The sequence below is a fragment of the Bos grunniens genome, chromosome 10 (genome assembly GCF_055505025.1).
Source record: "Bos grunniens cultivar Pamir isolate PY7600 chromosome 10, Bosgru_T2T1.0, whole genome shotgun sequence".
Classification (NCBI taxonomy): domain Eukaryota; kingdom Metazoa; phylum Chordata; class Mammalia; order Artiodactyla; family Bovidae; genus Bos; species Bos grunniens.
Window position 1 is genome coordinate 37417423 of NC_141174.1, and position 72089 is coordinate 37489511.

Sequence of the window (72089 nt, forward strand, 5' to 3'; positions counted from 1 at the left end):
TAAAACCAAAATAAATATATGATGTGGATGGGAGCAACAAAATAAATAAAAACATTTTTGATAAGTTAACCCCCCTAAAAGAAACTCTTCTATATTTAAGTAAATTATTCTAGAATCATAATACTTTAATTTCCTTGTCCAAAATTGTTAACAGAATTCTACTGAAACTGTTTGACTTATAACAGTTTCTCAATTCCATGAAAGTTTGCTGTACCAAGTAGAACATCTGTGGGTCCTAATGTTGCCTTTATTTCCATGCAATTTGTTTCCAGTGGCAAATAAAAGTGCATGAAGAGCCATGGGGCTATTTTCGACTCCAGCCCGACCAACACTCTCTCCAACACACAGGCAGGCAGGCACACACACACACACACCCCCGCACTCAAAGGATTGAGAGGCTGAAGGTTAAACACTCCTTTGTTACAGGAAAAACAGAATAAATGGAGAAGGTTTTACTTACAGGACAGACCCAGAGGAAAATAATCACCCTATAGACACACAGGTTCCAGCACTTCCAAAAGACTATGACATCATTAGACAATAATAAATACGCAGTTAAATACTCAAGTGACCCACAAAATAAATCATACATTTCTTCAGTCAAAACATAGTCTTCAAACTGTATTCTATCACTGGAAGAGAAATTGGACTAAAAAATATCTCCAAAGACCAGCTCTAAAATTCTATGAGTTCACAACATTTGTCCTGGAGGAGAGAGGGATTAAAAATAAAACTGAAAGGGCCTCTGTTGAGGAATAGGATAATTACATTATTTCATGATGAATTTAGCACACCTTAAAATCAACATGATGTATTTTTCTGCATTTATATTTTATTCAGTAAAAATGTCCAAAATCTGTTATAGCAAGCTGATTATTTATCTAGGATTTCTACTGTTGGGAACCCAGTGTCAAGAGGTAACAATAGAAAATGTGGTCCACAGACTAAACTGGGTGATCCAGAAAATAAAGAATTATCTCATCAAGGAAAGAAAATAAAATGAAGTTATTAAGGGAATGAGATTAAGGTGTTGACTCTTCACCCTTCATAGGGGTCCCATCTGCAATGTGACCCTGGGCTCAAACCAAGGAAAGCCAGCACACAGCTGAGGATCTGCCAGACCCTGGGAAATGGCTTGTGGATCCCAGAAAGGCACGAGGTGCTGAATTGCAAATCCCCTGAATCAGCAAGTCAGTATCCTGCATGTTTGGCAGAAAGAAACAGAAGAGGTGGACTCCAGAAAATATGAATAAAAGGAAGAAAACCCCGAATCTGGGAAGCTTGGGGAAGGAAGGGCTGGTCATGTTCATAGTTCAGCTAGCAATGCTTTTATTGATTGTTTTCTACTTTTAAAGCATCTTACTATACTGTTTCCAAGAGTTCTTGCGAAATATGGTTAGTGGAAAATAAGAAAATGGCCCCATTCAGTCTGTAATATTCTCATGTTCATCAGAGGCCAAAGTGAGAGAATATTCATAAAGCATCATTATCTCAATCCCCTCAAATAATACTGTTTTGGTGGGCAAGAGGTTGCCTATAGTTATTCCCTTTTCTTTTATACACTAAACCTTTCCTGCTTCTAGGAAATCCTACTAAACCCTCAATTCTAAGGCTTCCTAAACCACAGAAATTTCTCCCTTGTCTAGTGAGTCCCAGGCTCCATAGTTACAGTTCTCAGTACTCGAAATCTGTATACTTGAATTGCTTGTGCCAGGAGAGTCTGTGAGCCTTACCCACAGTTACAACTATCTAATTTGATTTTCTTCAATCAGTCTGAAAATTTCTTAAGGTCCAAATGGCAGATAAAGTAAAAAAAAAGGGTGTGCCTTCTTTGATCATTTCAGTTTGTATGAAATCTTAGATATTAAGCTACTTAGAAGATGAAATGAAATGAGGACAAGAATATTATACATTTTTTAAAGCACTATCCTCATAAAAGACAACATATTACCAAAGTTAAGACTGTGGATTCTAGAACTAGCCTGCCTGAGTTCAAGTCCCAGCTCCACCACTTACTACCAGTTTGACCTTGGGTCATGACTCAAAGTCTGTGTCTCGGTTTAAATGAGTTAACCAGTTTAAATAAGCTGACACCTGTAAAAAACAGTGCCTTGCTTATGGGAAATGCTAAATAGATACTCTTAAAGTCAGATGCTAGTTTCCTTTCCAATATAAATTATAAAGTTAATAACTATAATCAAATATACCACATCAGAGCCCCACCTATCACCCCAATGTTCTTCTGGTATTAGAGTAGGGATTCACTAGTCAAATCTAGTCCCTGGCTTGTTTTTTCACACCCCAAAGCTAAAGGTGAATTTTACATTTTTTTATAAACCTCTGTTATCTTTTAATCTTTATTTTTTGTTCATTTTTAAAGGGTTTTATGATGTGGACCATTTTTAAAGTCTTTATTGAATTTGTTACAATATTGCCTATGTCTTATGATTTTGGTTTTTTGGCCCTGAGGCATGTGGGATCTTAGCCCCCTGACCAAGGATTGAACTCATATCTCCTACACTGGAAGTCAAAGTCTTAACCACTGGACTGCCAGAGAAGTCCCAATATTTACTTTTTAAGGTGTTGCTTTAAAAGAGAAGATGAGGAGGAGAAAGAGCAGGAAGAGAATGTGCAACAGAGACCAAACACGTTGTGCAAACCTTCAACCTTTCAAGCTCTGCTAAGGCAGTAGGTAGGAGGGCAAAGTTTCTCACCTTTCTCTGTGTTGAACCTCATACTGCTTGAACCAGACAGCCAGAGAGAAAAGGAGAGGGCTCCTCTGACAGCCAACTGAGGAAGTGTCAGAATCAACCTAGCTCATCTCCCCCTCCCACCACACATACCCCCTGTTCAGCACAGGCTACGTATTTCTCAGCCTCTGTTCCAAGCTTTGGAAGTCTTCCCTCAAGGACATGAAAACCTCCTCGGACTTTCTTCTTGGTGCTAATGAGCATGGGTCTCATGATTCCTCACTCTCCATCTAATTTGCCTTTCATTTTAGGGTTTTTTCTTAGAAAAAGAATTCCAATTCATTCTTCTCCTGACCCCCATGTCTTTGTATCTTTCCATGTCTCCCCCACTCCCTGGGACCACCAGACTAGCCTTGTTCCTGGGTCCCTGTGTTAGGTGCCCAAGCCCTGACGTTTGCTATAACCAGAACTGGGATTTAGTAGGCTAGGGGCAGGCCCCAGGCATAGTTCTCCTTCTTCAACACCCGCTTCTCGACTGGCCTAGTTGAGAAACTGGATTTTGGTCTCATCCTCCTTCTGAATGCCGACCAGTTTCTGCCTGGTATGTTAGACACTCTTCCAAGGTCGGGAGTTCAGTCACAGCTTCCTAATGTGGGCCCTGATGCTCTGCCTGGTAACAGTCAGGTACAGGAGCATGTTATTCCCCTGCAAAACACACACATGCTGATATGGGAGCAGCCTGGTGTGTGCCAGTCACTTGCAAACACAAAGATGTTTGGGTACCTCCAGGCTCCTCCACCGCCACCTGCATGCCCTGCTGCTCTGCAGGTCCAGAGGGAGGCCAGGTGCGAGGTGTGAGTTAGCACACATGTGCAAGTGGGGGTCTGCTGCAGACAAAGAGACAAGGCAATTCCAGCTCTTTCCTGTGAGTTCCATATAAACAGACCAAAGCACAGAAGAAAAGAAAAAAGTGTTGACATATGGGAAAGAAGGGAAGGAGGGACTAAGGGAGGAAGGGAAGGGATTTATTTAGATCCTGACTCTGCCACTACCTTGGACAAGTTACTAAACTCACCTAAGCCTCCATTCATTTAGGGGAAATAGAACAATAATATATACCATAAAGGGTTAGTGCAAGAACCGCATAGATTAGCATATGCTATTCCTCGATTATAAAAACGCTCAGTAAATATTATTAACAGATCCATCTCCCTCCTTGCTTTCCCTATTCTTTCTGAAAGACAACAAAGATTATTATGACCTTCAAAAGTGGGCAGAGACTTTTCCTTCCATCCACCCTCACCCTACCCTCCTCTCCCAGCCTCTCCATTTTTCTGCCCCTACTAGTCTCATTGTTTCATGTCATTCCTTTGGCCTCTGTGAGGCCAGTCTACATTTTATAACAACTCAAATTCAATTAATGGGATTTTAAAGAGACCTGGAAAAGCACTGCTCTATTAAATTTTACACACAAAAATTGAAACACAACAAACTTCACGCCTCAGACAAAATTCTATGCTTCTCACGTGTGAGGAAGCCATTCATTCTTGATCACAGCCCAGCCCTCCCTCTAAGCATCTGTACTCGGCCTTACCTGACCATTGGGATTCCCTAGGGAACTATGGTCGGCTTCCACCCAAAGCACAGCTATGGGTGATCACGGGGTAAAGACCAAACATGACTGAGCAGCACTCTGACCCAGAGTGTTCTGCTTGAGGGGTTGAGAGAAAGTTGCAATTGCAAGGGTCTCAGCTCTTGCCTGGAAAATCCCAGGAGGAGCCTAGTGGGCTGCAGTCCATGGAGTCGCTAAAGAGTCAGACACGACTGAGCGACTTCACTTTCACTTTTCATTGTCATGCATTGGAGAAGGAAATGGCAACCCACTCCAGTGTTCTTGCCTGGAGAATCCCAGGGACGGGGGAGCCTGGTGGGCTGCCGTCTATTAGGTCACACAGACTCGGACACAACTGAAGTGACTTAGCAGCAGCAGCAGCAGCCATCCTGAAAGTGAAAGTCATGCGGCCGTGTTCGACTCTTTGAGACCCCATGGACTATATAGTCCATGGAATTCTCCAGGCCAGAATACTGGAGTGGGTAGCCTTTCCCTTCTCCAGGGGATCTTCCCAACCCAGGGATCGAACCCAGTTCTCCTGTATTGCAGACGAATTTTTTACCAACCGAACTATCAGGGGAGCCCTCAACCACCCTGCACCACCTTAATTAACACACCGCCTCTGGAGAGCCTGAGGAAACCATGTTATCATCACTCCCTCATTAATGTACATCTTGCCTAAAGGAATTTGCCAAGCTATTAAAGGGAGGTGATTTGAAACACCTTGTCACTATACAATTTCTTTGGGACTACGAATTGAGTGAATCACAGAATGATCTCACTTGGCATTACTAATATAGGTCAGGGTACAAAAATTCGACTCCTCACTGACTTCTGTCATGCAGAAAAGGAAAAATCAATGTTGAAATGCTTGTTTTCTAGCCCATAACACCATCGCCTTTCCTATAGTTCAATTCACTTTAGCTAGTTTCAGCAGCAACATGGCAGTGAGTGATGTCACTGGACATTTACACATAGAGTATTTCCCAATTGGTTTTATTTTATTTTTTTAATACTCAGATTCCTAGGGTCCTGTTTATCTTGGTAAGCCAGGCTCCCTTGTCCTCTAACTTTCAAGAGCTAGCTTCCAAAAAAAAGAGAGAAAACAACTAAATCTATTTTATCTACATTATGATAATAATCTTTAGAGCATTATAATGAGTGAGGACTTCTCATTTTTTTTTTCCACTGAGAGTGCTGACTAGCTTCCTTTTAAACCTCCCCCAGATTGATAAATATCGTGTCCTTTTTAGGTAGAAAAGGAAAGCGCTGAGAATTCAGTCTCCCTCAAATCACTCATCTTATACCAATGATTCCCTAGTTCTCTGAAGGGTAAATGACCTTTGCTTCCTTCTGAATGGCGTTTGTAAAATGAGGGAAACATCCCATTGCCTAATCGCTCTTTACAGCTTTTTCAGCTTCTATGAGCCTTTTTAATGGGTCTCCATCCATTTCCTCTTTGCCCTTGGCTGTAAGGACACTGTTCTGTAGATTTCTTCCTTCCTCTCTCACTGCTTCTTTCCCGAACCTCCTGCATGTGCCTTTCCCTGCTTTTCCTTCTTCCCCTAAGCAAGGCTCAGGTTGGGGCCATGGGCTTTCTTCCCGCCCAGCACGTTCCTCTTAGAAGTTCCCGGCAGATGGCTTTAATTACCACCTGAACGCAGATGACTCCCAAATCTCCAGCCCCAGCCTTGACCTCTCACCCTTTCTTCAGTGCCATATTTCTTTCTGTCTGCAGAATATCTCTACTTGGGTGTCCCACCACCTCCTAAAACTAAACATGTCAGAAACGGAACTCATTATCTCTCCACGCCCCGCTTGGTTCTCTCCCTGCTTCTCCAGGGCTGTCAATAGCACCCTTCCCTTAGGCTGCAACCCCTGGGGATCCCAGATGGGCACAGGGCAGCCCGTCACCCCCACGCTTCAGATCGCAGCCCCCCACATTCCAGAAGAGCTAAACACTGTGCTCACCAGCTTGGCTCAGACTCTCAGGAAGAGACTTTGAAAGAACATTGTGATCTCAACTGATTTTGCTTCAGTTTTTTTTTTTTTTTTAGTTCTACTTTTGTCTTCACCAAACTGTTGACAAATATTTAAGATTCCCACTGCATTCCATTCCTTAATACATCTTGAAATCCTGGGTCCCTCTGAATTGAGCAGCCTATCATGTACCTCCTTCTGATTCATGACTAAATTATAGAATATATGAGAGTGCGTATTTATAAACCTTTTTATTTCCTAATATAATCAATAGCTGTAGTTAACAATTAAATAGTAAATTAATTAGTAATTAGCCTGGGAGATTGATGAAACAGAAGTTTTAAGTGATTGTTCCTATTCTTAATTCCTATTTTCTGCACCAAAAATCCACCACCACCATGTCCTTGGGGCTTGCTTACATGTCATTATCTGTAGCACTCCCAGCTCTCCCCGACATTTAGACAATAATTGTACTGCCATGATAGATGCTGCCTTAGAAGTCACCAGGCATTCTGCTATTTATTTACATGCAGCCACTCTAAAAGTTAGCATATAAATTGGGAAATTGTTTTATAAGGGAAACAATTCAACAATTCCCATATAAATTGTTCTATATGGGAAACAGTTCAACAGAAATTGGCTTAACAAATAAGGAAGACTTATTGCTCATATAACTGCAAACTCCAGTGGTAGTGTGGGCTTCAGGCATGGCTTGATTAGTGCTCTGGATCCATTTCTCTGCAGTTTCCTCATATCTGTCATCTTCCACGTGTTGGATCTAGCGTCAGGTTCATTCCTAGTGATAATAAAAAGAAGAACGTTGTCAGCAATCATTGGGCCTACTTGCCTCCTCATTCACACTCAACAGAGTGGGAATTATCAGAGAATCAATGAACAAACACCACTCTTTCTACTGAGCTTCATATTGAGGCACAAGTTACCCACACTATATCCCTGATACCATCACTGGGAAAAGGAGTGGGAATACAATGCTCGGCTGCTTATAATCAGGGCCCACTCCCAAAGCAGGGAGAGGAAGGGTCAATTTCACTCAAAGCACACTTTACACAAAAGAAGAGAAATGGGATGACTATTGAGGGAGAACTATAATGTCATGGTCTCTATTTTTCACATGAGAAAACTGACTATCACAAAGTCAGGGAGTGAGCAATAAAGTTTAGGTTAAAATTTGGGTCACTCTGGAAGAAACACAAGCTGGAATCAAGATTGCCGGGAGAAATATCAATAACCTCAGATATGCAGATGACACCACCCTTATGGCAGAAAGTGAAGAGGAGCTCAAAAGCCTCTTGATGAAAGTAAAAGTGGAGAGTGAAAAAGTTGGCTTAAAGCTCAACATTCAGAAAACTAAGATCATGGCATCCGGTCCCACCACTTCATGGGAAATAGATGGGGAAACAGTGGAAACAGTGTCAGACTTTATTTTTCTGGGCTCCAAAATCACTACAGATGGTGACTGCAGCCATGAAATTAAAAGACGCTTACTCCGTGGAAGGAAAGTTATGACCAACCTAGATAGCATATTCAAAAGCAGAGACATTACTTTGCCAACAAAGGTTTATCTAGTCAAGGCTATGGTTTTTCCTGTGGTCATGTATGGATGTGAGAGTTGGACTGTGAAGAAGGCTGAGCGCTGAAGAATTGATGCTTTTGAACTGTGGTGTTGGAGAAGACTCTTGAGAGTCCTTTGGACTGCAAGGAGATCCATCCCGTCCATTCTGAAGGAGATCAACCCTGGGATTTCTTTGGAAGGAATGATGCTAAAGCTGAAACTCCAGTACTTTGGCCACCTCGTGCGAAGAGTTGATTCATTGGAAAAGACCCTGATGCTGGGAGGGATTGGGGGCAGGAGGAGAAGGGGATGACAGAGGACGAGATGGCTGGATGGCATCACTGACTCGATGGACGTGAGTCTGAGTGAACTCCGAGAGATGGTGATGGACAGGGAGGCCTGGCATGCTGCGATTCATGGGGTCCCAAAGAGTTGGACATGACTGAGCGACTGATCTGATCTGATCTGATCTGACTTCAGGATTTGTTTTTAACTCCTAGTCAGTAGTTCCTCCCTATAAAGAGCTGTGTTCTTCAAAATAGGGAGGTGAGAATTCAGAAGGTACATCTCTCAATTCTTTGCAGCTGACATGAGAAGGTCATCACTTGCTCCCGCTCATTCATTTTTAACACCTAACTCATTTTTAGCCTCACACTGAGTTTATCTTGTTCTCTTACAAGGACTTATCTTTCAAGGGGAAAATGTATCACTCATATTTCAACCAAAAATTTTATATTTGGAATAATTATGCATATCCACATGAGTGTATGAAGTCCTCAGGACTTGAGCAATAACTGATATGTGTTCCAGGCCACTACACCCTTGACAGGTCATTGGTACATAATGTCAGTGACAATGTCTTTCTCCCGTGGCACTAAACGGTATCTGCCTTATATAGGACAGGGCTTCCCTGGTGGCTCAATGTGGGAGACCTGGGTTCGATTCCTGGGTCGGGAAGATCCCCTGGAGAAGGGAACAGCTACCCACTCCAGTATTCTGGCCTGGAGAATTCCATGGACAGAGGAGCCTGGCAGGCTACAGTCCATGGGGTCGCAAAGAGTCAGACACGACTGAAGGACTTTCACTTTCACTTATGTAGGACAATCATTATTGCTCACTGACAAGTTTCTATCAAAGAGCCATTCAGAACATAAAAACCTCATGACTCAAGTGAAAGCAATGCTGAGAGATAGAAAGCTTGCCTTTCATACCTCCCGTCTCCATATACCCTTTTCTCCTTTAAATATTGTTATCCAGTTCCCAAAATGTTGTGAAAGAAAATACTTGGACTTTGGAGAATAGGGGCGAAAAACTGGCTCTTTCCTTTCCCCCAAGCAAGATATTTAACTTCTAGGAGCCCTGGTTTCCTGTTGGTAAATGGGGCTACTTCATAGAACATATTTTGTATTTTTGACAAATGTTTATAGAGAGAGCATGCCTTTTGCCAGTCACCACCATTCTTAGCACTTTACAAACATTAACTCCTCCTTCCAACACTCTGAGGTAGACAGTATCACTATCTTCGTTTCATGGCTGAGGAAACTGAGGCACAGAGGAATTAAGGAATTATCCAAGATCACAGAAGTGCTAAATGGTAGAGCCAAGATTCCAACCCAGCCAATACGGCTCCAAAGTCCATGTTCTTAACTCCTCCACTTCGCTGAGTTACTACAAGGGGTGAAGCAGACAGCCTACAGGGAAGCATATTGGTTTATTTCAGACGCCCAGTATGCATTACAGCATCTCCCTTTCTTGTTCTTGAAAGACCTTTCCCAGTTATCAAAACACAAAAGACCAGATTTGTTATTTGATTACAAAAAAAAAAAGAGTTTATGAGTTTACTGGATTTTTAAAAATCTTTTGGCCACACCTTGCAGCCTGTGGGATCTTATGCAGGAATCGAACCCATGTCATCTGCACTGGACACATGGAGTGTTGACCACTGGACCACCAGGGAGGTTTCTATTAGATTTTTTAAAGCCTTTCTTGCATGTGTGCATGCTAAGTTGCCAGAATGGTGTCCAACTCTTTGCAACCCTATGGACTGTAGCCCACCAGGCTCCTCTGTCCATGGGATTCTCCAGGCAAGAACACTGGAGTGGGTTGCCAGGCTCTCCTCCAGGAGATCTTTCCAACCCAGGGATCAAACCCACATCTCTTATGTCTCCTGCATTGGCAGTCGGGTTCTTTACCACTAATGCCACCCGAGAAGCCCAAGCCTTTCTTAATTACACACAATTTTATGGGCTATTGAATGGCTTTCAAGTGTCAATGAGTAGGTAAAACAGATAATTCAGGTATAATGAAGGCTTCTCACTCCAATAACCCTGGCCTATCACACTATTCCCACCTGTACAGATGCTTCTTAGAGTCACCAATAACTTACTGCATAGCACCTCAGTGTCATAGGCAGAGTGTTCAAGTTATCTTTCTGGTTTCTTTTTCACCTGGAAGAAAGACATGGTGTGTCATTGCTTTGGCCAATGGCATATGAATGAAGTGACATGTAATTTCTGGGCAGAGCCCTTAAGAGCCAGTGTGATTGGCTATTTACGATAGCCAGGACATGGAATCAACCTAAATGTCCATTAATAGAGGAATGGATAAAGAAGATGTGGTACATATATACAATGGAATATTAGGCTAAGGCTAAGTTGCTTCAGTCATGTCCGATTCTTTGCGACCCCATAGCCCTCCAGGCTCCTCTGTCCATGGGATTCTCCAGACAAGAATACTGGAGTGGGTTGCCATTTCCTTCTCCAGGGGATCTTCCGGACCCAGGGATCGAACCCAGGTCTCCTGCATTGCAGGCAGATTCTTTACCATCTGAGCCATGGAATATTATTCAGCCATAAAAAAGAGTGAAATAATGCCATTTGCAGCAATGTGGATGGACCTCAAGATTGTTATACTGAGTGAAGTAAATCAGACAAAGACAAATATCATGTGATATCACTCATATGTGGAATTTAAAAAACAAAGAAGGGTACAAATGAACTTTTCTACAAAACAGAAATAGAGATACAGACGTAGGAAACAAACTTATGGTTACCAGGGGGGAGGCGGGGAGAGGGATAAATTAGGAGATTGGGATTGACATAAACACACTACTATATATGAAATAGATAATTAATAAGGACATGCTATATAGTACAGGGAACTCTACTCATACTCTGCAATGGCCTGTATGGGAAAAGAATCTAAAAAAGAGTGGATATATGTATCGGTATAACTGATTCGCTTTTATGTACACCTGAAATTAACACAACACTGCAAATCAACTATACTCTTAAAAAAATAAGAGAGCCAGTGTGATTGGCTTTTCTCTTCCCTTTTGTCTAGAAATCACGGCTGCCCCTGAGAGTAGGGGCTCTTGTGTCAGCTCTGGTGTCAGCTTGCACATCAGGTGAAGATGACACACAGAAAAGTGCCCAGCCAACCCACAAGGGATACCCGGAGTAAGGGAGAAATAAATCTCCTCAGTGTCGCACCACTGAGATGTCTAGAGGCTGTTTTCTACAGCGACATCACTTACTCTGCCCTAAATGATTCACTAGGGGCCAGAATAAGGGGGCAGCATCCTCCACTCTCTCTCCTAAATCTGTCTTCTGTCTCCCTCAACAAAACAGGTAAGAGACTAAACCAGCTTCCGTTACCTGAGGCCCATTACCCAGAGCTACTGGATGAAGAATTTCCCTCTGACGAAACCATCCCACTCAAGCCTGTCCCCTTCCCCACCAAGATCCTTCCCCCTCTTTTCCCAAGCAGGACACAGGTTCTCCTCCTGACTTGACCTCCCACTTTCTAAGAGTTCCAGTTTATACAGAGATAAAGCACTCCCCACCCTTTACTGCTCAAAACCTAGAATCAGAAATGCTGGAGACTTCTCTGGTGGCTTGGTGACTAAGACTCTGTGCTCCCAATGCAGTAGGCCCAGGTTCGATCCCTGGACAGGGAACTAGATTCCACGTGTCACAACCAAAGATTCCGCATGCTGCAACTAAAGATCTCACGTGCTACAACTAAGACGTAGCACAGCCAAATAAATAAATTAAATATTTTTTTATAAAAAAAAATGGGATATGTTGGCAGAAAACTACAGTGGCCAACAAAGGGCAGGAAAAAGGCAGGCACCAGGTCAGGGAGGCTGTCCACTGGGGAAGGAAAGGTTCTTTGAGGGAGTTATAGTTTTAATTAGGGAGACTACAGAGTATGGGATATAGAACCATTAGGCAGAAACATGTATCCATCACTCTATGCAAACTGCACACACACTTCTCAACTTTAAGGCCAACACTGTTCACACTCCAGAGGCCATGACAATACCTGGAACATAATTTTTTTTTTAAATCAATAAATATTTGCTAAACAGACTTTAATTAATGATACATGGTATCAGTGAAAACTGCTGGCAGATCCAATTCCATAAAGATCTAAGAAAGCAAAAAGAACAACATTGATTTCACTTCCATCCTTATGAATTACTACATTTTACAAGAGCTTCTTACCACCTGTACTTAATTACAGTAGAGTACAATAATGATCATAAATATTATTAAATGTGTGTCAGATTACCTTTGCTGTGTGTTTTCTTTGATGACAAAGTTCACAGTTTGCTGCTCATGTAAAGTGTTTCTGGGGTCTGTTCATCTGCTTCCATCTTAAAAAATTTTTATGGTAACATTTTTCACTGATGTTCTACTGCATCGATTTACTTAATCAAAGTTGAAGTTTGTTTGCTTCTGTGAGCAATAACAGAATCTCAAATCATCACTAATATCTTCTTCTGGTTACAATATTGGACCTATAGTTCTTAACCTACTGTTGTTTAGTCCCTAAGTCATGTTTCACTCTTTGCAACCCCATGGACTATTGCCCACCAGGCTACATATCCAAGAAGTTTTCCAGGCAAGAATACTGGAGTGGGTTGCCATTTCCTTTTCCAGGGCATCTTCCCAACCCAGGAATCAAACCTGTCTCTCCTGCATTTGCAGGTGGATTTTTTTACTACTGAGCCACCAAAGAAGCCCTTTCAGTTCAGTCGCTCAGTCATGTCTGACTCTTTGTAATTCTATGGACTGCAGCACGCCAGGCTTCCCTGTTCATCACCAACTCCCGGAGCCTGCTCAAACACATGTCCATTGAGTCAATGATGCCATCCAACCACATCATCCTCTGTCATCCCCTTCTTCTCCTGTCTTCAATCTTTCCCAGCATCAGGGTCTTTTCCAATGAGTCAGTTCTTTGCATCAGATGGCCAAAGTATTGGAGTTTCAGTTTCAGCATCAGTCCTTCCAATGAATATTCAGGACTGATTTCCTTGAGAATTGGTTTGATATCCTTGCAGTCCAAAGGACACTCAAGAGTCTTCTCCAATACTGCAGTTCAAAAACATCAATTCTTCAGCACTCAGCTTTCTTTATATTCCAACTCTCACATCCATAAATGACTACTGGAAAAACAATAGCTTTGACTAGACGGACCTTTGTCAGCAAAGTAATGTCTCTGCCTGTTAATATGCTGTCTAGCTTCGTCATAACTTTTCTTCCAAGGAGCAAGCATCTTTTAATTTCATGGCTGCAGTCACCATCCGCAGGGATTTTGGAGCCCAAGAAAATAAAGTCCCTCACTGTTTCCATTGTTTTCCCATCTATTTGCCATGAAGTGATGGGACCAGATGCCATGATCTTCGTTTTTTGAATGTTAAGCTTTAAGCCAGCTTTTTCACTCTCCTCTTTCACTTTCATCAAGAGGTTCTTTAGTCCCCCTTCACTTTTTGCCATAAGGGTGGTATCATCTGTGTATCTGAAGTTATTGATATGTCTCCCAATCTTGATTTCAGCTTGTGCTTTATCCAGCCTGGCATTTCATATGATGCACCCTGCATATAAGCTAAATAAGCAGGGTGACAAAGAAGCCCTTTACAGGATATTTAAAAAGCCCTTTACAGGATATCAAAAGAAGCCCTTCACAGGATTTTAAAAAAGAATTCTTCTTTGTTATGGCACATCCCATGCTGGACTCCTGCTCCTCCATCCTGTCCTACATCCTCAGGGAATTCTGTCACAGTCTCACTCTAGTTCTCTCTTGAATTTCAGCTCCATTTTATCAGATGCCTTTAAAATATCTCCAATTTCATACCCCCATACCTGGACTCATTCCTTTCTCAACTTTCTCAGTTTCCCATGGCGTCACATTCTCGCCACTACCAGGACAGAAGCCTTGTATAGTCTATGCTCTCTGTCCTCACTCCCTCATCAATCCTGTTGCTTCCTTGCCACTTAAAATTTGCCGAATGTACCTCTTCCCCTCTAGTCTCTTTGTCCCCACATAATGCAGGCTAACAGTCCTGAATGATAAAGGAACCCATGAGCTCTCCTATTTATACTCCATCTGGGGAGCGCCTGTGTCAGTCAGGGTCTCGTAAAGAGACAGAAGTAAAATTAAATAAATAAATAACTTGATAGTAAAGAACAGGGCAACAGCTTTATGGTATCACAGAGGTAACAATTATAAGTAGCAGTGACCACTCCTAAGGCTGTGAGAACAAACAGAAGAGGCTGTAATTGTTAAAACTTAGCAAGAGGGTCTGCACAGAGCTGAAGAACTCAGACCTCTGAGGAGGGGTGCTGTTCAGCTGGGGCTGGCATCTCTGAGCTGCAGCAGGGCCCTGTGGGGTTGGGACACCAGATCTCTGATTGGAGGGTGCTCTGTAGCTGCAGCTGGTGTTGTAGGCAGTGGGGTGTGAGAAAGCAGGCTCTGAAAATGTTGGGAAAACTTCTCTATGGATTCAATGGCTGTTTCTGGAACCAACTACTACTACCAGGTTTTGTAAAGAAACAAGGCTGGAGTGATGCTCCCAGGGACACAAAGCAAACAGGAAGCTAAGAGGAAGGAGCAAGTCTCTCATTCTCCTTCAGCACCCGAAAATGGCAGAGCCTCACAGAGGCAGCTGGCAAAACCAAGTCATGCATGGAGTCCCTGTTCTGATATCACTGAAGGGAAATAGAAGGGTAGGCTTGAAGCTGAAAGACAAGAAATGGCACATGATGATGTAACGAATGAAGGTCATTTCATCACGACTCTCATCATCTTAATTTCTTCTGTCTCAGGTCCAAGTGTCAAACCCTAGAACTAACTATATCTTCTGTTCCATCTTCATATTTCCAACCTTATACTCAACAGATATTCTGCTTGGATCAATTTGTCTCTTGACTCGATCTGATCCACCAACCCTAAACTTATCACCAGTGCCATTTTCAGCTGCTTAAATTGTCTTGCCAACTAGTTTACAGTCAAGTCCCCAGCAGTCGAAACTCTGTAGCCATTTTCACATCCATTCATGAAGTTCAAGCCTGGGCTCACTGGGGGATTTCCTCTGCCACACGAGGGAAATCCATCTCTTCCCTTAGAAAGAAGGTCCTTCAAAGGACGGCTTTCCAGGTGGCATGGTGGTAAAGAATCCGTCTGCCAATGCAGGAGACACAGATTCAATTCCTGGGTCGGGAAGATCCCCTGGAGTTGGAAATGGCAGCCCACTCCAGTATTCTTGCCTGAAAAATTCTGTGGACACAGGAGCCTGGCAGGCTACAGTCCATGGGGCTGCAAAGCACACACTTCCCTTGCCTATAGAGGAAGAGCAGTACACACTGGAGCAAGGTATAGAAACACACTGAATGAGGGATCCATCAATATATAGAAGTGAATACACTCCTACTGAGAGCCCCATGGAAAGATGCCCATCAAGTCAGAAGGGTGGCCCGAGCTTTACTCTATCACACCCATGGATGGATTAGACCAAGAAAACAAACCAGGACTCCAATTTTGCTCAAATTCCAAAAACCCCCCTACTTGAAATTTCCATTTTTACCCCCTACTATCCAGGAAAGTAAGCCCTAAATTTCCTTAAAGGTTAGCGTTCAGACTTCTTCATTTTTACCAAGAAAGCAAGCCTCTTAATTTTTGGTAGTGTAAATAAGGAAGGATTAAAGTGTGGGATTAAATTTGAATAAAATGGTTTAAATGCACACTTGTCCTCACCTAGAGCAAATCCTATACCCAGAGATAGCAACAGTCTCTCCTTAGTCTGGCAACATTTTTATAAATTGGTAAAACTTTACACTATTTTAACGAAAAGATAGTGGCATAATAATGTTTGTGTTATGATAGCATTTATATTTACATTGGAGAAGGAAATGGCAATCCACTCCAGTATTCTTGCCTGGGAAATCCCAGGACAGAGAAGCCTGGCAGGCCACAGTCCCTGAGGTCATAAAGAGTTGGACACCACTTAGAGACTGAACATGCACGCATATTTACACACACACACAAAGTAATTCATTTTACAAAGGATCTGGAAGGATATACATCAAACTCTTAAAGGGGTTTTTCTAGGGAGAAGAGTTGGAAGGAAAGATAGTATAGGAGGACTTGCATTTTTCATTCTATATCTTTCTGTACTTGTGCATTTTTTATAATGCCAATGTACATATTTATAATTTTAAAACATTTTAACGACAGACCCCAAGTTACAAGTAATCCAATTGTGGAGGTCAGAATAGACATCGGAAACAGTCTAGTGGAAACACCGGAAACTTGATAAGCTCTTGAAGTATGCTGCATTTAACTGCTTGTTTACAAAAAAAAAAAGAAAAGAAAAATTAAATTCAGTAGATCAGTTTGTACAAGCAGCCAACTGCTCTTTATCTAGTGACATATATCAAAGTGTATTATTACTGAGTAGATTTCAAAGGAGACCTGACATCTCTAAAATGTTATTTTTGAGCTTTTCTGTGGCTAAAAATTGTGGGAGTCTATACAAGGCAATCTGCAGTGTACACTTTGGCACACGGCTGAACAGTTGAACAGAGCAAAGATCAATGCGAAGCCCGTTATCCGTGGGTTTGGCAAAGTGTTTAAACCTGTTTGGGTTTAAGTATTCAGAATGATGAAATGTTAGCCCGTCTGAGACTACTTCAGCCTTTTTTCAGGTGCGATCTCGACAGCTGTGTAAAGGATTTATGTAAGTTTGGATGAATTCAAACACAGGTGTAAAAGATAAAAGGCAAGTGGAACAAATGCTCTACCTATGATCATTTTTCCATGTTTGGCTGTCTTATTTGTGCCTGTTGATTCCAGTACCTTTTCATGCAACATCTATCTTATGAGTCATCAGAAAACACCACCTTATTTTAATTTATTGCTAATAAAGAATGAAATTTTGAACAAAATTATGCCCAGTTCTTCTCTCTAAACTCAACTCTCTTATTCCCTTGTGTTTGTTCCATCTTTGTTCCACAGCCTTCAAATAGATCACTTTGCCTCCCTCAATCTCTCTGACCTATAGATGGACTTAGCAGATCTTAAAGGGTGTCTCAAAATAATACTGCAAAATATTTCACTTAATCATTGAGCTATGTTATTGAAAGGCTTAATATTTTGTGTCCCCAGTAGAATTTAAGGTCTGGGGAGTAGCACAAAGTCTGAAATTCTTTGTTCCTTGTCATATCAAACTTAGTATTTATTGACTGATGTCAGGTCTGACATAATCCAATACTTAAAATTAGATTTTTAAAATTCTATATTCCATGAAAAAAAAAGAATTGTTTAAAAGAAATTTGTCTCAGTTTTGCAACACCATGATATGCTAAAATGAATTCAGGGGACTTCGCTGGTGGTCCTGCAGTTTGGAATCCACCTTCCAGGTCAGGGGACCCGGGTTGGATCCTTGGTTGGGGGACTAAGACCCCACATGCCACAGGGCAACTTAGCCCATGCGCCGCAACTACTGGGTCCCTGAGCCACCAGTAGAGAGAAGCCCTGAACCACCACCAAGAGCCTGAGCTCTGCATGGAAAGATTCCACATACTGTACGGAGATCCTGCGTGCCACGACCAAGACCTGACGCAGCCACATAAATCAATACATTTTTTTTTAATGAATTCAGAATGAGTTGTTCCATTCTTGCCCAGATTTTGTCTAAAATAAGGGGAATCTCCCCCAACACAACCAAGATCTCACCCTCGCATTAGAAAAGAGTGGCCCAATAAAGTGATAGCCATGCCTGATAGGGAAACACGACAGAAAGGAGCAGGTCAGAGCTGAAGAAAAACATGGATCGATCCACTGTTGCTGCCCTGATTTGTTTATAAGCTCATGTGCTAACAACAATTTTAAAGTCTTCTAGAAATTCTTGCAAGTACTCCAGGGTCCTGCATGAAGCAAACAAACACCAGCAAAACAGAGAAGAGAAACAGGTTATATATGTACCCATTTTTGGATGCTCAAAGCTTTAGACAGGATGCAGGATCCTGGATTCTGCTTCAATTACTAGCTATGTAATTCCAGAAAAATCTCAACCCCTGCACCTCTTTTTCCTCATGTGAAGTCAGAATAATAAATTCTATCCAATTTACTTCCGAAACAGTTATGAGGCTCAAATGGAACAAGAAACATAAAACTGTTTTTGCAAAACGTTGAGCACCATAGAAGGTCATACTTTTAGTATCATTTTATTAGTTCATAGACAAAAAATAAAGCATAATTTTATTTGCTCATAAAACTGTATTTAGCATTATTATTGAGGAAAATTCTTAATACGTTAATAATTAAGGAAGTGTTTGGGCTATTACAGCATAAATCATTCTTCTAAATTTATTTACTGCACTTAACAGTCTAATTTTTGTTGTAAGTGGGATTCTTAGCTGCAAAACTTAGACATTTCACATCTACTCATTTCTGGCAATATGTGAAAGCAGGGAAATTTAAAATGTAATGAAAATGCGAACATTATAGTAGTAATCTTTATTTACTTTTCTAATATTTTGAAAACTCTACGGCAGACTTTTTTAAAATCCTATTTTCTAAAAGAAAAGCTACACGTACTCATAGTATCTAACTTTTGCACCCTGCTATCTGCCTAGTTATCTCAAAATTTTGAGCTACTGAGGTGCAAGCTTTTCAGATTTGTTGTTATTTTCTTTTATCATCTTTGTGGATTTTCAGCAATTTACAGTTATTGATTCCTGGGTCTATATTATTCCTAAACATAAAACTGAAAATGACCTTACCAAAACCTTCCTTTTAAAACATCCTTATTCCATATTGGAGTATAGATTAACACACAGTGTTGTGGTAGTTTCACAACTATCACACACATACATGTATCCATTCTCCCCTAAACAACTCTCCCATCGAGGCTGCCACATAACATTGAGCAGAGTTCCATGTCCTTGTTGGTTATCCATTTTAAATATAGCAGTGCCAACACCTTTTTTTTTTTTTTTTTAGGGAAGGAAATAAGTTAAAAAAAAAAGTGAGGGTATAACTAACTCAACAAAGTACTGAAAAAACCACGATCAACCAGGTCTCCTTACTTGGTCCTTATACTTTCTAGAACACCAACCAGCTATTCTAATTTGATTGTTCCAAACAAAATCCACTTTCCTTTATGTGCAGTAAATGACAGAGACCCAAAATTAGAGAAGATACAATGGGTACCACACTGGAAGGAGATGCTGGGATGCCAAACTGCACCCTATGCCTCTTGAAGTCTCCTTTATTATACCAGTTATTTTCTAACCTCAAGTCTTATACTTTGCTCCCATACGGGCCTGACCAGGTTAAAGCCACCTCCTGGAGAGGGCTGGCTAGCCATCCAAATCACCACCAATGCTCAGTTGCCATCACCTCATCTTCTTTTCCTGTGTTGACAATTGTTTTTCTATATATGCCTGTCTTCCACCAAAATGCAAGCTCCATAGGAGCAGGGTTCCTGTCTATGTTGCTCATCAACCATTTTCCAACACATAAAATACACTTGAGAGGGACTTCTCTGGTGGTCCAGTGGCTAAGACTTCACACTCCCAATGCAGGGGGCGGAGTTTCCCTCATGCCACAGCTAAGACCCAGTGCAGCCAAATTAATTAATTAATTAAAATGATTTTTTAAATACACTTGATAAATACTTGTTGAATGAATGAATAAATGAATGACTATGCTTCTTACTTTGTAACTATAACTTGCATTTCTGCCTTATGATTTTAGTTCCAGAAGATTTTCAGCAGCATGAATTCACCTAGAATAAGAGTCTTCCTATTTGCTTTCCTATTGCCTGGGTCGGGAATATTAATAAAATATTTCATTTGGCTTTCTTATGTATTTGTAAGAGAAAATACACTTCTGCTCATGGGGAAAGAAATATTATCTTTGCCTTCTAATTGGACAAGTGTGCTAATTGAATCAATATTTCCAATTTTAGGAAAACAAAAATTTGTCTAGTACTCAAGGAGAGATTTTTTTCCCCCTTCCTTCCCAGCCTTAATGTATCTAGACCCTCTGTTGTCCTTTGCTCAGAAGTCCTTTCTCAAAATGTTCCTCTTTAAAAGCTTTCAAGGACATACCAGTGCTCTTTAGTGTAAAGGCTATTTTTAAAAGAGTGGGGGGTGGGGAGGAGGGAATTAAAACAAAACGAAAAGATGGAAACTTCTTGCCTGTTTGACTGGTCCACTTGGTGCTGTTTAAACACAATGGCTTTGTCTAACCCACTTATCTCTGGACAGACACTCTAAACGGCCCCCACTCTTCACAAGGAATCAAGGGTTTCCTGCAACAATACCCTCACCTACTTAACCAGCATCTTTGAAAATTTGTACAGAGCAGAGACCCCGGAAACAAATCAGCTAAATGTTACTCATTGAATAAATTAATATATAGTGCTAGGATGCTGATTCCTGACTTTGCCTGATAGTAAAACCTGAGCCAACTAAGGCAAGACAGAGAGTATGAAGTTCCACCCGCACCTTTTCTTTTGAAGCGACCCCAAACCTTCAAGCCTGCATTTCATTTGGGAAAATCTTTTGCTAAAACCGCTTCCCATATGCAACCCATCTGGAGGGCTATAATCTAGTCTTGCCTGCAGCAAACCGACAATAATGATGCTTGCCTTTCATCACAGATCCCCAAGCACTAGACAAACATTAATTAATGCCCCCAACACACCTGTGAGGTAGGAAAGTATTATTATCCCTGGCTCACAGATGAGGAAATCCAGACACCAAGAGGTTAAATGGCTTGCCTGAGGCCACAGAGTGAGCTAAGAACAACGGCAAAACTTTCCACTAACCCTCCTCCCTCCCAACAAAACTTTGAGATCAGCCCCCTCCGCAGAACTATTTCTAGCAGAGGTAGGCTATAGCCAACTGTATTTACCATTTTCACAGTAAGTTTAGACCCCATTCCAGATCATAAATGTATTCTGTGCCCAAGAATCTGAAAATGCCCTTTTTAAAGTATCCTCTAATCATCACATCTGACAGGTAACAACTGACTTGCTGCTTCCAAAGTGCAGATAACATCTACTGAGCGCCTACTGCGTGCCAGGAGGGCTTCCCAGGTGGCTCAGTGGTTGAGAATCTGCCTGCCAATGCAGGAGACACGAATTCGATCCCTTGGTGGAGATGATCCCCTAGAGAAGGGAATGGCACCCCACTCCAGTATTCTTGCCTGGAAAATCTCATGGACAGAGGAGCCTGGCAGGCTACAGTCCATGGGGTCACAAAGAGTCAGACACAACTGAACGAGCACACACAACACAACACAACACAACACGACACATGTGCCAGGCACTGTGATTTCAGTGTTGGCTCCCCCTCCTTTCCAGAGAACTCAAATGTGGCTCCAAGAAAGTAACAATTGCAAGTTTGGGGTCAAGTGGAAATTAGAAACTAAGGTTGACTTCTCTCCCATCGAGAGTTTGGCAAGAGGGATATGAAAATCACCAAAAGCCCCAAAGTGAATGACATGATTATTATACACCGGGACAGCCCTCCTGCAGCCCATCCTGTCTTTTCAATTAGCCTACGAGAATTTCTACCATGTACAATCCTAGTTCTATAAATAACAAAAAATGACTATTTGTCACTAATTACCTTTTTTTCTATGTTCCAGGCTTTATACATCACTTTTAGTTTTTGCCATCACTTTCAAAGAATTTGTTAGTATTCATCTCTCATTTACGAATAAGGAAATAAGGTTCAGCATGTTAGATAACTTACTAGCAAGTACTAGAAGAAGCATTTAAAACCAGGTCTGTATATCTGTGGCGGATTCATTTTGATATTTGGCAAAACTAATACAATTATGTAAAGTTTAAAAATAAAATAAAATTAAAAAAAAAAAAAAACCAGGTCTGGCCACCAAGTCCATTCTCTCAACTGTAATGTTTTACTACTTCTTTGCGTGCATGCGTACTAAGTCACTTCAGTAATGTTCAGCTCTTTGCGACTCAGTGGACTGTAGCCCACCAGGCTCCTCTCTCCATGGGATTCTCCAGGCAAGAATACTGGAGTGGGTAGCCATTCCCTCCTTCAGGGGATCTCCTTGACCCAGGGATCAAACCCACCTCTCACATTTCCTATATTAACAGGCGGTTCTTTACCACTAGCGTCACCTGGTAAAGCTCTTACTACTTCTTTACTGAGGATTTATGAGGATTCTCTTCATTGATCATCTCTTCTTTTACTCTTTCTTTATTCACTTACATCTTGTATGAAGGCTTTCGAGCAGCAGCCAAGTATCCACAGTATGAGAATAAACCTAAATGCCAGACTTTCCTGTCAAAAATCTCTGCTTCCCACTGACCCAGAGGTAGATGGCTAACACCACACGTTCAGCTTTCAGACTTTTGCTATCCAAACCCTGGGAAGACTATCTTTTGATTCTGCTATATAAAAGATTCCTGTTTGAAGTAGAGCTTCTTGTTCAAAGAGCACTGAAACCATTTTCATACTCTGGACCTCGGTTTGAGTCCCTGATAGCAACCTTAAGCTTCTGTATAATAACTGGTTCATTTCTCCACCCATTCATGTATCAGTTTAGGCTGCAAGTATCCAATTAATAAACTCAAACTGTCAAACAATAAAAAGAACATATTGGTTAATAAAGGCCTGCAGTAATGTGGGCTTCAGATATGGTATGATCAGGACTCTGCTCTCAGACTTATTCTCCTCTTGTTAGATTGTAGATTCCTAACTCTTCAGATCCTTTCACTCATTCTACATCAGACTGACCTTCAACCTTCTCTGACACTTTATGCTGATTCTTTTCCATAGTTCTCTGAGTCTCAGTTAAGTGTGCTGTCTCAACTGTCTCCCACTTTCCAGGGCCCAGTGTGATAGGAACTCCTCTTTGGGGCAGCTTTTTCTGTCACCCAACCTATGCAGCCAACTTAGCTGGATAAGATTAGATTTTTGCATGTCCTTATTCAATTAAGCTTGATTTTCTTTAATAATCCAGGGAAGAGTGAATTATTGTGTAACAACACATTTGACCTGGTTTTGTCTCCTTCAAAACAGCAAACTCCCCTTTGCCACGTCAGCCTTGACTTTATTCTGTGAAATGATTTTCTAACTGCACATCCTCCAACATTTTCTACTTCAGTCAAAACTTGATTTGAATTATAACACAACATAGTTCATTTTTTTATATCTTTTGGGGTCTATGGCAGTAAATACATAGGCTTGGAACAAAAATGTGCATAAGTGGGCACTTCAATGCTTTTTAATCAAAACCATAGTGATGTATTTATTTGCTAATTTGAAACAGTACAATAAGGATACCTATGCCATTTATTGAACACTTACTATGTTGCAGGAACCATATTAACCACATTAAATTATATCATCACACTTAAATCACATAAGGACCCTATGAAGCAAGAGCTATTATTATCCACATTTTATAGATGAATAAACCAAGAACTTAAGCAATTGTCAAAGATCACACAGCTAGTAAGTGTTGCAGTCAAGATTTGAGCCTAATCTGCATGGCATCAAAACTCTGAAAACACATAACAGAAATTTTCTAGGCAGTGGTACCTTACCAGGAATCACAAAGGTAAGCTTCCCAGAGCTACACAGCCAATCTTGGATTGGATGGGAAAGGATATGCATTAAAAGGAAAAAAAGTCAATGCAGAGCTTCATTTTTTTCACCTTTGGGAAATAATCAGAGCTGCTCAAACACTGCCCTATTACCTGTCAAGTGTTAATTTTTAGAAGCCAAGCAGAGAGTCAGGAAGACCCTTTCACTGAAAAATTCATAAACCAGAAATTCCACTTGCTTAGAAAATTACAGCACCCAGTGTAACACACACACAAGTAATAGATGTGATCTCAGCAAAGATCTTGGGCATTTTTTGAATTCTAGCATTTTTTTCTAAATCTGAAAGCAGCCTTTAAAGGCAGGTTCCTTGATATGCATATAAAAAGCCGAGATACCTGGCCTCTTCTCACCAGCGGTTGCCAATCCCCTGCTTGTAGTGCAGAGTTAGAAAAAAAGCAGAGTCCGCCTTGCTAATAACAGCCCCAGCACTGAGGGCTGTCGATAGAACACATGACACTGAAGCCACCAGCAAAGGGTGTTTGTTTTTGCCATTTACAGTTGTACAATCGAATGCAAGGAGGCTAGGAAAGGACTCCAAAATCCACAGCCATGCTCACACTGCGCCACCTGTAGGCAGAACCCGGTAATCTCCGCGAACACCTGAGACACAGAAAAAAGACCTTTTACTCACCAGAAAGGAGGGAATAAGCCTGGACTTGAGTGGGGACACTGAGACAAGAGCATAAGGTCAAGGGTCACCCTTGTAGCGGGTGGAGGAGGAGCGAGTCTACCGCACACCACCATGGCGTTTGAGCGCTGCTGCCAAAAGAAACATATCTGTATTTCAAACTTCCATTATCTTAAAAGCCTAAAATTCTAGTGTGGTACATATATTTGGGCATATTCTTATTATGGGGGAGGGGTGTTTTAATCCTGCTTCAATTCTCACTCTGAGAAGTAGCTTCAATTAGCTATAACTGGCTTCACCGACCCATTGACCACTTTCAGCTTTACGTTTCTTGACTTAAAATGTAACTCAAATAAATAAATAAATAAATAAAATGTAACTCAAATCCAGAAACTGTGTGAATTCATTATTTGAATGTGTCAAACTCTGAGTCAGAGCTGTCCTATTCAACTCAGTAGCCACAAGCCACATGTAGCTACTCAAGTTTAAATTAATTAAAAACAAAATTGAAAATTTAGCTTTTCAGTCACAAAAGCCCAATTTCAAGTGCTCAATAGCCATCTATGACTAGTGGCTTCCGTAGAGATAATCCAGATACAGAATATTCCATCATCACACAAAGTGATGTTGAGCAGTGCTGGTCTCTAGTCTAGATCACCAGGCTAAGAGATTCCCCAGGTAAGAGATTAAGACTGTGTATTACAGATATTAACTGCAAAATATACTTCCTACTTGTCTGAGTTACCTTGAATTCTACTTTCATTGATTCACAATTATCTATGAGCTGGTCCTTTAGTTCAAGTATAACTCTCTACAAGCTGCATGTACCAGAATTAAGTTCAGCTGTGTGTGACAAAAACATAAATTAACAGTAACTTAAACATACAAGGGCTTCCCTGGTGGCTCAGACAGTAAAGAATCCGCCTGCAATGCGGGAGACCTGAATTCGATTGGTTGGGAAGATCCCCTGGAGAATACCCACTCCAGTATTCTAGCCTGGAGAATTCCATGAAGAGAGGAGCCTGGTGGGCTACAGTCCATGGGGTTGTAAAGAGTCAGACAGGACTGAGCAACTTTCACTTTCACTTCAGAAAACACATGAAGTTCTCTCACGTCCAAGTCCAGAGACCAGCAGTCCAAAGCTGGTACAGCAATTCAATTAATTCAGTAGGGACCCCGGTTCCTTTCTACTTCACGTTGTTTGTCCCCCACAAGAAATGGACTCAGTGGCCAGGTCTCAGTGGTGTCTAGTGCTTTTTATCTGTCCTCCAGCCAACTCGAAGGAGAAAAGGGAAGGAGATGGATATCATTGAAAAGATATTTCACTAAGTCAAAAACTTGAAAGATATTTCATTAAATCAAAAACAGTTTTGCTTGCATCCTATTGTCTAAAATGTAAATACATGATCATGTCTGGCTATGAGTGAAGCTGAGGAATGTGGTCTTTATTTTTGTGGCCATAAAATTAAGGATATTATTACTATGGGATAAAAAGAGAATGACTATTGGAAAGTAACCAGGAACCCTCTGCCATGCTAATAAGTGTTGAAAAATGGTAAAATGGAGACATAAAAGGAGATTCAAGAGAATCAATTTCCCTAAGTGCAAGCAATATTGGTAAAAGTTGGGGGGAAAAAAGTAAATATTGAATAAATAAAAATCTCTACGTTTATGGTGATTTTCAATGATCTGTATTTTCTTGGTGGCCACCAAGTACTATGATTTAAGGAAGATCTCTCCTCTCCTCAACTCTCTTTCACAGTGCTCAGAATTCTTCATTTAACTTTCTCACATGGCTCAAAATGCCATCAACAACAGACTTGTTACTGTTAACAAGGTCTTTACAAAATTCGAACATTCCTGGGAATGTAGAATATCTACTCATTCTCAATTTATTATGAATTAGTCAAATCCAACTTCTGATTTCCAAATAAAGAGGAATTTTAAATTGAAATTTGGTGGGAAATAAGGAGAACAAGGAAGAAATTTCGCAACTTTTCGGTTGGGAAGACATGAGAAGAAAAGCCTTCTGGGTGTTTTGTAGAGTGCTGGCGAGTAGCTGAGGAGCAGAATTAGATCATTGGAAACCTGGGGGTGGGAGATGGTCAGGATGAAAGACCTGAGGCAAAAACAGAATGAAGGGCACCAATGTGAAGTGAGAGCTGGGAGGCATCAAAGATGAATTTCATTATCTTAAAATTTTGCCTCAAGTGGAGTATGAATATTACAATAGTTACATGGCTTCTTAGCAAGATACACAAGGAATGATCTTTTTTCTAAAGGTATATAGGAGGTTAGATGGCAGTGTTCATTTAAGCTTATGTTTTATTTATATTGAACAGAAGGAAAAGAAAGTCTATTATCTATTGTCTATTTTATCCATTATTAAACACCCCTTTCTTACTGTTTTGGAGGTGTTTTATCTCACTCACTTTTGATTTTAATATAGTTGTCATACTTTTAGAGAGTCTCAGTTCAGTTCAGTTCAGTCACTCAGTTGTGTCTGACTCTTTGCGACCCCATGAATCGCAGCACGCCAGGCCTCCCTGTCCACCACCAACTCCCGGAGTTCACCCAGACTCACGTCCATCGAGTCAGTGATGCCATCCAGCCATCTCATCCTCTGTCGTCCCCTTCTCCTCCTGCCCCCAGTCCCTCCCAGCATCAGAGACTTTTCCAATGAGTCAACTCTTCGTATGAGGTGGCCAAAGTACTGGAGTTTCAGCTTTAGCATCATTCCTTCCAAAGAAACCCAGGGCTGATCTTCAGAACGGACTGGTTGGATCTCCTTGCAGTCCAAGGGACTCTCAAGAGTCTTCTCCAACACCACAGTTCAAAAGCATCAAAAGCAATTAATTACAACAACAATAGCATTTAATAAGAACTTGAAGGAAAGCACTATTCAAAGAACTTAACCTCTATTATCTCATTTAACCTTCACAACATATCTTAGAGATAGATATTATTATACTCATTTGATAGAGAAGGAAACTTTCAGAGCATCAGAAAAGTTAAGTGACTTACCTGATAGAACACAGCTAGTGGTGGTAGAGTGGGGCTCCAGACCTATAAAGCCAAGGTCCAGATTCTGTGCTCTTAATCCCAGTACTTAAACACTATCTCCCTACTTGGTGTTTGTCAAAAAACATCAATGATTCTCATTTAGATCAAAAGTGACACATAAACAGGCCATATGCTGTACTCCTTCCTCAAAAAGGCATGTAATTGACATGACTTCTGACTGCTTCACACGTTCATTTTGAAGAGGAGCTGCCACTTCCTCCTATAACCATCCTCAGCATCTTTCTCCCCCGACTCCCCTACCTCCCCACCACAACTACCATCACCACCACACCATCTCCTGACAGCAACCTAGGTGTTTTCTGTCAATGGTGTCACCTAGTGGTCATAAAAAGGAACTCGTTTATTTAAGGTCCCTTTTCTGTGCCCTTTTCTATTTTCTTCTTCTAGGATTTTTTGGCAGAACATAATCACCTCTTTTAAGTCATCATTCACAGGCCATCCAATTCTACCTTCAGTAATCTTTTTCATTCCTATACATTCACCCGCTTTAACTTCCTTTCTTCTCTTCCTTTCTATCTCTGAAGGAAAATCTCTCCCCAGCTCATCATTTATTTTACCAGCTGAAAAGTCAGCCTAATCACCAGTGAATAGTGGGCTTTGGAGTGAAACAGAACTGGGCTTGAATTTCAGGTACATCACTTATTAATGCTGAGATCTTGAGCAAATTACATAACCTCTCTATATCTCAGATTTCAAATCTATAAAATGGAGAGGAATTACCTATTTTAAAGAGGTGTTCTAGGAATAAGAGTAATTAAAATAAACTACAGAAAAGCACTAATACCTCTCTGCCCATAGTGGGTATTTAGTGAATATCACTCATTCCCTATGCCATCATCAGTAATGCATAAAATAATCATGCTATTGTATGATTTTTTAAAAAAAGGAAAGTTGTACTATTTGAGCTAAAGAACGAGTGTTTGTAATACCTAAATTCTTCTAGGCGAAATCTCTTCCAAAGCTCTGCACAAACTGTCTTCATAAAAAACTAAGCACTTGTAAAGCTTCTCATCTGGTACTATTCTGACATTTCTTGCAATATTATTAAAATATAATAAGCTCAAATTAAAAATACCACTTTTTTGAGATATAATTGACATGTAACATACCAAAATCCTTTAAATAAGTTTCCATCAAAATTTGCACAAGCCTCCACCTACTTGCTGGTTTTTCTCTTCGTTAGTAATGTATTTCTTCAGTGTGATGGATAAATCAAATATTTGTGGATGGCCTGAGTATGTAACCTTCCTTTATAAACACTATTTCTATTCAAAAATGCATGCTAAATGTTAAAGAACCATAAATCAGAAATTTCTTCAACTTTTGGTTGTAAAATTATGAAAAAGCTTTACAGTAAATGAAAAAAGTTTATTTCATTTTTTGTTCAAATGGAGGCCAGGACTTAGCAGCTCTTCTCACAAAATAGAATGGAATCTGTTCGCTGGTACACTGCAGAAAAATGTTAAAATTCTACCTGCTCTAAGAAGCACTGTCTTTAAGCATAAATTTGTCATATCAGTCACACATGTGACACCTAAACAGATTTAGCCACAGGAGCCTGTGAACTACCAGTTGGCAATATATGTAAATTACTGGCTTGTATTATTTACCAAAATGTAATGTTGCAAATGAAATTCAATGGAGAAAGAATAAATATTTTCCACTACTGGATTAATTAGACATCTAAATGCAAAAGAATAAAACTTGATCCCATACTTCATGCCAAGCATAAAAATTAATCTAAAATGAACTATGACATAAATGTAAAAATGAGAACTATGATTCTCTGGAAGAAAATATATGAGAAAATCTTGTGACATTGGGTTAGGTAATGATTTCTTAAACATGACATAAAGAGCATTATACACAGGGAAAAAAAGCTGATAAATTGAACTTTTTCAAAATTGAAAACTACTGCTCATCAAAAGAAAATGAAAAAATCATATCATTTAATTAGTACATTTTTAAAAATTTATTTTATTCAAATATAGTTGATTCATGATGTGTCAATTTCTTCTATATAGCAAATTGATTTAGTTACATATATGTGCACACTTTTTGCTTATTCTTTTCCATTATGATTTATCACAGGATATTGAATGTAGTTGGACTTCCCTGGTGGCTGAAGGGTAAAGAACTCACCTGCCAATGCAGGAGACGAGGGTCCAACCCCTGGGTGAGGAAGATCCCCTGGAGAAGGAAATAGCAACCCACTACAGTATTCTTGCTTGGAAAATTCCTTGGAAAGAAGGAACCTGACAGGCTACAGTCTATGGGGTTGCAAAAGAGTTGGGCATGACTTGGCAACTAAAAATTAATGACAAATTGAATATAGTTCCCTGTAGTATAAGGAAGGACCTTGTTAGTTATTCATCCTCTATATAAATAGTTTGCATCTGCTAATCGCAGACTCCCAATACTTACTCCCCCACTACACCCCCAGCAACCACAAGTCTGTCCTCGGTGTCTGTAAGTCTGTTTCTGTTTCATAGATAAATTCATTTTTGTCAAATTTTAGATCCACATGTAAGTGATGTCATATGGTATCTGTCTTTTTCTTACTGACTTCATTCAGTATGATAATCTCTAGGTCCATCCATTTTACTGCAACTATTATTATTTCATTCTTTCTTGTGGCTGAGTAGTATTCCATTGTATATATGTACCACATCTTCTTTATCTACTCATCTTTGATGAACATTTAGGTTTGCCAACAAAGGTCCATATAGTCAAAGCTATGGTTTTTCCAGTAGTCGTGGATAGATGTGAGAGTTGAACCATAAAGAAGGCTGAGCACCAAAGAATTGACGCTTTTGAACTGTGGTGTTGGAGAAGACTCTTGAGAATCCCTTGGACTGCAAGGAGATCAAACCACTCCACCCTAAAGGAAATGAATCCTGAATATTCATTGGAAGGACTGATGCTGAAGCTGAAGCTCTAACACTTTGGCCACCTGATGCAAAAAGCCAACTCATTAGAAAAGACCCTGATGGTGGGAAATATTGAAGACAAGAGGAGAAGGGGATGACAGAGGATGAGATGGCTGGATGGCATCACTGACTTAATGGACATGAGTTTGCACAAGCTCCGGGAGATGGCGAAGGATAGGGAAGCCTGGCATGCTGCAGTCCATGGGGTTGCAAAGAATGGAACACAACTGAGTGACTGAACAACAACTGGTAAATTGATGACGAAATTGTGTTGCATCCAAAAAATGGAACATCACTCGGCAATAAAAACAACAAATCACTGGTATGCACAGCAACATACATGAGTCCTGAATGCATTGTGCTGAATGAAAGAAGCCAGACTACATATTCCATGACATTCTGGAAAATGAAAACTGTAGGACAGGAAAAAAGACCAGAGGTTGCCAGGATGAAGGTCAGGAATGATGATGAAAACAGAGCATGGCAGAAGTTTTAGAATTGATAGAAATGCTCCATGTCTTGATTTCTGTGGCTGTTATAGGACTGTATGCTTTTTTCGAAACTCATAGGACTGTGCACTAAAAGAGGTGAATTTTACTGTCTATAAGTTATAACTCAATAAAAAGTGTAATAAAGCAAGAGTGTTCAGTTTCATGTTTCCTTTCAGGAGATCGAGAAAATAAAAATTAAAAACCTCTCTATTTTTCAATTTATATGTACAAAATAATGTGAAGTGTCATCACTATAGGGGCTTCCCCAATGACTCAGTTGTGAAGAATCACCTGCAATGCAGGAGACGCAGGAGACTCAGGTTCAATCCCCGGGTCAGGAAGACCCCCTGGAGGAGGGCATGCCAACCCGCTCCAGTATTCTTGCCTGGAGAAACCCATGGACAGAGGAGCCTGGAGGGCTACAGTCCATGCTGTTGCAAAGAGTCAGACATGACTGAGCACACACACAGCAAGCATGTCATCACAATAGCTATTTTTGGTATGTTATTAAATAAGAAGCAGATCATAAAACAGTGTGGATAATATGCTACAGGTTGTGATGGGGGAAAATGTCCATAAAAAATTATACCAAAAACATCATTATCATTGAGTTATGATTGAGTGGTAAGATTATGTTTACTTTTTTCTTTTTTTCTAATTCCTTTACACACAGATGAAGTAAGAATATAAAGATCAAACAGATATAACTGTCTGGTTGATAGGATTTACATTAACAAATAAAGGAAATTCATTGACTCAGAATATTAAATGTTAGGAAATCTTAAAAAATTCACTTATCAACCACCTATACATTGCTTCATCTATAAACAAACAAACAAACAAACAAAGAACAGTAATAAAGAACAGTAGCCCAGAGAAATTAAGTCCTCTGTCCCAGGTCTCAGACCACATTAGGACCTCTAGACTGAAGGCCTCCTGGCTCCCACCTAGGGCTGCTAGCACACCAGGGAAGAGGGAACAAGACTCAAAGTAGACTGGAGAACAATTCTAGCCCTAATAGTACTCTCCACTTTTCTATGTGCCAGTTGAAAGACAAGGTTATTTTTATTAATATTGGCTTTAACCAACTTGTGTGTTTTAAACTAGAAAGAGAAAAATCTTGACTTGTCAAAAGTCACGTGGTGTTTCTTTTCTGTGGGGTAGTTTTGGTAGATTATTTTTTATTATCCAGTAGATCACCAGGAGAAGGGAATGGCAACCCACTCCAGTATTCTGGCCTGGAGAATTCCATGGACTGAGGAGCCTGGTGGGCTACCGTCTGTGGCATTACAAAGAATCGGACACGACTGAGCAACTAACACTGACACTGAAGTACCGTATTTCTTCTGGTGCATTCCAGAAGTACTAGCACTGGTAAATGATATTGCTGTGCTTGTAGCCACTCTCTAGCAATATTTACAGTTGACAAGTTGGCTCACATAATAAGAGAAATGGGAGTGGGGAAGAAGAGGAATTATACTACTAATCCTAAATGTGTCAAGAATTTTCTGGGATTTATTAAGGTCAAGAGTAGCCTTAAGGATCCATCTAAGATAATTTCAAAGATAAATGGAGCATATGTATCCACGCCTCAGAGATTTTTCTTAAGTTGGATCAGCATAATTTGGTGCTGGTCTGAAAACACTCAACATAATTTTTAATGAAAATAATATTTTGGTGCAGAAATAATATATGCCAAACATTAAAAAAATGATTCAGAAAGGTATTTAAGAAAGCAGAAAATAAAAATAACTCATAGTCCCATCACACCAAGATAACTAGTTTAATTTTGGTATACTTGCTTCCAGACTTCTTTCTGTTCACAGTAGCATTTTCTCAAATGACAAAATGTTCAGCAATGGAATAGATATCTTGTTGTATATTAAGACGATGGACTACTATACAGGAGTGGAAAATGGAGGAACCACAGCTACTGACACCAACACAGGCGAATCTCAAATCAATGTTGAGCAAAATAAGAAAGTCTCAAAAGAACATATTCAGTATTATTTCGACTTAGCTGAAGCTCATAAATGGCAAGATTGAATAATATATTGGTTAGGGATGTATCCACAGGTGATACAACAGTGAAGAAAAGCAAAGTAGAGGATAGCAGTTACCTTCCAGGGAGAAAGTGGGGCAAGAGACATATAATATGTTTCTTAAGTTATTTAGTAACAGTCTATGTCTTTATCTAGAGGTTGAGTATACTACTGTTTGTTTCAAATTGTACCATACACACTTTAAACACTGTGTGTATGATATCTGCTGAAATTAAAAATCAAAAGGAAAATATTGTACTGGAAGCTTCATTTGGAGTTTCTTTTTCCTGGAATGTTAGCCAGATGAAATTTTTAACATTTTCAACTTGTATCTCTTGGAAATCAAAACCAAAACAGGCAGGCTCTAAGCCTCACATTTCTGACCAACTGGATGAGTGTTTTTGCAAGTGCTAACTGCTTTGATTATTTAATTGACAGATTTTCTTTATCTGCCATGAGAAACTCATTTATGAGACCAGAAGGCTCAAAGCTGTATTTGACTAATAAAGTGCTCTGCCTGTCTTATCTTCTCCTTTCTTCGTTTTTCACTACAGTTGCACAACTCCCAGGAGGACAGCTTTCTGCTAGCATCTGTATGCACCAGCATAAATATCTATTGCATTTTAGTGGGAATTAACTTATTTCAGACTGTAAACCAGCTGGGCCAGCTGTGCAAGTCACATATCTGTGAGTAGGCTCCTGAGTAATTCCACCAAGAAGAGAGAGAAGAAGGAAGGGATAGAGAGAGTATTCACACATGATAGACAAAGTGTTGGTAGACAGTACAGAAATAGGAAGATATATACATAAACAAATGGGAGAGAAAGGGAATATTCTAACGGGATTTCTAACTTATGTTCTAAGACTATAACAGACTAACTCAAATCAACGTAATCTTAGTTCCTGGATCCAGGCATACCTGAGGCAGGACTCTATCCCAGAACCATTCAGTTACATAATTCAAAAAAAGAGCTCCTTATTTTTCTAAGGTATTTAAACTGCGGGATTTTTTTTTAATCCTTACTACAGCACAGTGTCACCAAAGACCACTAGATGCAGTGTGACACGATGGAAGTTTTGTGGACTACAACATATTAGCCTCAGAGGTTCGTGAGAGTCACAGAAACAGCTGCATTTTGTTGCGGATAAAACTGAAACTTCACTGATCTTGGTCCTGAGCAATTGGTGAGAGTGTGCACCAGAAATATATATTCAATGAGGAAAAGATAGCCAGTTTTAAATCACACCTCTCAGACCCTCAATGAGAGACTTCTTTCAATATTTGCACACATAACATCTTCACGGCCAAATCAATAAAATGTGATTTTGATATGGACTTGTGTGGAGACTTTTCTGTTTCTCATGTATCCTTCTTTGAACCAGCCAGTGGCTCCACCCTGGAAATGAGAAACCCAAATAGAGAATGTAGGTCCTCCTCCTTCCCTCCATGTTTTCTGAAGAGAATGGAAAACAGCTCCACCTAAGGAATGAAAACTTGAAAGCCTTTGGAAACAAGAGCTTTCTGAGACTGAGGAAGAGACGGGAGGAAGAGGGATCAAGTCTGGCCAAGGCATTCAATTAATGTAATCCAGACAGCGGTCTAAAATCCAGATAAGATTGTCTGGAGACCCCCATTCCATCATTTGTGGAAGCTTCAATGCTGTCCCCTAAACGTCTGTTAGTTCCTGAGCTCCTTACATTCTAATGACACCTGCAGACTTCCTTCTGGTTTTGTATAGTTTTCTCATCTTCCAATTCAGATATGCAGGGAGGTCAGCCACTTTTCACGACTTTCACATAAGAGCAAACAAACACATAAGAGCAACACCTAAGGGCAAAAACAGTCGCAAAAGCCACTGTGAACACGGCAACCTGTAAACACAACACACATAGTTGTTCTTTACAGTCCTCGTGGGACCTCCCTGGTGGCCCGGTGGTAAAGACTCTGCACTTCCAATGCAGGGGGCATGGGTTTGATTCCTGGTCTAGGAACTAAAATCCCACATGCTGTGCAGCACAGCCAAAAAGTGAAAAATAAAGTACACACTCATCTCATCACTTTAAAAAAATAAATACAGCCCTTCCTCACTCCATTGCTGGCTCCCCCATGCCCTCACCCCTCACCCCACCTCCCCACTCAGTTCAGGTACAGAGCCAGCCACCTAGCTCTTCTGTTGCCTTGTCTAACCCACACATCTCAGTATTTACACTCAATGTTTTCCTACACAAAGCAACCAAGAGAAATTTTCAAGTGTTAAGATAATAAACTTTGTCCCCATGATACACAAAGAACCAAAGAGAATGGAGTTATCCCCAATCAATGGCATGTTGGCAGGAGAGGCAGAGGCTCAAAGGATATGCAAGGCCTTCTTCTCCAGGGACTCAAGTCTGTGAGAGTACAACAGGCAAGGGTTCCCTGACAAGAAGGGCTGGAGCTGGGGACATGCTACGCTCTCAGAATACCTAACAGCAGAAAGAGCACTGGCCCCTGCTTAAAGACAAACAGTGATTACCAAGTTTCCAAAACTTGGAGGAATTTTCTCCCTATGCAATCTGCAGTTCCAGGCTTATATTCATTAATACTAGTATTAATTAATAGTATTCATTCATATTAATTTGTATTCATTACATCTTTTCTTAAAGCATCATATGGAGCTGATGGTGGTAGGGAAAGAGAAGACATAAGCTTAAGTTTAGGGCTTCTCAGGTGGCGCTAGTGGTAAAGAACCCACCTGCAATGCAGGAGACATAAGGGATGTGGGTTCAATCCCTGGGTCAGGAAGATCTCCTGGAGGAGGGCATGGCAACCCACTCTAGTATTCTTGCCTGGAGAATCCCATGGACAGAGAAGCCTGGTGGGCTACAGTCCCTAGGGTTGTAAAGAGTCAGACACGATTGATGCAACTTAACACACATACAAGCTTAAGTTTACGCTACTCTTACATAAATTTTAAAAACACATTATCTCTATTATTTTTAATGGGTCTAATCTTACCTTCCATTTCATGTGCTCAGGGATGGCAAAAGAAAAAGTTTTATATTTGGCAATTAGTGTTTTGCCTGGAGAATCCCAGGGACGGGGGGAGCCTGGTGGGCTGCCGTCTATGGGGTCACACAGAGTCAGACACAACTGAAGCGACTTAGCAGCAGCAGCAGCCTCTTTTGGCCTCATTCAGTCTTTAATGGGTTAAATATTCATTTAATTCTAAGTTCAATGTCTCCAGCAGGGCTGATTATTCCTTCTCAGAATGTCTTCCTTCATCCTCCTCCTTTCAAGGCTGTGTCTCTGCAGAAGTTACATAACTGTGGGGGAAGGAGAGCAGGCTTGGAGGAAGGACCTTGGGGCTGCACGTTCTCTCCATGAAGTGGAATTTTGCACCTGGAGGTGGAGCTGGCCCCACATGGTTCTCTGAACACCAGTCTGGCACCCTTTGTTAACGTCTCTGCTATTTGTGATCTCCTAATCCTCCTCTTCAGAGATGTTTGTATCTCACCAAAGTGGGCATAAAGAAGGCTGAGCATCAAAGAACTGAAGCTTTCTAACTATGGTGCTGGAGAAGATGCAAGGAGATCAAACCAGTCAATCCTGAAGGAAATAAACCCTGAATATTTATTGGAAGGACCGATGCTGAAGCTGAAGCTCCAGTACTTTGGCCAGCTGATGGGAAGAGCTGACTCACTGGAAAAGACCCTGATGCTGGGAAAGATTGAGGGCAGGAGGAGAAGGAGACAACAGAGGATGAGATAGTGGGATGGCATCATCGACTCAATGGACCTGAGTTTGAGCAAGCTCTGGGAGATGATGAAAGACAGGGAAGCCTGGTGTGCTGTAGTCTGTGGGGTCACCAAGAGTCAGACTTAGTGACTGAACAATGATCAACAGCAGCAAAGTGAGAAAGAATATCGAGCTTCCTTTCATGACCTTTCTGACTACAGTGGCTCTGCCAACCTGAGAGTCTCAGCAAGACTGAGAGTCTCAGCAAGACTGTCTTCTCACAGAATTCCAGACAGAAAGGAAGAAACCAGTTCCTTCTGATTCAGTTCAATCCTCAGCCTAGCTGGAGTTTTTCTCTTTTTGCCTCTCCTCCCTTCCCACCCTCTAACTCTGGGCTGAGGCCCAGAGGAGTGAGGTGATGGTTGCAGGACACCTTGGGGTAACTGAAGGTCTGTTCATCCAACATGTCTTTGTTGAAAACCTACCATATGCCAAATACTCTTCTAGGGTCTGTGGTATAGCAGCAAACAAAACAGTGTGAATCTCTGTTCTCTTAGAACTGACATTCTAGTTGTAATGGGGAGTTAAGAGGTCTGTGGTCAGTTTCGCATAAGAAGCAAGAAGACAAAGTAAAGAAGGAAAGCAAATAGAGAGTAATAGAGGTATATTTTAGTCAGGGTAACTGCATAATTAAAGTGAAGACTTCCCTGCCATCCTCTAGAGAATAGTTATAATGTAGAGAGAACCGCTGACTCCTCAGATGCCCCCTAGTAAGTGTGTGCACGCTCACACATGCACATGTGTGTTGGCAGAGGACTAGTATTGAGGGGCAAGAGAGTCCGAGGTAAGGAGCAGCAGCTGCACTTTGCTGGAGCAGCCATGAAGAGAGACCCCAAGTCCAAGGTAAGTGAAACCCAATTAAGATGGTAGGCACTGAGAGAGGGGATCAGAGGGCAGACAGACTGAAACTACAATCACAGACAGCTAGCCAAACTGATCACATAGACCACAGCCTTGTCTAACTCAATGAAACTAAGCGATGCTGTATGGGGCCACCCAAGATGGATGGGTCATGGTGGAGAGGTCTGACAGAATGTGGTCCACTGGAGAAGGGAATGGCAAACCACCTCAGTATTCTTGCCTTGAGAACCCCATGAACACTATGAAAAGGTAAAAAGATAGGACACTGAAAGATGAACTCCCCAGGTTAGTAGGTACCCAATATGTTACTGGAGATCAGTGGAGAAATAACTCCAGAAAGAATGAAGGGATGGAGCCAAAGCAAAATCAACACCCAGTTGATGTAACACCAGTGAATGTAACTGGTGATAGAAGCAAGGTTTGATGCTGTAAAGAGCAATATTGCATAGGAACCAAGAATGATAGATCCATGAATCAAGGCAAATTAGAAGTGATCAAACACGAGATGACAAGAGTGAACATCGACATTCTAGGAATCAGTGAACTAAAATGGACTGGAATGGGTGAATTTAACTCAGATGACATTATAGCTAACACTGTGGACAGGAATCCCTTAGAAGAATGGAGTAGCCATCATAATCAACAAAAGAGTCCGAAATGCAGTACTTGGATGCAATCTCAAAAACAACAGAATGATCTCTGTTCGTTTCCAAGGCAAACCATTCAATATCACAGTAATCCAAGTCTATGCCCCAACCAGTAACGCTGAAGAAGCTGAAGTTGAACAGTTCTATGAAGACCTATAAGACCTTCTAGAATGAACACCCAAAAAAGATGTCCTTTGCACTATAGGGGACTGGAATGCAAAAGTAGGAAGCCAAGAAACACCTGGAGTAACAGGCAAATTTGGCTTGGAGTACAGAATGAAGCAGGGCAAAGGCTAATAGAGTTTTGCCAAGAGAACGCACTGGTCATAGCAAACACCCTCTTCCAACAGCACAAGAGAAGCCTCTACATATGGACATCACCAGATGGTTGACACCAAAATCAGATTGATTATATTCTTTGCAGCCAAAGATGGAGAAGCTCTATACAGTCAGCAAAAACAAGACCGGGAGCTGACTGTGGCTCAGATCATGAACTCCTTATTGCCAAATTCAGACTTAAATTGAAGAAAGTGAAGAAAACCACTACACCATTCAGGTATGACCTAAATCAAATCCCTTATAACTTTACAGTGGAAATGAGAAATAGATTTCAGGGACTAGATCTGATAGACAAAGTGCCTGATGAACTATGGATGGAGGTTCATGACATTGTACAGGAGAAAGGGATCAAGACCATCCCCAAGAAAAAGAAATGCAAAAGAGCAAAATGGCTGTCTGAGGAGGCCTTACAAATAGCTGTGAAAAGAAGGGAAGCGAAAAGCAAAGGAGAAAAGGGAAGATATACCCATTTAAATGCAGACTTCCAAAGAATAGCAAGGAGAGATAAGAAAGCCTTCCTAAGCAAACAATGCAAAGAAATAGAGGACAACAATAGAACGGGAAAGACTAGAGATCTCTTCAAGAAAATTAGAGATACCAAGGGAACATTTCATGCAAAGATGGGCTCAATAAAGGACAGAAATTGTAGGTACCTAACAAAAGCAGAAGATATTAAGGAGAGGTGGCAAGAATACACAGAAGAACTGTACAAAAAAGAGCTTCACAACCCAGATAATCACGAAGCTGTGATCACTGACCTAGAGCCAGACATCCTGGAATGTGAAGTCAAGTGGGCCTTAGGAAGCATCATTACGAACAAAGCTAGTGGAGGTGATAGAATTCCAGTTGAGCTATTTCAAATCCTGAAAGACAATGCTGTGAAAGTGCTGCACTCAATATGCCAGCAAATTTGGAAAACTCAGCAGTGGCCACAGGACTGGAAAAGGTCAGTTTTCATTCCAATCCTAAAGAAAGGCAATGCCAAAGAATGCTCAAACTACCGCACAATTGTACTCATCTCACACACTAGTAAAGTAATGCTCAAAATTCTCCAAGCCAGGCTTCAGCAATACATGAACCGTGAACTTCCATATGTTCAAGCTGGTTTCAGAAAAGGCAGAGGAACCAGAGATTAAATTGCCAACATTCACTGGATCATTGAAAAAGCATGAGAGTTCCAGAAAAAAATCTATTTCTGCTTTATTGACTATGCCAAAGCCTTTGACTGTGTGGGTCACAATAAACTGTGGAAAATTCTTCAAGAGATGGGAATACCAGACCACCTGACCTGCCTCTTGAGAAATCTGTATGGAGGTCAGGAAGCAACAGTTAGAACTGGACATGGAACAACAGACTGGTTCCAAATAGGAAAAGGAGTACGTCAAAGCTGTATATTGTCACCCTGCTTATTTAATTTATATGCAGAGTACATTATGAGAAATGCTGGGCTGGAAGAAGCACAAGCTGGAGTCAAGATTGCTGGGAGAAATATCAATAACCTCAGATGTGCAGATGACACCACCCTTATAGCAGAAAGTGAAGAAGAATTAAAGAGCCTCTTGATGAAAGTGAAAGAGGAGAGTGAAAAAGTTGGCTTAAAGCTCAGCATTCAGCAAACTAAGTTCATGGCATTTGGTCCCATCACTTCATGGCAAATAGATGGGGAGACAGTGGAAACAGTGGCTGACTTTATTTTTCTGGGCTCCAAAATCACTGCAGACTGTGACTGCAGCCATGAAATTAAAAGACGCTTACTCCTTGGAAGGGAAGTTATGACCAACCTAGACAGCATATTAAAAAGCAGAGACATTACTTTGTCAAAAAGGCCCATCTAGTCAAAGCTATGGTTTTTCCAGTGGTCATGTATGGATGTGAGAGTTGGACTATAAAGAAAGCTGAGCACCAAAGAATTGATGTTTTGAACTGTGGTGTTGGAGAAGACTCTTGAGAGTCCCTTGGACTGCAAGGAGATCCTACCAGCCCATCCTAAAGGAGATCAGTGCTGGATGTTCATTGGAAGGACTGATGTTGAAGCTGAAACTCCAATAGTTTGTCCACCTGATGCAAAGAGCTGACTCATTTGAAAAGACCCTGATGCTGGGAAAGATTGAGGGCAGGAGGAGAAGGGGATGACAGAGGAAGAGATGGTTGGATGGTGTAACTGACTCAATGGACATGTGTTTGGGTGGACTCTGTGAGTTGGTGATGGACAGCCTGGTGTGCTGAAGTTCATGGCGTCACAAAGAGTCAGACACGACTGAGCGACTGAACTGAACTGAACTGAAGTGTGTGCACACTCACACATGCACATGCGTGTTGGCAGAGGAGTAGTATTGAGGGGCGAGAGTCCAGAGATTAGAGACTTAAGAAACACTTCCCAGGGACACAGTTTTGTGGAATACGAGCTTACTGTATCCCCCTTTGCCTGCCAAAGCAATAAAGCTTTTCTTTAAAAAAAGAAAACAATTTCCTCTAGAGAAGAAAAGTGATGATGGGGTGGGTCACCGATTTTCCAGCAGATATAGTTAGTACCCATTTCACGGAAAGAAAGGGAAGAGAGAAGAGAAGAATGGCTCTGAAGTGACCAACCCATCTGTTTATAGAAAGGCACAGAAGGAGCACAGCTGGAGGAGACAGTGACAGGAGTCCTCCCACACCAGCTGCAGAGTCACTCAACAGGAGTGGTCTGGACTTGCAGGGCCCAGCATCTTTAAGCAACTCACCCCAGCAAGTGTGCCCTGGAAGAAAAATTCCTCCCAATCCTTACTGAAACCAGTGCCAGGCTGGCCACCAACTGGAGGGCTTGGTCACCAGGATCAAGCGGTGCTAGGCCAACCGAGCAGAGACGTGAGTTGTTCCAAAGATTTCATCTCCTAAAAAATCAGTATGGGTACCAGAGTCCAGTATCTTGAAATGCTTAAAAGTCAAAAGGCCTAGGAAATATTTAAGACTAGAAGTGATCTCAGAAACCATTTAGACCAAATGCCTTATTTCAAATACAGTTTTCTGGGAATGCCAAGGAGAAAAGTAGTCTTGGGAAGATTCAAAGAAGAGAAGACATTAGTACTCAGCCTTGAAGGATGACTAGGAGTTTGCCAGAAGAACAAAGAAGACAGAGGCAGGTGAAAATGTTATCACAATTACAGCGTCAAAATGGTATCTCACAGGTTCTGCCACACCCCAGCCTACCAAACCCAGAGTCCACCAGCCTGTTCTGGAGATGTCTAGGGAAATCTCATGGTATCCCCACTTCAGTCTTTTGGCTCTGCAGTGGCCATCCCTGCTGTGCTACATACACAGGACAACACGCGTGAAAAAGGAAACAATGACCTTTATCAACATTGTCTGGTAACACAAGATTGGTCTTTCAAGATTAAACTCCAAGTGAGCAGTGGGAAGTTCAAATACAGGAGATATAACCTGGCTTAGAGTTCAGTAAAGAGACCCCGTTCCATGCCCACATATGTCAGCCCACCACAGAGGTCGTGAATACAAGTTTCTTCACTACCTCTTACCTCCTTCCAAGGAGGAGTACCATCAACACAGGTGCAATTTCCCAATGACTAAAGAAGTTTCAAGTTTGAAGGGAAAGCACCAAAAATAAGTAAGTGCATAGACATAGAACTGTAAGTTTTCAGATGTGGATTCTAGTAACTACTCCATCCTAACTAATGGTGTGACTTCAAACAACTCCCACACAGTTCCACTGGTTTGTTGTTGTTTAGTTCCTAAATCTTTGCTCAGCCTGCTTTGTGGTCCACTCTCACATTTGTACATGACTACTGGAAAAATAATCAGAGAAGGCAATGGCACCCCACTCCAGTACTTTTGCCTAGAAAATCCCATAGACGGAGGAGCCTGGTAGGCTGCAGTCCATAGGGTCACTAGAGTTGGACATGACTGAGCGACTTCACTTTCACTTTTCACTTTCATGCATTGGAGAAGGAAATAGCAATCCACTCCAGTGTTCTTGCCTGGAGAATCCCAGGGACGGAGACACCTGGTGGGCTGCAGTCTATGGGGTCACACAGAGTCTGACACGACTGAAGAGACTTAGCAGCAGCAGCAGCACTGGAAAAATCGTAGCTTTGACTATACAGACTTTGTTGGCAAAGTGATGTCTCTGTTTTTAAATATACTGTGTAGGTTTGCCAAAGCTTTCCTTCTGAAGAGCAAGTGTGCTTTCATTTCAGAGCTGTAGTCACCATAAGCAGTGATTTTGGAGCCCAATAAAATAAAATCTGTCACTGCTTCCACTTTCTCCCCTTCTATTTGCCATGAAGTGATGGGACTGGATGCCATGATATTAGTTTTTTGAATGTTGAGTTTCAGGTCAACTTTTTCACTCTCCTCTTTCATCCTCATTAAGAGGCTCTTCAGTTCCTCTTCACTTTCTGCCATTGGGGTGGTATCATCTGCATATCTGAGATTATTGATATTTCTCCCGGCAATCTTGATTCCAGCTTGTAAGTCATCCAGCCTGGCATTTCACATGATGTACTCTGCATAGAAGTTAAATAAGCAGGGTGACAATATATAGCCTGTCATACTCCTTTCCTAATTTTGAATCAGTCCATTGTTCTACATCCGGTTCTAACTGTTGCTTTTTGACCTTCATACAGGTTTCTCAGGAAACAGGTAAGGTGGTCTGGTATTGCCACTCTTTAAGAATTTTCCACAGTTTGTTGTGATCCACATAGTCAAAGGCTTTAGCATAGTCAGTGAAGCAGAAGTAGATGTTTTTCTGGAACTCCCTTGCTTTCTCCATGCTTTTACAAATGTTGGCAATTTGATCTGTGGTTCCTTTGCCTCTTTAAAATCCAGCTTGTACAACTGGAAATGCTCCTTTCACCTACTGGTGAAGACTAGCAAGGATTTTGAGCATAACCTTGCTAGCGTTCAAAATGAGCACAATTGTACAGTACTTGAAACATTCTTTGGCATCACCCTTCTTTGGGATTAGAATGAAAACTGACCTTTTCCAATCCTGTGGCCACTGCTGAGTTTTCCAAATTTGCTGGTGTATTGAGTATAGCACTATCATCTTTTAGAATTTTAAATAGCTCAGTTGGAATTCCAGCACCTCCACTAGCTTCCTAGGGCCCACTTGACTTCACATTCCAGGATGGCTCTAGGTGAGTGACCACACCATCATGGTTATCCAGGTCATTAAGACATTATTTGTATAGTTCTTCTGTGTATTCTTGCCACCTCTTCTTTATCTCTTCTGCCTCTGTTAGTTACTTACCATATCTATACTTTATCCATGCCCATCCTTGCATGTAAACCTCTGCTGGTTGGTATATACAATTAGGAAATTGATCAGTTATCTTTGAGGCCTATTCCACATCTAAAACTGGATGGTTTCACATTTCTGCATCAAAAATGCTAAAGGTACTAAAATCTTTGTCACCATCTAATGAACTTTGGATTTAATGATTAATTATTACTACTTTGTATCATTCCAAGCCTCCAGAATGTCATAAGAACATATAAACATCTGAAATGATTGGCCCCTGTTATTTCTTTTGACCAGCTCTTAGGACAAAAAAAAATCTGTAACAACATGGATATTCAAAATAGTTTGGACCTTTTGTCAGAAGATATTCTAATTGTAACCACACAGTGGAAGTATCATGCTTTTCCCATGTTGTTCTTACTTGGAGCACCTCTGGTAATTCAAGCTAGCAAAATACTTTGAAAATATACATATGTTGGAATTTGACTCAAAATAACTATCACGGTTTGCATTGTCTACAAAGGGAGTTAACTAGTACGATGTACGTGTTTTGGGGTGCCCTCTATGTGCTTTTGCAAGTATTTTTTCTCTTTGATGATTTAAACCATATGTTGAGGTATTTTGAAGATTATTTTATCAGAAATCATCCAGTTTGAAAGAAATACCAAGGCACAGCCCACAAGTTTATGCAAGATGTATATGCACACACGCATGTATACACAAACCTCACACACACATGCAAATGGGTGTAAATCATCCTTTTTCCCCCAGCAGTTGGACTGCCATATTGATAAATAGGGCCTGTCACATTAATTGAATCCTGAAATGCTCTGAAACAGTTTTGGTGCAAAAATAAATTCCATAGGGTAATGGAATGTGCTAAGCCTCTAACAAATGAATGTTTAATGACTATGAAAAAGACATAAACAATGAGAAACAAAAATTACAGATTTGGTAAACATATCCTCTAAGTTTGCAAAGCTTGTAAAATATTTACAGGAGGCAATGTCATATCATACTTCACATAATCCCCTTGAAAAGCATTTCTGCCAAGGTCATGTTAGAGATCTTGCTACTGAATAATGTCAAAAATATTCCATGACTCTAAGATCCAAAAAACATACTGACCCAGTGATGCCTTATTAACAACCGTTATGTACTTTAACACAAGCCTCTGAGGTGCCAAGGGTTTTCATCTCTTTTGTCAATTCTAATCAACAAATGGCAAAGTTTAAGAGTGCTGCCTTGAAAAGCATCTGAGGCTGCCTCTGGGATCAGAATCTTGATGGACTGTTGATGTCATCGGTGGGAGAGGGATGCAGGAGTGGCCGCATAGCTGCTGCACATCTTCACACGGCTCCACGGACACCCACTGGAGCACTCTGCATGACGCTGGCAGCACCGTCTTCCTCTCACCCAGTTTCCATCATGTCCCAGTCCCCTTCCAGAATCTGAAGCAGCTCCAGATTGCACTTCATATAAACTATAACCATGATCTATACTTTTATACAGATCTTTCATAGCAGCCCCAACCCTCCCTTTCTCACTTTCCCAATCAAGGTTTCAATTCTCTTCTGTTTCTCCCTACAACATGGCCCCCCTTGTGAGTCACTAGATCTTCCCCTTATTTCCCCATCATCCTTAACCACTTCCATCTCCTGGCCTTTACTCAGTGAATCCTTTTTCCTTGGCCAGTCTCCCTACCAGTCTGGGCCAGTCTCATACTCAAAAACTTGAATTTAACACCCAAAATTCTTTGTAACAAGCAAATTTCTGGTGCCTAGTTTTAGCCCCATTCCCTTGGTTTTATACTATGAGGCTTATACTGAATTATCATACTCTTATTCTTATGTTGATTTATTGCCATTTTCTGATTAAGAGGGTTGTTTTCTCTTTTCAGTTAAAGTAGATGTACCATAAAAGATAGGTACCACATCTTCTAATTTTCTACACCCCCAGCCAGAGCTTCTTACCTCAGTAAATGCTGTGCTATTCTACTGCTGTTATGATATATCAGTAAGAATCACACATTATTTTTAAAATATTCTATTTTTAACCCTGCATTATATGCATAAAAAGAGAAGAATAAAGGATAGTAAGATGTTGCCTGTGCTTTCCATGTCCAGACACAGGGTCTCACTTGCATTATCTCATACAAGGCTATAATCAACCTTATGAGGAAGATATCATTATTAAGCTACCTGTTCTAGGTGAGAAAATTAAGGCTTAAAGAGAATAAGAGACATGCTCAAGGTTACACTGTTAATGAAACTGTCTTTCTATTGTACTTCACTGTCTCACCTTTGGCAAGGTTCAAAGAAAGTAAATGCCTACAGAGGAAAGAAATTAGCCCAACTACTGAGGTCCAGGATGTTGAAAGATCCATATTTTGGAATCCTCAGTCTCCTGAGAACCCTCATTTTTGTATAAACAAGAAAAGAAAATATGTCATCACATTACTTTTTTGTAACCTCAACAGAGAAAAAACACTATTGGGTGGACATTGCAAAAACTGGGTATCTACTTTTTCCAATGGGTAAAAGCAGACAGGATGGATTTATTCTGTCCATTCACTTCTCATATTGATGTCACTCTTCTCAAGTTCCATATAATCAATCCTTTTTGTTTGTAACCTTATTTTAATTGACTTTTAATGCTCTTCTGGCATCCCAAACAAAAACAGTGAAGAAATCAATATGACCATAGCACAGGCAGAAGAAGAAACAAGGACTTACATGTTTATATTTTATCTTTATTAAAAACTTACATTTTCATTTTCACTGATAAAAATGAAACAGCCTCCCATGCTGCATGATTTTATTTACATAAGATTTATTTTATGAAAGGAAAATCTGTAGGAAGAGAGACCAAATCTGTTGTGGCCAGGAGCCAGGAGTAAGAGGAAGAGACTGACTATGAAGGAGTATAGAGGGAACTTCATGGGGTGATAAAACATGTTCTAGATCTTTATTGCAGTCATGGTTAACGATTGCATTCATTTGCCAAAATTCATTGACTGTATACCTAAAAAGGATGAGTTTTACTATACATAAAATTCACTCCCTAAAGTTGGTTTAAAAATAAAATTAAAAGCCTTGACTAATTTGAAACATAAAATCTGACAGTTGTAAGAAAATACAGACCTTGCCTGTATGTGGATGTACATAGCTTATCTGTTACAATACGTATTTAAGTTCAGGTGGCAATCTAATATATGATTTTTTTCTCAAAGAATTTGAGAGCGGCAAGAGCATTTACATTAGACTGACGCAAGGTTTTGTGAAATCAAGAGCTCCCCTCAAAGAAGTTAAGAGTATATAACTTCGACATTTTCTTTCCCATGCAGTAAAAGCACTGGTTGGAATGTTAGTAAAACATTGGTATATTGATCCTTCTTCAAGGAGTTGGGGTCTACCAACATAGCTTTCCCATAGCTGCAGTCCTTGGGGTCACAGAGAGTTGGACACAACAGAGCAAAAACAACAACATCGCTTCCACTTCAGGACATTTGTTATTAGTAAAACAGATGAGTTCTTTTCACCTGAATTTCCAATTCCCAGGGAATAATGTATTCAGGAGTTCTCTAACCCCTGCCCTACCTCCAAAAATATTACAAATGAAATAAGTCATATACAATCGTTAAATTTCTGATATTTAAAAACAAGGAAATAAAGGATCAAATATTACAAACTATCATTAGTACACTACTTATCAGAAACAAATTATTTTGTTAACTCAGGTTATTATTAATGGCATTATAATATTACAATATTACAGTTTCTGGTGATTATGTTGCCCAGAGTGCTCAAGAAGAGAAAAGTTAGGTCAAATCTTTCAATTTCTTCATTTCCAGTGAGATTTAAAAATTGTTTATGTCTTAAAAATGTGCCCATTATTAACGACAATAAAAACTCTATACCTACTAATGACTTTTATGAAAGTGTATCTAACTTCTCAGTATATTTTTAAACAAATCCTCACTTTGATTTTCATTATTCCTTTTTGCAATCTCAATCATAATTACTAATGTGATCAGTCACGATAAAACTGTGAAAGTTGTATTCACCTATTTAAATTTTATGGTAAGAATTTTTAAATGTTTCAGGCTATAAGCTGATTCCAAAGAACAGAAAGAGACTAGGATCATTACCTAATTTAAAAAGCTCCTGCCAAATGCAGAATGGTCTGATGTTGTAAATGTGTTTTTAATTCTGCTATTTCAACAGAAAATAAAATATAAACGAAAACACAACTACTTTATAACCCCCTGATTTCACTTCTAAACTAGGCTGTTTTTTTGTTTTTTTTTTTTAAGTACCAAAAGAAGCAGATAAGAGCACTGACTTATAGGTTTAAATGTCATGTGTGTATAATAATGAGCATAAAAGTCTAAAGTAATTTTCAAAGTGTAGTATCAGTCAATTATCACCTTATTTGCCTTGTGTCAAAATTCTAATGAATTCTTTAATGACAATTAGCTTCAGATACTGTTAGCTTTTACAAAGACAAATAGTGTTCAGTTCAGTTCAGTTCAGTCACTCAGTTGTGTCCAACTCTTTGCGACCCTGTGAACCACAGCACGCCAGGCCTCCCTGTCCATCACCAACTCCTGGAATTTACCCAAACTCATGTCCTTTGAGTCAGTGGTGCCATCCAACCATCTCATCCTCTGTTTCTCCTCCTGCCCTCAATCTTTCCCAGCATCAGGGTCTTTTCAAATGAGTCAGCTCTTCGAATCAGGTGGACAAACTATTGAAGTTTCAACTTCAACATCCGTCCTTCCAACGAACACCCAGGACTGATCTCCTTTAGGATGGACTGGTTGGATCTCCTTGCAGTCCAAGGGACTCTCAAGAGTCTTCTCCAACACCACAGTTCAAAAGCATCAATTCTTCTGCACTCAGCTTTCTTCACAGTCCGACTCTCACATCCATACATGACCACTGGAAAAACCATAGCCTGGACTAGACGGACCTTTTTGACAAAGTAATGTCTCTGCTTTTTAATATGCTGTCTAGGTTGGTCATAACTTTCCTTCCAAGGAGTAAGCGCCTTTTAATTTCATGGCTGCAATCACCATCTGCAGTGATTTTGGAGCCCAGAAAAATAAAGTCAGCCACTGTTTCCACTGTTTCCCCATCTATTTGCCATGAAGTGATGGGACCAGATGCCATGATCTTAGTTTTCTGAATGCTGAGCTTTAAACCAACTTTTTCACTCTCCTCTTTCACTTTCATCAAGAGGCTCTTTAGTTCTTCTTCACTTTCTGCCATATTTCCTAGATAGAGACAGTTCACCAAAGGAATATAACAACTGAGGTCAAAACATGTCCACAGATGTTAAGATATTACCCTTCCTAAAAGGCATGTACTGAAAATTGATGCACTGAGCAAAGGGAAAGAACTGAGAATCTTCTCGAATTTCCAAGTCTTGTTGCTAAGTCGCTTCAGTCATGTCCAACTCTGTGTGACCCCATAGACGGCAGCCCACCAGGCACCCCTGTCCCTGGGATTCTCCAGGCAAGAACACTGGAGTGGGTTGGCATTTCCTTCTCCAATGCATGAAAGTGAAAAGTGAAAGTGAAGTCACTCAGTTGTGTCCGACTCTTCACAACCCCATGGACTGCAGCCTACCAGGCTCCTCCGTCCACGGGATTTTCCAGGCAAGAGTACTGGAGTGGGGTGCCATTGCCTTCTCCACCATTATCTAAACTGCAGACCTTTGGAAACAGTATGGTGTAATGGTTTTGACACTATCCTATACTTTGATACTTGATACTATGTTTCAATATATTGAAGTATTCTTAGCTATTAGGCAAGTAACTATGGGGAAACATAGTTTAAACTTTTTGTGCTTTACTATAAAATAGAGTCAATAAAGGTGTTGTGAGGATTAAATAACACATATAAATTCCTAGAATAGTACATAGAATATACAGTTGTTGTTCTAGTTTAGTTGCTAAGTTGTGTCCAACTCTACAACCACGGGGACTATAGCCTGCCAGGTTCCTCTGGCCATGGGATTTCTGGGGCAAGAATACTGGAGTGGGTTACCATTTCCTCCTCCACAGGATTGTCCTGACCCGGGAATCGAGCCTGCATCTCCTGCATTGGAAGGTGGATTCTTTACTGCTGAGCCACCAGGGAAGCTCAGAATATAGGGATCCCTCCTTAAGTGTTAGCTAGTATTGTTATTGCTGCTTTTGTTATAATAGTAGTAGCTATAGTTCTTGGAGCATCTACTTTTTTCCAAACACTGATATACTTTAGTTTTCTTTACCTCTGCAAAATAGTATGTTATCTCCATTTTACAGACAGGAAAACTGAGTTCAGAGAGTGTAAGTAACTTGTCCAAGGACATGTCAACTGAAATGAGCCTGAATTCATATCAAGATCTGTCTCCATCTACTTTGCCACTCCAGCAGATTGACTCTTCATTTTCACATATTTGAGAGATTTGAGATGTTTTTTACTCAAAATAGTACAGTGAACTTCCGTCCATAGGTCAGGAAGCAACAGTTAGAACTGGACACGGAACAACAGATTGGTTCCAAATAGGAAAAGAAGTATGTCAAGGCTATATATTGTCACCCTGCTTATTTAACTTGTATGCAGAGTACCTCATGAGAAATGCTGGGCTGGAGGAAGCACAAGCTGGAATCAAGATTGCCGGGAGAAATATCAATAACCTCAGATGTGCAGATGACACCACCCTTATGGCAGAAAGTGAAGAAGAACTAAAGAGCCTCTTGATGAAAGTGAAAGAGGAGAGTGAAAAAGTTGGTTTAAAGCTCAGCATTCAGAAAACTAAGATCATGGCATCTGGTCCCATCACTTCATGGCAAATAGATGGGGAAACAGTGGAAACAGTGGCTGACTTTATTTTTCTGGGCTCCAAAATCACTGCAGATGGTGATTGCAGCCATGAAATTAAAAGGCGCTTACTCCTTGGAAGGAAAGTTATGACCAACCTAGACAGCATATTAAAAAGCAGAGACATTACTTTGTCAAAAAGGTCCGTCTAGTCCAGGCTATGGTTTTTCCAGTGGTCATGTATGGATGTGAGAGTCGGACTGTGAAGAAAGCTGAGTGCAGAAGAATTGATGCTTTTGAACTGTGGTGTTGGAGAAGACTCTTGAGAGTCCCTTGGACTGCAAGGAGATCCAACCAGTCCATCCTAAAGGAGATCAGTCCTGGGTGTTCGTTGGAAGGACGGATGTTGAAGCTGAAACTCCAATAGTTTGTCCACCTGATGCAAAGAGCTGACTCATTTGAAAAGACCCTGATGCTGGGAAAGATTGAGGGCAGGAGGAGAAACAGAGGATGAGATGGTTGGATGGCACCACTGACTCAAAGGACATGAGTTTGGGTAAATTCCAGGAGTTGGTGATGGACAGGGAGGCCTAGCGTGCTGCAGTTCATGGGGTCGCAAAGAGTCAGACACGACTGAGTGACTAAACTGAACTGAACTGAACTGAGTACAGTGAAGTCTTTGGGAAAAGTCAATAAAGCCTCAGTACATAGTTCTTAATTCTCACAAAGAATATTTGTGTTAATTCTCTCATGAGTCAGATAATTAATCTTGACACATCCCAAATAAAAGTGTGTGCTAGCCTCAGTGGATTCTTAAGTGACTTTTTAAGGTTTTTTCAATTAAATAAATGTTAAAACCTCCTTAAAGTGTGCTCTAGTTATATAACAGAATAACTAACAAGAGGCATAGTCCCTTAGTAGCTTCATAGCAACTTGTCAGAGACAAAGTGTTTTATTCTGAAGAGGAGACTAAGGTTCCCCTAATTCTTTCCCCATCTGTGCAATATGCATTCTGTAAGGCCCTCAGGAAGAATACAAGCCTACTTCTTACAACCTACTGTTGCTGTTGTCAGAACACTTATTTACTATACCACACACTGAGTATGGTTTAAATTTCTCTTGAGTTAACTTTCTTGTTTATATCTTATGTTTTCAGTGAGCAAGGCAAGAGGCAGACTATCACATACTTTTTTTTTTTTTTAATTTTCCCTAAATTAGATCTCAGAGTACATTTTTCAAGTGCAATTGAAATTAACCAAATTCTAAGTAGAAGATGATGGTTATCACCTCATCATCATGTTGGTGACTATTAATCTACATAGACAATCCTATTAAAGGAACAGAAAGTAAACTGATGGGAATTGACCAATAAAGCACAAAATAAGACAGAGAGTCAGATGTTTAATGTGCTGTGATGGATTCATTGGATAATTTTAAAAAGACACAAAGACATGGAATCAAATCTTTCAGTACTGACCAAAAGGATTGGAACTTTTTCTTGCTGGCCAATATACCCAAAAACACTTTTGAAGGAAAAAAAAAAAAAAAGAAGAAGAAGAAAACATCACTGTGTCTAGTAAAAACAGTTTGTCTCCAGGATATTTCTCATTCTCAATTGTCTGAGTTTTCCAAGTCAAACCAGCTGAAATAGAAAGTCCTTAAATGGCTATAATTCATGAGCCATAACCTGGGTAATTTATGGTTTGTAGTCCAAGAGTTCAAAATGGGAAGGATAAGCAACTATACTTCCCATCTAAAATGCGTGTGGGAGTGCGGGAGTGGAGGGAGCTGCCACCCTCACCGCCAGGGCTTTGGAGCATCATCATGGTTTGAAATGTGCACATCGCCCGTTAGTATACAATGTTGCAAGGTGTAAATTCCTGAATGCAGTCAATGTGGGAATCTGGGCTTGAATTTGACATGTTAGTGTGTTGTTGGTACATCTCCAATATCCATAATTTCTTACCCTGACATCTTTCATCACACTCATTAAGAAAGAAGGGGCAAGTACATGTGGCCACCAGATTCATTTTTTTATTTCTAAAAGAAAGCCGCATCCTTTAATTACCTCTTACCATCTTATTGCTCCAATTATTACTGCAACTTTGAAATAATTCTTATTTGACATAGGCTTTTTAATCAAGAATAAACAAGACCACACAACCTCTTGATGAATACATTAAAAACACATGTCTACTATGATAAATACTCTCATGGGAAAAGGAAAATTTTAGTTAAAAAAGAAGAGCCAAACTTAGCGATGGAACCAGACTCAGTTGTAGTCCATTTATTACCTTTTCTAAGGTTGCCCCTTCTTCAGGAAATTGAACCCCTAATGTGCTGAATAATTGAATCCCTAATGTGTGTATGCTTTCTGTCAGAATATCACAGTTTGGCCTAGAAGGTTCTGAGTTTGATTCTGCTCTCAACTTTACCATATTCTAAGAGTGAGGACCATAGCAGGAGAGAAGAGAAGAGAAACTGAGTTATGACATAAAACTTATAAAACTTTAGGACATGATGAGCAAGTTTGAAGCTAGGTCTCATTGAACATTAACCATTCATCTGAAATTTTCTAAACTTAAGCAGATAGTATGAAGAGCAGTTGGACAAAAAATAATTCTAAATACTGAGAGGAGAATTTCAATGCCTGACATTAAATTACCAACATGCGAAATACATCTAATAATGGGAAGATTGGTATCTATTGGGCATAGTCCACACATGCATGCATGCAGGCTAAGTCACTTCAGTCGTGTTCAACTCTGTGATCCTATGGATCGTAGCCTACCAGGCTCCTCTGTCCATGGGATTCTCCAAAGAATCCTGGAGGGAGTTGCCATGCCCTGCTCCAGGGTATCTTCCGGACCCAGGGATTGAAACTGCGTCTCTCACATCTCCTGCATTAGCAGGGGTGTTCTTTACCGCTAATGCCACCTGGGAGCCCCAATCCACACTTGCATTTGTACAGAAGCATATAAAGGAGAGCAATGTGAGATCTGACAGCACAGATTAATAACAGAAGAACCTAAACTACAAGACTCATAAAGGATAAAAGGAAGGCGGGGACAAGAAGAAAGAAAAATAACAGGACAGAAAATAGCAGGACTAAAAGGAAAATCAAGTCATAGGAGAGAAAAAAACATCAATCGACAAGCTAGAAAACAATAATTTGTTTTGTGACTCTAACAAGGTTGCAGAATTTTCGCTAAAGTTCTGGCTGAGAATTTGTGTTCTATTTTGTTTGTCACTTCAGATGTTATCAAAGCTTAGAGAGACACCCAGGCCAAGTAACAGAAAATTAATGAGGCCATGGATTGGCATGGAGAACTCAAATTGTAAAAGGGCCAGTTAGAAGGGGAAAACGAGCATGACATCTCAAAGTGACATGGTTGGCAGCTGTGGGAATTGTGTAATTGTACCGTGTCAGAGCTGGAAGAATAATTTGGAGGCATAAATCTTCACAAAGAGGAGATTTTTGCAGTTACGAGAATTCATAAGTGCACCAAATAGACTCCGCAGTCAATAAATACTTGTTAGGATAAACTGAATGAAAAGGAGTGGGTGAAAAATAAACAAGGGTAGGGAACTAAGAACAGAGTCTTTGAAGATGCCCTCGGCTGTGAAATGAGTCAACCGAAGAGACCTAGAAACAATCACAAAAGAGGAAAGCAGCAAAAAGGGAAGGCATGGTGTCAGGGAAGCCAAATTAAGAAACATTTGATAAAAGACATGGCCCCTAGTGTCAATTGGAAAGAACCAATGTAAGGAAACTGGGTTCGGTCTACTGTGGGGAAATATGCTTCAAAATGCCTCCAGAACGGATATGATCCTTTAAATTTTCTGAAATTTTTAAGGGCTGAGGCTTGTAAGTTGAGGCATTTTATGATAACAAAAATCAACTATGCAAAGTAAACCAAAGTCAATTTCAGCTAAGAAAAAAAGTTTTTAAGCTATTGAGAAAGGGATGACAAGAAAAAAGGAAAGAAAAAAATATCCTTCTGATGGAAAAAAAAAAATCATCTGAGCTTTGATAAAGTTAATGACATCATGCTACTGCATAACATTCATTCTTGTTCAGCTTTCTCAGAAGAAAATAAAGCAGCATTTCCCCTAAAGGGCAGGGAGATTAAGACCTTCTCTGTGAATATTTAGAATTAGTTTATTATTTAAAAGAAATTTTACAAAAGACCGAGAGTTTTACCCTGGGATTCTTGGGATGATGGGCTTGACACCCCTCCGCCCCCATACTGCATTCCATTCTTACTAGTCGTATGGAAAAGGGTCTCACGCTTCCTTCAGATTCTCAAAGAACTTGTTACACTATAAACAGTTAAGAATCACTGTTCTAGAGAAAGTAATACTTTGGGCCACTTGGGGAAAAGGTTTAAAGGAGTTTTGATGGCAAGTTGGGCTGACATCTGCACATTCTTCTTCATCCTCACCACCTTCCCCTCTGTCTGTATGGAAGTGTTACTCTCCTCTTGGGCTTTCTCTTTGTTTTAAATCTCATCTCCTTTCTGTTTCTTCTCAGTCTCTTTTGTCTCATAAATATTGTAGTTCCCAGGACTCCATGTCCAGCCTTTTTCTCTTCTTGCTTTATATATTCTATTGGGTTGATCTGTGTTCTATCTGGCTCTAACAAATTTCTATGGGATGGTCATAAAATCTGGAAACATAGGTGGATACAGAACAAGTGATTTATTGATACTATATTATAAAACATGACAAAATATTATTATCTCTGTATTCAGAATTTATGGTCACCCTGTATATATTTATGGTTTCCAAATCAATCTCAAGCCAAGAAGTCTTTCTTGAGCTGGATATGATTTTCAGACTGTGGACTGTTCATGGAGCATCTCCACTTGGCGTCCTCCAGAGCCTTCGCACATAATGTGTTCAACATCACCTCCCCTTGCATTCCCCAGTTTAGAGGTGGTATCCCCATCCATACTCAACTCCCAAAGCAGAGATCTGGGAGTTACCCTCTGTTGCTCCCAGCTTTCTGAGAGTTGTACTCAGAAGCTCCCTCTTCACTATTTCTCTTTCCAGCTGACCACCAATTCTCTTTATTCTATTCACAAACACTTTTCAAAGCTGCCCCTGCCCTCATCCATCTCCACCGATATCATCTTGATTTAAGCACTTATCATTTCTTTTTTTGCAATTTTTAAAAGCTTTTTATTTTGTTTGGGGTATAGCTGATTAAAAATGTTTTGATAGTTTCAGGGAAACAGTGAAGGAACTCAGCCATACATATACATGTATCCATTCTCCCCCAGACTGTCCTCCCATCACTTACCATTTCTTGCCTCAACTGTTATATTAGAGCCTCTTCATAATCTTCTTAATCCTAATCTCACCTCCTTCCAACCAATCCCTCCTCCAAAGAATTTTCCTAAAATGAAAATCTGATTGTGATAAACTCCTACTTCAAACTCTCCCATAGCACCAATTGCTGAACAGTATGTCCCAAACTCCCTTGCCTGGCATATACAGCCTTCAGCTTCTACTTTTCCCCCCTCATCTCTTTGATATTACATCTACAGCCACACCCAGTAACTTGACCTTTCCCAAATATGTGATGATACTTCTCCCTGATTCGTCATCAGTGATGAGCCTTTCAAGGCTCAGCTCAAGATTCCCTGAAACTACTCATTTCCCCACCACTACCACCACCTCTCGGAATTTAGACTTTTTTTTTTTTTTTTTTTTTTTGAGCTTCGCAAGCAATTTACATCATTATCATATTACAATTGTTTGTTTAAAATCTCTTCTTCACCAAACTGGGAGCCCCCAAAGACCATTTATTCATTAATCGTTGTATCCTTAGCACCTAGAGATCATTACATGTTCAATGGAAGAATAATAAGTGGGAAAAGGAAATAGATTGCTTAGAACTGGAAAAGAATTTTTATTTTGTGATGAGCAAAGCGCTTCATGTAACCAATACTAGCTTCTGACCTAGATTAGGCATGTAAGGTTTTGCTTTTGTTTTTTAAGATTTTTTTAATGTGGATCATTTTTAAAGTCTTTATTAAATTCGTTACAATATTGCTTCTTTTTAAAAAATATTTTGGTTTTTTGGCTGTGAGACATGTGGGATCTTAACTCCCCAATCTGGGGTCAGACCCGCACCCCTGCACTGGAAGGGGAAGTCTTAACCACTGAACTGCCAGGGAAGTTCCTAGGCATGTAAGGTTTAAATGGTCTAGAACCATAAAGACCATAAGAGGACAGGACTTAAGAGTCAAGCACAGGTAATAATGAAAAAGACCACCACTGGGAAGTAAGAGGAATTCCAGGGTGGCAGACAGTTTAGGGAACCCCAAAAGATAAGACACACCTGATTTCTTAAAGAAAATCCTTGGAGGTAGGGGAGAAGGGGTTGTCGATGAGACCTAATGGAGAGCCCTGGCGATTGAAGAGCTCACAACAATGTCAAGAGTCAGGCCATATTTTGAGATTCTGATTGAGGATAACCAGTAGTAAAGATGTCATTGAGCAGGAAGTAGTGCCCACTTCCAGGGAGGAATTGGCAAGGCAGGTCCAGGCCAGGTTGGGACTCCCAGCAGCTTATCAGGACTGGGAATCAGGCACACAGAAACAAGGTAGATTTTGCTTCAATATCAAGGTTCAGTTCAGTTCAGTTCAGTCGCTCAGTTGTGTCCGACTCTTCACGACCACATGGACCACAGCACACCAGGCCTTCCTGTCCATTACCAACTCCCGGAGTTTACTCAAACTTATGCCCATGGAGTCGATGATGCTATCCAACCATCTCATCCTCTGTCATCCCCTTCTCCTCCCGCCTTCAATCTTTCCCAGCATCAGGGTCTTATCAAATGAGTCAGCTCTTCACAACAGGTGGACAATTATTGGAGTTTCAGCTTCAATATCAGTCCTTCCAATGAATATTCAGGACTGATTTCCTTTAGGACGGACTGGTTGGACCTCCTTGCAGTCTAAGGGACTCTCAAGAGTCTTCTCCAATACCACAGTTTAAAAGCATCAATTCTTCGATGCTCAGCTTTCTTTATAGTCCAAATCTCACATCCATACATGACTACTGGAAAAACCATAGACTTGACTAGACAGACCTTTGTTGGCAAAGTAATGTTTCTGCTATTTAATATGCTGTCTAGATTGGTCATATATGCAGATGACATCATCTTTACAGCAGAAAGTGAAAGTGGAGAGTGAAAAAGTTGGCTTAAAGCTCAACATTCAGAAAATGAAGATCATGGCATCCGGTCCCATTGCTTCATGGGAAATAGATGGGGAAACAGTGGAAATAGTGTCAGACTTTATTTTTGGGGGCTCCAAAATCACTGCAGATGGTGACTGCAGCCATGAAATTAAAAGACGCTTACTCCTTGGAAGCAAAGTTATGACCAACCTAGATAGCATATTGAAAAGCAGAGACATTACTTTGCCAACAAAGGTTTATCTAGTCAAGGCTATGGTTTTTCCTGTGGTCATGTATGGATGTGAGAGTTGGACTGTGAAGAAGGCTGAGCACCGAAGAATTGATGCTTTTGAACTGTGGTGTTGGAGAAGACTCTTGAGAGTCCCTTGGACTGCAAGGAGATCCAACCAGTCCATTCTGAAGGAGATCAGTCCTGGGATTTCTTTGGAAGGACTGATGCTAAAGCTGAAACTCCAGTACTTTGGCCACCTCATGCGAAGAGTTGACTCATTGGAAAAGACCCTGATGCTGGGAGGGATTGGGGGCAGGAGGAGAAGGGGATGACAGAGGATGAGATGGCTGGATGGCATCACTGACTCGATGGACGTGAGTCTGAGTGAACTCCGGGAGTTGGTGATGGACAGGGAGGCCTGGCGTGCTGCGATTCACGGGGTTGCAAAGAGTCGGACACGAATGAGTGACTGATCTGATCTGAGGTTGGTCATAAATTTTCTTCCAAGGAGTAATATCAAGGTTAAGCAGAGCTTAGTGTCAGGGACACGCTAAACTGGGAGCAAACCCAAATACAGAGTTCCAGCAACAGTGCTGAGGCTATCATGGGAGAATTGAGTTAGAGCCCCTGAAAGTCCCACTGAAGGGGGATTGATTGAACGTTGGAGAGAGGGCAGAGTGGGGCTAGGATGCTGTCTCAGCCTGAGGGGGAGCACAGTGACTGGGGAATCAGGCAAGCCCTGATGACCTCTGAGGGACATGGCGCTCAGGAAACTTGAACATCCTCTTAGCATTCCCAGTTTTATTTCTGGGAATATAACATTTTTCTGTTGGCACTTTTTCCAATAAAACCCTCACTATTCCAAGGATACATAGGTTTTTCTCCTTCAGAGTAAGATCAGTTCAGTTCAGGTCAGTTCAGTTGCTCAGTCATGCCCAACTCTTTGCAACCCCATGAACCACAGCACTCCAGGCCTCCCTGTCCAACACCAACTCCCGGAGTCCACCCAAACCCATGTCCAATGAGTCGGTGATGCCATCCAACCATCTCATCCTTTGTCATCCCCTTCTCCTCCTGCCCTCAATCTTTCCCAGCATCAGGGTCTTTTCAAATGAGTCAGCTCTTCACATCAGGTGGACAAAGTATTCAGCTTCAACATCAGACAAAATATTCAGAGTTGCAGCTTCAACATCAGTCCTTCCAAAGAACACCCAGGACTGATCTCCTTTAGGATGGACTAGTTGGATCTCCTTGCAGTCTAAGGGACTCTCAAGAGTCTTCTCCAACACCACAGTTCAAAAGCATCAACTTTTCAGTGCTCAGCTTTCTTTATAGTTCAACTCTCATCATCCATACATGACCACTGGGAAAAACCATAGCCTTGACTAGATGGACCTTTGTTGACAAAGTAATGTCTCTGCTTTTTAATATGCTGCCTAGGTTGGTCATACTTTCCTTCCAAGGAGTAAGGGTCTTTTAATTTCATGGCTGGAATTACCATCTGCAGTGATTTTGGAGCCCAGAAAAATTAAGTCAGCCAGTTTCCACTGTTTCCCCATCTATTTGCCATGAAGTGATGGGACCGGATGCCATGATCTTCGTTTTCTGAATGTTGACCTTTAAGTCAACTTTTTCACTCTCCACTTTCACTTTCATCAAGAGGCTCTTTAGTTCTTCTTCACTTTCTGCCACAAGGGCAGTGTCATCTGCATATCTGAGGTTATTGATATTTCTCCCAGCAATCTTGATTGCAGCTTGTGCTTCCTCCAGCCCAGAGTTTCTCATGATGTACTCTGCGTAGAAGTCAAATAAACAGGGTGACAATATACAGCCTTGATGTACTCCTTTTCCTATTTGGAACCAGTCTGTTGTTCTATGTCCAGTTCTAACTGTTGCTTCCTGACCTCCATACAGATTTCTCAAGAGGCAGTTCAGGTGGTCTGGTATTCCCATCTCTTTAAGAATTTTCCACAGTTTATTGTGATCCACACAGTCAAAGGCTTTGACATAGTCAATAAAGCAGAAATAGATGTTTTTCTGGAACTCTCTTGCTTTTTCGATGATCCAGCGGATGTTGGCAATTTAATCTCTGGTTTCTCTGCCTTTTCTAAAACCAGCTTGAACATCTGGAAGTTCACGGTTCATGTATTGCTGAAGCCTGGCTTGGAGAATTTTGAGCATTACTTTACTAGCATGTGAGATGAGTGCAATTGTGCGGTAGTTTGAGCATTCTTTGGCATAGCCTTTCTTTGGGATTGGAATGAAAACTGACCTTTTCCAGTCCTGTGGCCACTGCTGAGTTTTCCAAATTTGCTGGCATATTGAGTGCAGCACTTTCACAGCATTATCTTTCAGGATTTGAAATAGCTCAACTGAAACTCCATCACCTCCACTAGCTTTGTTCATAGTGATGCTTCCTAAGGCCCACTTGACTTCGCATTCCAGGACGTCTGGCTCTAGGTGAGTGATTACACCATCGTGATTATCAGAGTAAGATACATAAAGATAAGTCAAATCAGGCTAAAAAACGTTTTCTTTTTCTTACATCTTAGTTTCAAAACTAAGAAATAAAAGTCTGACAAAACAGAATCACTGGATTCCTTCAAAAAGTATAAAATCAAAAGCTGTTAGAGCAGAACAGAGCACTCTTTAGTCAGTCATTTTACACCCCAGGGTTTGGCAGTCATGATTCAGGCCACCAATTTTGCCTGGAGAATTCCATGGACAGAGGAATCTGGCAGGCTACAGTCCATGGGGTCACAAAGATTCAGACACCATTGAGTGACTAACATAGACAACAAAGGGAGGTCATCTGGAGGTCAAGGAGGTGAGCTTAGGGTGTCCCACTTTCTATGTTGAGATTCAGATCATACTTGAAAAACCAAAGAGTTCTGAGGATAAATTAAAGTTTGTAAATGACCCATCAAACATAACTTTCTTCTTTTATAGGTGAAGAAATTGAGGCTGAGAGAAGTTCAGAGAAATTCTAAAATCATGCTCTGGCTGTGGCAGAAATCTGACAACACAGTGGAGACTAAGTAAAAAGCTCTTCACACATTTTCTGAAAGCTTCCAGTCTATAGCAGAGAGTTGGTGTCCCACTGCACATGTTCAGGAAGCCCACAGAGTGGTATAAATTTTAAACAAAGGTATGACTGGAAAGGTGTAAACATTCATACTGATCAAAGTCAATACTTTCAGCTTTATACAATTAAAAAAAAAAACTTGAAGACAAAATGACAAGTGATCCTATCTTTACAAAAGTTAAAGAATGGTTTGGGCTGAACAGACCAGTGAGCTTGCAGTCAAGAAGACATAAGTCATTCTATATCTTTCAAACAAAAGGAAATTGGTACAGAGATGAGCTACATAGATGATAGAAAAGCTGAGAATCCAAACCAAGAATGGTGAAACTTCACCATGACAAGCTAACCAGGAAGATGCCACCACTCCTTGGGCTGCAAAATCAGCAGTGGGAAGGAGTGTTCTCCAAGTCCGTCCAATGGGAGCTGAGCCCTGAAGGGGGTTTCCAGGAGGGGATGGGCCCACAGAGGGAGAAGTTCCCTAGAGGGGGCCCAAAATCCCGGAGAAGATATGGTTGCTACTCTTTCCAAAAAATCACAAAAGACTTGTTTTCAGGATAAGGGAAAGTCAAGTTCAATGAGGAAGTGACTCTTCCCAACTCCCCCTGACCCCCATCTCTTACTTTCTGGCTTTTGCTTGCCATCTGATTCATCTTCCTCACACCAGAGACACCTCCAAGAGAAGAGTTTCCAGTCCATTCTTCAAAGGAAGGAAGCAATCCAACAATGCTGATCCAGGCCAATGGCCCATATCCTTTGGGGTTAGGAATAATGACATGAGGAGTGAGCCATCACAAGACAAAGTGACCCAGAGAAGCATGCTTCCTGAGTATAATGAAAACACAGAGGTCAAAGTTGATGACTAACTTTTGAATCACCTAGCATTTGAATCACCTTCCAAGTTCTACTTTGCTTAATTAATCCTTTTCTTCACTCTCTGACATAGAGTGGACCCTTAAAGGAACATTTTAAAGCTACACAGTCAATTACCTTCTTCAAGTCAGCAAAAGCATAATCCAGAAAGAGAGGAAACAGAGGTGTCAACTCAGCTTTACCAGTGAGGTGTCTCTGGAACCCACCATTTTTCATATATCTTCCTTGAGAGCTGAGGAAAACACCAGGGAAGGTCTCTGGCCTGAGTTAATTATTTGGGGGAATATGCAACAAAGAACATATGCAACAAAGAATCATAGATCCCCATTGTCAAGGTCATGCTGACCTATGGAGGTTTTCCAGCATTCCAGAACCTGATTCATTCCAGTGCATTGCTTTGCTATGGTGTCAGCTGTCAGTGGGCCAGGTGACAGGAGTCAAGCCACCTCTGAGCCAGCCAAGCCTGAAGTCACAGAAACAGATGCTGGATTCTAAATTTTCCCCTTCTCCCTTCATGTTTGCACCCCCACCTGGATGCCCAGCCCACCTCTAACCCATCCCACTTCCCTTATCCATTTATCAACTCATTTACTAAACGTTCATTGATCATCTATGGTGTGCCAGACACTGGGAGCAGAACAAAGAACAAAACAGGCAAAAATCCCCATCATCATGGAGTTATAATCTAATCTGGGGTGATAAGCAAATAAGTAAAATATATAGTTCATCCAATGATGACATAGTATTTTGAAAAAATAATAGAGTAGGGAAAGATCATGTGTTTTCCAGGATAGAAGCATCAACATAATAAGAGATCCAAGAAAGATCTTTTTTTCAGAATGACCTTCAAACAAAAATCAGGAAGTGTGAGAGTATATTCCTACAAATATCATAGGAAAGAGTGTTTCAGTCCGAGGAAATAGCAGGTGTGAAGGTCCTAGGGGTAGACCATGACTGATGGCATGCGGAAAGCCCACTGGAGTTAGTGTAGAATGGATATAGAGAAGAAATAGGAGTAGGAGACAAGCTTAGTGATGAGAGAGAAAGGACATTTTACAGTACTTTGTGGCTTTTTGAAGAACTCTGACATTTACTCTAGTTTAGATGGAGAGCCAGCAGAGCAGCAGAGTGACATGCTCCAACTTGCTTTTTCATAAGGATCTCCCTATCTGGAAAACAGAGGATAGAGTGTAGGGGACACAATGACAAAAGCAAGGTAATCAAACTGCATTTAATCCAGGGACAAAGGTGGAGGCAATCATCATTGGAGTCTGAATACAGTTAGACATATTTTTAAGTTCCTATAAAGAATGAATTTGTGGTCATTCATCCTCTTGAGTCTTTGAGTTAAATCTAAGATTTCCATTAATCTAGGATGCTAGAACTGCAAAGCTTGGGTTAGTGCCTCAAACTGAAATTAAAGAACAAATGTATGAGCACCAAGGTAGGAAGGAGATGGGATGAACTGGGAGACTGGGATTGACATACATATACTATTGATGCTATGTGTAAAATAGATAACTAATGAGAACTTACTGTATAGCTCCGGAAACTCTACTGAATTCTCTGTGGTGACCTAAATGGGAAGGAAATGCAAAAAAGAGGGGTGTATATATATATGTATATGTACTGCTGATTCATTTTGCTGTACAGGAGAAACTAATACAGGGCTTCCCAGGTGGCTCAGTGGTAAAGAATCCACCTGCCAATGCAGGAGACACTGGAGATGGGGGTTTGATCCCTGGATCAGGAATATTCCCCAGAAGAGGAAATGGCAACCCATTCCAGTATTCTTGCCTGGAGAATCCCATGGAGAGGAGCCTGGCAGGCTCTCATCCATAGGGTTGCAAAGAGTTGTACGCGACTGAGCACAAAGTGAAAGTGGAGAGTGAAAAAGTTGGCTTAAAGCTCAACATTCAGAAAACGAAGATCATGGCATTCGGTCCCATCACTTCATGGGAAATAGATGGGGAAACAGTGGAAACAGTGTCAGACTTTATTTTGGGGGGCTCCAAAATCACTGCAGATGGTGACTGCAGCCATGAAATTAAAAGACGCTTACTCCTTGGAAGCAAAGTTATGACCAACCTAGATAGCATATTCAAAAGCAGAGACATTACTTTGCCGACAAAGGTTCATCTAGTCAAGGCTATGGTTTTTCCTGTGGTCATGTATGGATGTGAGAGTTGGACTGTGAAGAAGGCTGAGCACCGAAGAATTGATGCTTTTGAACTGTGGTGTTGGAGAAGACTCTTGAGAGTCCCTTGGACTGCAAGGAGATCCAACCAGTCCATTCTGAAAGAGATCAGTCCTGGGATTTCTTTGGAAGGAATGATGCTAAAGCTGAAGCTCCAGTACTTTGGCCACCTCATGCGAAGAGTTGACTCATTGGAAAAGACTCTGATGCTGGGAGGGATTGGGGGCAGGAGGAGAAGGGGACGACAGAGGATGAGATGGCTGGATGGCATCACTGACTCGATGGACGTGAGTTTGGGTGAACTCCGGGAGCTGGTGATGGACAGGGAGGCCTGGCGTGCTGCGATTCATGGGGTTGCAAAGAGTCGGACACGACTGAGTGACTGAACTGAACTGAACTGAGCACAAACGGAGAAACTAATGCAACATTGTAAAGCAACTGCAGTCCAATAAGAATTAATTTTTAAAAAAAGAACACACACAAAGAATTTTCCAAGCAGGAAATGCAATGAAGAGGAGAGGCAATAAAAGGTTAATATTGGTTAGGATGACAACAGCAATAATACATTGAGATCCTAATATTGTTAAGTTTCTATATTAAGAGGTTTATGTATGTTATTTCATTTAATCCTTAAAGCAACCATATGAAAATATCCTCTTAAGAGGAAGCAATAGCCCAGGAAGTCTTAATAACATTGCCTAAGTCACACGACTAATACAAGGCCAAGCTAGAAATAGAGACCAGCTCGCTTCTCTAAAGTCTGTGGTATTCCCTCTACTCTCTACACTGTAATCATTCATTCAGTCAACAAATACGTCCAGGGCGCGCCTACATAAGACACAAGATGAGCAAGATAAGGTACCTAGCCTCAAGAGACTCCCAGTTGGAAATACAAAACTATGCTTAGAAGATTATTGCTGGGAAATACAGTTCTCTTTCATTCGTTCTTTCTAATAAATATTTATTGAAGACCTCCTCAGTTCTGGCATAAGAAAGGCCATTCTCTTTTGTTGTTGTTATGTTGTTTTTCTCTCTTTGTTAAACATTTTATTGGAGTATAGTTGACTTCAGTCTTGTGTTAGTTTCAGGTGTACAGCAAAGGGAATTTGTTCTACATATCCAAATATAGACTCTTTTTTAGATTCTTTTCCCATATAGGCCATTACAGAGTATTGAGTAGAGATTCCTGTGCTGCACAGTAGGTGCTTATCAGTTATCTATTTTATATATAGTAGTGTGTATACGTCAAGCCCAATCTTCCAATTTATTCCCCCCCACATGCCTTACACCTGATAACTGTAAGTTTTCTACATCTGTAACTCTATTTCTGTTTTGTAGGTAAGTTCATTTGTACCATAGAAAAGTCATTCTCTTTTGAAGCTTACACGTAGATAGGAGGATCCAAGCAACCAACAAATGAAAATGTAAATGCCCTCAGGTGGGGATGCATACCCTGGAGAGAAAGTCAGGCTGCACAGCTGTCACTCTCCTATGTGCGTTGCTCAGGGATTTCTCTCTGCTAGATCACATTTAAGCGAAGACCTGGCTGGGTTTGCTGTGCCATCACACAGGTTAATTAAAACATCTTAGCTTGCTTCTGTGGGGCTATTAAACAATGGAGCATATGACAGAAAAAAAAAAAAAAAGACTTAGAGCTTCTTTTATGCAGGTGAGAGTTATCCAGGAAAGTGCCAATAACAGACAGCCCCAAAGGGGACTCTGATAGGTGGTGCATATCACTGAGTTTGACAAAACCATGAATCTGATGGCGAGACCAACAAAAGGGAACTCAGAATCCAAAGGCCAGTGAAAGCAAAGTGGCCCCAAGAGAGTCACAGCAGTTGACTATACATTTCTATATGTGTATATACTGCTTGTCACAGCAACAGCTACGTATATTAGGACTGAAATTCTAAGTGGATGATAAATATCAACATAAGATAAACTAATCGAGGGAAATAGAGCTAAGTTAAGGCTTCATAAATCTACAGTGTTTAGGACTGCTGAAAGATAAAATGATCAGAAATGTCCACCTGGGGATTCAAAGAGAAAAAAATAGCTAGATTTGCTGAAAGGCCCAGTAAATGTTTGGAGAACTGAATCCCTACAGAACTTCGTGTATAATTTCTTGATTCACATACCAGCAGCAAGGAAACTGCCTGAAAGCTTGTGAGAAATGCAGAAGAGCAGGCCAACTCCAGACCCCCTGAATCGAAACCAGCAGTTTAATAAAGAGCCCCCAGTGGTGTGTCTGCACGTTAAAGTTTGAGAAGTTCCAATGTGGGCTTCTGCTGCCTTTAAAGGCATCACTGATGAAGCAGGTTAAAGAAAGAAATGGTGGCTCGCTCAACTTCAGATGAGAATGCAGAGACACCTAAACTCCCTTCTTAGATTTCAACCAAAAAACCCAGGAAGCCCCTCTGTTTGTTAGGCAAATGAGGATTGGTGAGGAAGGAATTCGGAAGAAAGCTATGAGCCCTTAATTAAGAGCAGTCCCAGACTAGCTACCAACTAAAGCAATGGAAATTATAGCCAAGGAGCGACAATTCAATTTCGGTAACTGGAATTTCCAGATGCACGGAAAATATGAACTTTTAGAGGACTTCACAAACATTAACCTTTCTGCAAAGTCTTCAGTGGCCACGAATCACACTTGCTTGCAGAGCACTGAATTCTAACCATTTCCTATAGTGAACCTCAGCCCAACAGGCCTGACCAAGTCCACCAGGAGCCGAATCCAGGAACTCTGTGTTCTAAGACAAACCCACACATGTGCTGCTCTTGCTGTTCGGAAAGTGCTTTCTGGGGAGGCCTCTTCCTTCTCCACCACAGTGTTGAGCAAGGGATGGGAGAAAAGTCATATCATTATCCCATATATTCTTTTCATCCAACCACAATTACAGGGGGGCTTGTGGCATGTTACACAAACCTGTTATTGAGGTTGAAGCTGAAAAATTCAAGCCACACAATAGCAAGAATGGGCCTGTGCAGTTACTTAAGCGAGGGAGCTCAACCTCAAACCAGCTTGTTTAAGGGTCTTCCACCAGCCATGCTAACTGCACTGACACAGCAGAAAGTGGACTCATGTCCATGCTGATGACCTGCAAAGAGACGGAAAAAAAAAAATTCTGAAAGCATTGAGTAGTATTAACTTCATGCCAGGTTCTGTGTTAAGGATATTTCATGCATTTTTCATTTGATCTTCAAATGTAGTACTCTCAAAGCCTATGATTATCTGTATTATTTTTATATTATTCTATTAGTGTCTATATTATTACTGTATGCTATTATAATTATCTCTTTTATTATTATATTATTATTTCTAGTAAGTATAGAAATAGGATTCATACTCTGACCACTTGGCTCTAAAGCCCTATATTTCTCTGCTAAAGGGCTGAACTTCATATAATTTTCTGCCCAGATGCCCTACATAAAGTATGGTGGTTGTTTAGTTGCTAAGTTGTGTCCAACTCTTGCAGTCCCATGGACTGTAGCCTGCTAGGCCCCTTTGTCCAGGCAACAATACTGGAGTGGTTTGTCGTTTCCTTTTCCAGGGGATCTTCCCAACTCAGGGATCGAACCCGGGTCTCCTGCACTGCAGGCAGATTCTTTACTGACTGAGCTACCAGGGAAGGCCTACATAAAGTACAGTGGTGGTAAAAGTTATGAGACAGTTTTATTTACCATCTACTTAAAGGGGACCTTCTTGCCTAAGCGCCTATTTGCAAAAGAACTTGATAAGAATACCTCTTCTGGGAACTTCCCTGGTTGTCAGGTGAAGAAGACTCCACATTCCCAATACATGGGGGGCAATTTCAATCCCTGGTCAGGGAACTAGATCTTCATGCCGCAACTAAGACCTGGCATAGCAAAAAAAAAAAAATCTCTCCCAAGTGCATACTAAGCATGGGAAGTTGTTGTCATTGAAGTGGAAAATTCAGACTGTTCATGCTGATTTCGACTTCACAGGAGCTGGAATAGACCATTTTAGCACATGCTAAGTCACTTCAATCGTTTCCAACTCTTTGCGACCCTACAGACCATAGTCTGCCAGACTCCTCTGTCCATGGGATCCTCCAAGCAGGAACACTGGAGTGGGTTGCCATCCCCTCCTCCAGGAGATCTTCCCAACCCATGGATTTAATTTATGCCAAAAGCGAAGTAAAACCACCTTCCTCCCACCTGCAGCCACCTGGCTGGTGGACTCAAGCCCAACTGTTCCCATCTCCAGGCAGAGACAGGGGAGCCTTGGCTCTGATTTAGAGGACATTTCTGCATGAGAGGATGGAAAAACACCAAGAGGAGAATCAAGGTGATCCCCTGTCTATGAAGGGGCAGACATTCAACCACAGAAAGTCTCTCCAAACCTAAAAAACTCCTACCACACAGTTACTACAGCCCAGGAGAGGGTGGGGGTGGTCCACTCACTTCTCCAGAGGTTAGCAGCCAGTCCTGGTCTAGGCTTCCAGGAACACTCCAAAGGGCTGTGGCAGATTTATATGTCAGCAGGAAGTCAGCTCTCCACACAGACCCGGTTGTTGGAATAGGAGTGAACTTGGCGTCTGGCTGGTTGAGTCACTAAGCACACCTTGCCAGTGACTGCAGGTGCTTGCTGAAGTGGGGGGTAGAAGAGTACAATAAAATAGTACACGGATATATTTTCAGCTTAGGACAGCAGGTATACCACTGTACTCATGTGTGTTGTCACTGTGTTACTATATGGAAGAGCAAGGATATAATATCACGAGCTCACTTTTTTTTTTTTTTAATTTGGCTATACCTGGTCTTAGTTGCAGAGTGTGGGATCTAGTTCCCTGACCAGGGATTGAACCTGTGCCCTCTGCATTGGGAGCATGGAATCTTGGCCACTGGACCTTCAGGGAAGTCCCTCGTGAACCCATTTTAAGTACTGATGCATCATCAGGGTTGAGGGAGGCCTTTCCCGTGATGGTTCTCAGTCAAGAGAACTTCATCACTGAGCACACACATGCACACCCTCTCCCAAAGAAATGTATTTTAGAATCAGCAGAAAACTTATTCTATGACTTGAAGGAGGTAATACATACAGTGATGGGGGGAGGAGAAAGCATTAGGCCATTATGAAAAGAAAAGATGGTATTTTTGATCACCCAGCTGAAAGAGCACTTCCCTCCAGGCCTAGAATTTGCAGTTTTACACTGAGCAACAGCGTGTGATGGGGGAGGACCTAGCAGGGAGATACAGAAGTCTAAATAGAGAATAGTGTGGTTTTTTGGATTCCCCAGGTTCAAGAAACCTTACTAGAAAACTATCATTAAAAAGAACAGGGAGTTCACAAGCAGAGGTTCATTCCCAAAGAAAGCCAGTGAAAGGAAAGAAGACAAGGGAAAAAAATCTTTCAATTCAGTTAACTGAAAAAGAAAATTAAGGCCGTTTCATGTAAGAAAATGTCTGCTCATTCAAAAACTGACTGTTTGTAATTGCTTCCACAAGGTCATCTATTTGTCCAGAAAGTTTTCTGGCTTCCACTCTGCTACCAATGTGCCATGGAACCTCAGGTATAGTCAACCTCCCAGCCTCTTGAACCAGAGATTCTCTGCCGACTCCAAGCAGCTAATCCTGCTTCCAGCATCATCCATGCCTGAAGACAGCATGACTGCCAGGAGAGGGTGCCTAAGCCTCCCAAGGCCATGATCAGCTGCCCTTCCCCAGAACAACAAATACTCCAAAGATGTTAGGTGATAATATCATCACATTTAATTCACCAGTATTAACTGAGCTGTGTACATGCCTGGCACTGCAGACTAACCAGCTAACCAGCATCAGAAAGGTGAACAGGTTGATTCATTCACTCTACAGATAATTACTAAGCACTTAGACAGTGTGAAACCTCATATCACATACAAATTATTAGGTACAAAATAAGCTACAAGGATATCTTATACAATGCAGGGAATGCAGCCAATATTTTACAATAACTCTAAATGGAGTATAACCTTTTAAAATTGTGAATCACTAACTTGTAAACTTGTGATTTAATATTGTATAGCAACTATACTTCAATTTTCTTTAATGTCCTAAACAAATAAAAGGTAAAGCATTATATTAGGTGCTGAGAAGGATATTTGTCCCATATCCTCAAGATGCTAACTTCCCAGTAGGTAATCTTTTTTTTCTACTTTTTCAAAATTAATTTTTATTGGAGTATAGTTGCTTTACAATGTTGTGTTAGTTTCTACTGTACAGAAAAATTAATCAGCCATATGTATACATATTTCCCCTCCCTTTTGGACTTCCTGCCCATTCAAGTCACCACAGTGTAATAGAGTTCCCTGTGCTATGCAGCATGCTCTCATTAGTTATCTATTGTATGGATAGAGGGCTTCCCAGGTGCCTCAGTGGTAAAGAATCCGCCTGCCAATGCAGGAGACGCAGGAAATGGGGGTTCAATCCCTGGGTCAGGAAGATGCCCTGGACTAGGAAATGGCAACCTACTCCAGTACTCTTGCCTGGAATATTCCATGGACAGAGGCGCCTGCTGAGCTACAGTCTGTGGGGCCACAAAGAGTCAGATGCCACTTGGATGCTACTGAGTGACTGAGCAGCCACACATGTATACATGGTCTCAATAGTTTAATATGTGTCAATCCCAATCTTCCAATTCCTCCCGCACTTTTTTCCCCTTGGCCCAGTAGGGAATCTTCAGAAATGTACACAAATTGCTATGATTCACTGTAGACAGTGAGACAGACTAAATGGCATTAGCTGGATTTTTGACCTCTTGCCTTATAGACATTATTCTTCCTAAGGTTGATTTTGCCAATTAAAAAGCTAAAGAGTTTTTAAGAGTGGTTGGTAGGGCAGGTTTGGTAGTTAGATCTGTGGGAATCCTACCATTTAGAAACCAAGGACAAGGACTGGATGTAGGAAATGGGTAAAAGGAGCACAAGCTCTAAAAAGAGCATTTGGACTCACTTAGCTGGAAATTATCTTCTCTACTCTTGGACTAGAAGAGTCACCATGAGTTTCGAAGAGTTTTCAAGTCAATTGCATGACAATGCTCAGTTCCATAAACACTAGGACGCTTCATTATTTTTTCTAGTTCTTCATCTTCTGTGTGTATACTGACAAAACTGTATTTCAGTTGTATTCACACACACACACAAATTGAGGTAAGGTAATATTACCAAAGATTTCCAGCTCCTTGTGCAAATGAGACCAAGTTTTTCCTACAGCAATATATCATTAACTTGCCAACATCTGGGCTGAGAGGTGTGTGATGTTTTGAATCAAACTTCAAAGGTCAAGGGTAAGCAGGGACCTAGAATTAGTATTGCATCTAAAATTATTTTACAGCCTTCAAAAGAACATGGAAAAAATGATTGCAATTCTCAAAATTATATGCTGCCTTTGGGAAAAACATACATCTGTGTCTTGGGGAGTGCATAGGTAATGTAAGAGGGTTGGGCCATTTTCCACAACGTAGTCAGTGCCAGACAGGAGGCACTGAGGGTTGGGCACCGCCTTAGAGTCTCCACCTGTTGTCTGAAATTAGTGTGTGAGTGTTCATCATTTTCTCCCACAAATAGACACCCCTTCCCATTTTTTCCATTACCTCCTTGTTCCCTAAGTTTGCAATCCCGAGTCATTTTTCACTCTTACTGTTGTCACATCATTTATCCCCTTATTTGACAATTCCCTAATGACCATCTGTACCATATCAGACCCTATGCTGGATGTCCAGGACTGTAGTGGTCTCTGCTGTCATAGAGCCAGAGACCAGTCACCCTAATGACACATAGTCCAGGATTGCTAACACATAAACAAGCAATTATGCTGGAAAAAACTGAAGGCAAAAGAACAGGATGGCAGAGGATGAGATTGTTAGAT